Genomic DNA, 72089 nt, shown 5'->3' with positions numbered 1-72089 from the left:
GAATGCACGGTGATTCTGAAGATGACCTCTGGGAAGAATCTGACTTTAAAGAATGTATTGTATGTGCCTGATATTCGCAAGAACCTTGTGTCTGGTGCTTTATTGAATAAGCACGACTTTCGTATTATAATTAAGTCAGATTTTATTTTTTATTTAAGAGTGGTATGTTTGTAGGCAAAGGCTATGTAACCGATTGACTTTTTAAGCTCAATATTATGTCCATTAAGGACGATAATGAAAGGCAGAATTCTTCAACTTATGTGCTTGAGTCTTCTAATTTATGAAATGCTAGATTTGGACATGTTAATTATGACACTTTACAAAGGTTAAGTGTAAAAGAATACATGTTAAAATTAACAACTGATTCAAAACATAAGTGTGAGACTTGTGTTGAGGCAAATTAACGAGATCGTCATTTAAACGTGTGGAAAGAAACACCAAAGTGCTAGACCTAATACATAGCGATATATGTGATTTAAAATTTTCTCTAACAAGAGGAGGAAACAAGTATTTTATTACATTCATAGATGACTGTACAAAATACTGCAATGTATATTTGTTAAAAAACAAAGACGAAACTATAGATAAATTTAAAATCTATAAGGAAGAAGTTGAGACACAACAAACTGAGAAAATCAAAATGATATATAGTAATCATGGAGGTGAATATGTTGAACTCTTTGGGGAATTATGTTCATAACATGGTATAATCCATGAGGTCACTGCACCATACTCCCCTCAGTCAAATGGAGTGGCTGAGAGGAATCGCACTCTTAAAGAGATGATGAATGTGATGTTTCTAAGCGTGAATAATATTTTAAATATTACTATGCGGAAGAATAAGGATGTAAGTCCTTATGAAATGTGGAAGAAAAAGAAACCAAGTTACCAACACCGGAAAGTGTGGGGGTGCCTGACAAAGGTACCGATCCCTGTACCTAAGAAGGTGAAGATTGGTCCAAAGACTGTGGATTGTATCTTCATCGGATATCCACCACATAGCACTGCATATTGGTTTCTCATGTATGATTCCAAGATTCCTGACATTCATAAGAATACGATTATGGAATCTAGGAATGCCTCATTCTTTGAGACGAGGTTTCCTTGTAATAAAGGAAACAAACCTCCTACAATGTCTAAATGAGCTCATGAGTCTATAGATGACAATAATTAGAGTGAAGAAAGTGAGGATGGGAATGTGGGGTAGTGAGAAGGAGTAAAAGATAACGTACAAAGAAATCCTATGGGTCTAACTTTATGACCTATTTGCTCGAGAAAGGTGACCCGAAAACCTATAAAGAAGTGGTTACTCACCCGATGGCCTCATGTGGAAAGAGGCCATTAAAAATGAAGTTGATTTAAATTCTGTAGAATCATACTTGAGAATTAGTTGACTTGCCAAATGGTTGTAAACCGTTAGGCAGTAATGGGTTTTCAAGAAGAAGTTGAAAATTGATGGTACTATTGAAAAGTACAAGGCAAGACTTGCAATTAAAGGATACAAGCAACATAAATATCTTGATTACTTTGACACATATTCTCCAGTAACGAGAATAATATCTATAAGAATGATGTTTGCTATCGCTATAATGTGAAATTTAGCAGTACATCAAATGGATTTGAAAATAGCTTTCCTAAATGGAGATATAGATGAGGAAATCTATATGGAACAGTCTGAAGGGTTGATGTCCCTGGAAAAGAGAGAAAAGTTTGTAGAGTAGTGAAGTCATTGTATGTCTTGAAGCAAGCGTCGATAAAATGGCATGAGAAATTTGATGAGATCGTGCTGGCCAATGGCTTTAAGATCAATGAATGTGATAGTTGTACCTATTACAAGGATAACAAGATCAGTTATGTCAAGGATGTTAGTCACTAAACACGCGCTAATATTCACGCAAGTATACGCGATCGCAAGTAATATAGAATAAATTCTAGTTCGTTCCCACAGGGATTGGTTTAGGTTAATTTCAATCAATGTATCTATGCAACACTAGTATGGTTATTATCTAATGATAAGACGAATAACAAATTGAGGTTGTTTATAACTAAGATTAACTAAGAGTTTATACTAAAAAATATTAACTATGAGAATTAAAACAGAGTTGAATACTATATGACACAAACATGGGATTCTAACTTCATTAAATACTTCATTCAATAGCCTTTTCGTTCTTAACCTTAGCATGTAATGGTGATGACACGAATCAGATAACACGAAACTAATAAACGCCAACTTTCGTTGTACGAATACTATACTACCAGACATCCAAAAAATAGATATAAGCTGAATAGACACTAATTATATTGAGACCCTATATGTCTATAGAATTTGACAACATAACGGTTTAATGCACAAGTTATCTATTATAATTATATAGGGCAAGTAAGATGGTTAAAAATCCCTACGAATCATGCATAAATAATACATGAGCCTATGCTAGCATGGCAAGTTCTAAACCTTAAATTCACTTTCACTTCATTAAAGTTTAACACACTATCTTATAAGTTCGCGACGCTCATAAGACGAATAATCACAACCAATACTAGGTTATCATACAATCACCACACACTAGGGCGTCGAAACAAATTAACTTAAGAAATCCATAAATAAATCCGCTAGAACCCCACGATAACGATTAGCCCATAATCAAACTCATCATCAACGTGGGTTCTGATGAAAGCATGGTATAATAAATGTAGTCTTTATACTGAATAAATAATAAACCAAGTACGAAACAAGAGTATAGTTTCACGAATAAGAAAACTAGCATTCAAGGTTACAACTTAAAATAAAGAATCACAAGAATAATCTAGATCTTCTTCGCCTTGGTTGAATTGTGCTATACGGTCTTCTTACGCCTTCTCCTTAAGCTCTAGTACGTCTTCTTATGAAAAATGAACGTAAGTTATGTATATATAGCAGCCCATGCAGATTAGAAATCTGGCTGATCAAAATCAGAATAGAATCAGGATTCTTGAAACCCGGCCTGATACGGCCGCGCGCTTGACCAGCGCGGGCGCGCTGCAAATCTGCATCCTGGCGCGGGCGCGCGCTACTACAGCGCGGGCGCGCTGACCTTCTGGAAAAACTTTTTTTTCTTTTCTTCTTGGTTGGTTTGAGTTGGCGATCCACAAGCTTTTATTTAAGACATTATCCTAACACCAAATTAGCACCAAAATAATGCTAATCCACCTGCATTCCTGATAAATGCCTGAAATGCAAAAACACTACAAAAACACGTCAAAAACACTAACAACTTGAGTACAAAACACCAATTCAAAGCTTTACGGAGCATTATAAAGTGTCATAAATGCCACTCAACATACCCCCAAACTTGAACCGAAGCTTGTCCTCAAGCATAAACAGACTCAAAGAACAAGGAATAAAAATGCATGAATGCAAACTATATGAATGCAATGATCCCCATAGAATAACTAAACCAATCAACAAGCAACATCTCAACAAATGCAGTTATTCACACAAAGATCAATCAAGCCCCACAATTCAACTTACAAGCCAGACACGTGCATATATGCAAATGCTTACAGATATACTATCACAACTAGATCAATAATCATGACTCACTACTCAGCAAAGCAATCGCAAAGTTATAAATATAATAAAAAGCTAGAGTCAAAATAACTTATAACACTTCAATTCTTATATCGGAGTTATTCTATGGATTCATGCTTTATTCACAACACATAAACAATACAATATGCCTATTTGACCGTATAATGAGTGAGGTCCACAAAAGACTTATACAATAATATCCATGTAGCGAGCGTTAGGTTAGTGGATCCCAGACTATAAAAGCCTTAGGTCACTAGGCATAAAGTCCCCGAAGAACTTAATAACTAGAGTATTAAAGAGCCCACTCATGATCAATATGCATAAACACATATATTTTTCTTTTTTTCTTTTTTTTTTCTTTTTTTTCAAATTTCTGAATGAGTGCGTTTCGCTCCGTCTCGTTCAACCCTAGACTACTCATATAAAATGAGCCGGCTACTAGCCATTTGACACCTAGCCACAACAACTAGCAATGAAATCCAATTTTCTCCAATTTTTTAAATATCCATGATATTTTATCATTAAGAAAATATCATAAATTCTAAATATAAATAAGCGATTAAACTTCGACAAATAAATAAACCATGACCATGGTCTAGCCCTCAAGCAACCTATAAGACTTAGTGAAATACAATTGTATCTAGCATGCAAATCAACTTGACAAGACTTAACATCACTAAATACGACATCACTACACTAGCATCAATATCACAAATCAATCGGCAAAATCATCTAAGGTATCATGTAATTATGCAAATGCATGAAACTATATGCAACAACTATAAAAACTACAAAAATAATAAAAAAAACTACAAAAATAAATAAATAAACTACTACATGGCAAATATGCAACTATATAAACTAAACTAACATGAATATGCAAACTATATGCGACTCACACAAAACAGATAATCCTTAACTACTACCCCCAAACTTATAATATTCACTATCCTCAGTGAAGGTAATAGCAAAGAAACAGGCATACCTAATCAGAAACAGGGTCATCACCCTCAAGGGGTGGAGTGTCAGGAGTGTCTGGAGGTGGATAACAGAGTTCTCACCTAATACTGGCTACTGGATGTCAAATCCCGTGGCTCTGAATGCAGTCCCCAACGCCTGGGTGAAGTCATGTGCAAACCTGCTATGGATGTCATGTATCTCATCCATCCTCCTATACTGTGTCGAACTCAAACTAGCACTGCCTTGTGCTTCCTCCTGCTGCTGCTACTGCGATCCTGAAGGACCGGCCTCCTCTCCCAACCGAGCTCTCCTAGCTGCTCGACGAGCCTGCGAAGAACCACCAACATAAGTCTGATCAGCTGGCCGTCCACCTGGCAGATGATCGTATGAATATCCAAGCCCCTTAGGATTGGGCTTCCCACCATACCACTCCTGCATACTCAACAGTGTAGAACTATCAATAGGAGCACTGGGAAGCTGCAGCTGCTAATGTGCGGGCCAACGAACACCAACCGCCACACACAACTTTGTCACAATGAACGTACAGGGTATCGAACCCGTAGTAATCGCTCGCAAGAACCTGAGAATACCCTGATGGATAACCATCCCAAGATCCACATAGTCTTCCTGAAAAATCCCCCACAACAAACGAGCATACTCCACAATAATCTGATGCACGTGAGAAGATGGCATGATGTTATCACAAATAAAAGAATTCCATGCACGTGCAAACCTGTTCATGCACGAAGCAGGGAACGTGGCATACTCATTCGTACCCTTCTTGAACCTCCAATGAGTCTCGGGGATACACAGGGTAGCAACAATCAAATCCAAGTCAAACTCCTTCGGAGTTTTCTCATTCTAGTTCTCCTGTTCCTCCCTCCTCTCGGACTGCTCAATCACCCTACGAATAACCTGCGTACTGTAGTCTACAGTCATCCCCCTCACCACGGTGAAATCGTTCTTCTCCGCCTTAGCATTAGCATAAAACTCACGTACCACACTCATGGGCACAGCAGCGGGTGCCTAGCAAAAAGTTACTCAGCCCATCTCCAAGATCATCTCCAACAACTTACCGTCTTTCCCCGATGGAAGAAAACCACGTTCCTTGGATATAGGCTTCGATAACAGCCTCACATACTCCGCCTCAGCCTCATGGGTTGACAACCTTGGCCTCGCACCACCCGCACTCGAAGAATCAGTGGTGCTGCTGCTTACTTGAGTTCGTTGTGTTTTTGGTGCCATTGAGATTGATTAAGTTTGAGAGAATAGAAGTTTGTAAGAGAGATTTGTGTGTTTGAGAGTTTGAGAAGTGATGGAGAAGTTTGTGTATAAGTGTATGTATATATAGGAGATTTGGAGAGAATTAGTTATGGAAAATGAGTGGGTACTGATTATGGGAATAATAGGAATAATGGTTTTGATTTGGAGAGGAAAATTTGGGATGTGGAAGAGTAAAATTCGGGTGGGAATTGATTTTGTATTAAAATCCCCGAATTTTCTCTTTATTCTGCTATATTTTTTTTTCGAATTCAGGATGCAGCGCGGCCGCACGCTAGATCAGCGCGGGCGCGCCCAGTTTCTGCCATTTCAGCGCGGGCGCGCGCTAGATCAGTGCGGGCGCGCCGTGCTACTGTAGTTGGCACTGAATTTTTTTTGATTTATTGATTTTTTGTGTTTTTCTCTTGCTTACTCTACCTACTAATGTACAACATACTTGGGTTGCCTCCCAAGAAGCGCTTGGTTTACGTCGTTAGCTTGACGTAGAATCTCGAGATCAAGTAGACAATAAAACGACACTAACCACCTCACGATTTACCGTATCCCCATAGTAGTGCTTCAATCTCTGACCATTTACTTTGAATGCTTGGCCTAGATCATTCTCAAAAATCTCCACAGCTCCATGCGGAAACACATTTTTGATTATGAAAGGCCCGGACCATCTCGACTTTAATTTTCCAGAAAAAAGACGGAGACGAGAGTTAAATAACAGAACTTATTATCCCGACACAAATGACTTGAGCACTAGACCCCTATCGTGCCACCTCTTAACTTTCTCCTTGTACATTTTGTTGTTTTCATACGCTTGAATCTGAAATTCATCGAGTTCATTTAATTGAAGCATTCTTTTCTTACCAGCTGCATCCAAATCAAGGTTCAACTTCTTCAAAGCCCAATATGCTTTATGCTCGAGCTCCACATGCAAATGACACCCCTTACTATAAACCAACTGAAATGGCGACATTCTCAATGGAGTCTTATATGCCGTTCTATATGCCCAAACAACTTCATCAAGCTTCAAAGACCAATCCTTCCTTAATAGACACACCACTTTCTCAAGAATACACTTGATCTCTCTATTAGACACCTCAACTTGACCATTAGTCTGAGGATGGTAGGTTGTAGTAATGCGATGATTCACATTATATCTTCGCATCATTGCAGTGAACTTACGATTGCAGAAATGCGATCCCTCATCACTGATTATGACTTTTGGAGTCCCAAATCGTGTGAATATCTGCTTGTGAAGAAAATTAAGCATTACCTTCGCATCATTTATCGGCAAAGCCTTGAATTCAACCCATTTCGACACATAGTCGACTTCCAGCAAGATATACTGATTATTGCAAGATGAGACAAACGGACCCATAAAGTCGATTCCCCAAACATCGAAGACTTCAACCTCGAGAAGCATATTAAGAGGCATCTCATCCCTCTTGGACATATTACCCACACGCTGGCATCGATCACACTTCAAGAACAAAGTGATGCACATCCTTAAACAAAGTAGGCTAGAAGAATCCCGCTTGAAGTACACGAGCTGCTGTCTTCTCTACACCATAGTGGCCTCCATAAATAGTCGAATGACATTCTCGCAAGATTCCTCCCGTTTTGCTATATGGAATACATCTCCTGATGATTTGGTCAGCTCCTTGCCTAAACAAATATGGTTCATCCCACATATACCACTTCACCTCATAAAGAAATTTCTTCATTTGAGCGTACGACAAGTCTGGAGGCATCATATTACTCACAAGGTAGTTCACAATGTCTGAAAACCATGGTTCTTCCTCTTGCACTCCAAACAACTGCTCATCGGGAAAAGACTCATTTATCAATGTCTTATCTTGTGAAGTTGCACTTGGATCTTCCAAACGAGAGAGATGATCAGCGACTTAATTCTCAGTACCCTTTCTATCCTTGATCTCTAATTCAAAATCCTAAAAAAAAGAACCCATCTAATCAATCTAGGCTTCGAGTCCTTCTTCGAGATGAGATAACAAATTGCAGCGTGATCCGTGAAAACTGTCACCTTCGTCCCAAGCAAATAAGATCAAAACTTCTCAAAATCGTAGACAATGGCCAAAAGTTATTTCTCAGTAGTAGTATAATTCAGTTGAGCACCATTTAGGGTCTTACTAGCATAGTAGACCACATGAATATGTTGTTCTTTCTCTGCCCAAGAACTGTTCCAACAACATAGTCACTTGCATCACACATCATCTCAAAAGGTTCATTCCAATCAGGTGCAGTTATGATAGGTGCCGTGATCAAACTCTTCTGCAAGGACTCAAAAGCAGCTAGGCCCTCGTCATCAAACTTGAACGGGACATTTTTCTCCAGAAGATTACACAAAGGTTTAGATATTTTTGAGAAGTCCTTGATGAACCGCCTATAGAAACCCGCATGACCAAGAAATTTGCGAACTCCCTTAACAGAAATTGGTGGAGGAAGATTTTTAATGACCCCCACCTTGGCTTTGTCCACCTCAAGACCTTTACTAGAGACCTTGTGACCAAGAATAATGCTCTGTCGCACCATAAAGTGACATTTCTCCCAGTTGAGAACCAGATTGGTCTCAACACACCTTTTAAAAATATCGCCAAGATTCTGCAAGCACTTATCAAATGAATCTCCAAACACAGAGAAGTCGTCCATGAACACCTCCACGTTCTGCACAATCATATCAGAGAATATAGCCATCATGCATCTCTGAAATGTTACCGGTGCTCCACACAAACCAAAAGAAACTCTTTTAAATGCGAAAGTACCAAATGGACAAGTGAAAGTAGTCTTGTCCTGATCTTCTGGAGCGACACAAAACTGATTATAGCCCGAATAGCCATCCAGAAGATAGTAATACTCATGCCTAGCCAACCTGTCGAGCATCTGATCAATAAAAGGCAAAAAGAAGTGATCCTTTCTCGTGGCCTTGTTCAGCTTCCTATAATTCATGCAAACTCTCCAACCCATAAATGTTCGAGTAGGAATGAGCTCATTCTTCTCATTAGCGACAACGGTGATACCTCCTTTCTTTGGTACACACTGAACTGGACTCACCCAAGAACTGTCAGAAATGGGATAGATGATTCCTGTATCTAGCCATTTGAGAATTTCCTTCTTCACAACTTCTTTCATGATCGGATTAAGCCGTCTCTGTTGCTCAACAATATGCTTGCTACCTTCCTCAAGCAGAATTTTGTGCATGCAATAAGAAGGGCTGATTCCCTTAATGTCCGCTATCGTCCATCCAATGGCCAATTTGAACTCTCTCAGAGTTCTTAAGAGTTTTTCCTCATCATTACCTAAAAGGTCAGATGCAATAATCACAGGCAAAGTAGATGCATCTCCTAAAAAACATATCTTAAGTGTTCAGGTAATGGTTTAAGCTCAAGTGTATGAGCTTCCTCAATAGATGGCTTGAGGAGCTTTGGAGATTTGTTCAGCTCCTCCATTCCAAGAGATTCGAAAGGCATATCTATTTTCCACTTCCAGGGAGAAGCATTCAGATATTGTAACTGCTCATCACCTTCGTCATCTTTACTATCAGAATTCCCCAACAAGGCCTTCTCTAAGGCATCAGACCTTAGAAATTGATCAAGTTCTGAAGTAACCACAGAATCGACCAACTCCACCTTTAAGCACTCCTCATTTTCATCAGGGAATTTCATGGCATTGAACATATTAAAAGTTACATCCTGATCCAGCACTCGCATGGTGAGCTCACCCTTCTGCACATATATCAAGGTTCGGCCAGTTGCCAAGAAAGGTCTTCCCAAGTTATGGGAATCTTCTTATCCTCCTCGAAATCAAGAATCACAAAATCAACAAGAAAGATGAGTTTATCAACCTTGACCAAAAAATCCACCACAATGCCTCGTGGGTATGTGATAGAACGATCTGCCAACTGCAAAGTCATATAAGTCGGCTTTGGATCAGGTAAGTCCAACTTCTTGAAGATTGACAAGGGCATCAGATTGATGCTAGCTCCCAAGTCACATAAGCATTTGTCAAATGACACATTTCCAATGGTGCAAGGAATAGTGAAACTTCCAGGATCTTTAAGCTTTGGAGGCAACTTCTGTTGCAGCAGAGCACTGCATTTTTCCGTAAGAGCAACGTTCTCTAAGTCATCGAGCTTCACCTTCCAAGAGAGAATACCTTTCATAAACTTCGCATAACTAGGCATCTGTTCAAGAGCTTCAGCGAAAGGTATGTTAATATGAATTTCTTGAACACCTCTAGAAACTTCTCAAACTGCTTATTTAGCTTTTCTTTTGCAGCCGCTTAGGAAAGGGAGGTGGAGAATACGTCTGGTTCTCCCATGTATTAACCTCAGAAGGAGTGTGTTCAACAGTAGTCTTCCTTGGTTCCACTTCAGCTTCCTTCTGCACTTCTTCTTCAGCCCCAACTTCTTCATCCGAAACTTGAGATTGTTCAGGATTTGTAACCTTCCCAGACCTCAATGTGATTGCCTTTACCTGTCTTTTTCTTCCCTCTCTCCTGGCACTTCAGTGTCACTAGAGAGTGTACTAGGTTATCGATTCAGCAAGACATTGACAATTTGTCCAATTTGATTTTCCAAGGTCTTGATAGAAACCGCTTGGCTCTTTCACATGAGCCTCAACTCCTCAAATTCAGATTTTTCATTAACCTGTTGTAGCTGGAGTTGCTGCCTTGGTGCATATTGCGGTTGCTGAAAACCAGGAGGGTTGTACTGCTTTGCTGGATACTGCTGATAAGGTTGTTGAACCGCATTCTGAGAATTGTTCCAACTGAAGTTAGGATGATTTCGGTTGTTAGGATGATAGGTGGCTGGCAAAGGTTGTTGCGACTTCTAAAAGTTGCTCACAAACTGAGTTGATTCACTAGAAATAGCGCACTGATTAGTCTCATGGGCACCAGCACAAAGCTCAGAGACACTAATAATCTGATTAACTTCATAATTAGCCAAAGAATCTACCTTCATTGTCAAAGCCTTAAGCTGAGCAGTTATAGCAATAGCTGCATCTAACTCTAGAATTCCTGCTACCTTGCCCTGAGATAGTCTCTGAGTAGGATTCTGGTATTCATTAGCAGCCATCAGCTCAATCAATTCATAAGCTTCATCGTAGCTTTTAGCCCACAAGGCTCCTCTTGATGCTGCATTAAGCATGGTTCTAGAAGTAGCACCCAAACCATTATAGAAGCAGTTAATGATCATCCAGTCAGACATCTCATGGTGAGGACACTTTCTAAGCATCTCCTTGTAGTGATCCCAAGCCTCACATAAAGATTCTCCAGATTGCTGAGCAAATTGAGTAAGTGCATTTCTGATTGCAGCAGTCTTCGCTATAGGAAAGAATTTAGTTAAGAATTTTTGAGCAAGATCCTCCCATTTGGTGATTGACCCTGGTGGTAGAGAATGTAACCAGCACTTCGCTTTATCCCGCAGAGAAAATGGGAAAAGCCTCAACTTAATAGCATCTTCAGAAACTCCATTGAACTTAAAAGTGTCGCAGATCTCGATAAATCTCTGATGTGCATGTTTGGGTCTTCTGTCGGAGAACCCCCAAACTGAACTGAGTTCTGTATCATCTGAATTATAACACCCCCAAATTCGGGGTCGGGGATCCGGGTTGTCACGAGTTCCATTTCCCTTAATAACACCCAATCTTAATAAACAACTAACTACTGCGTACTATGACCCCACAATAAACACACACACCACAAGTTATAGTCTCAGAGATGAATACCAAAATAACACAAGTCATTTTATTCCACAATTATAAGTCATTACACCTCAGCTACATAAATTTATATATTCTTTGTCATTATTACAATTCATAAATATACATAAGTCTGGTACATCAACAGTTGAAACCCTAGCCTATTGGTAGATCCTACCTCAGCTACAGCGGCATCAACGCCTACAAGAAACTGCATACATTTCCTATCCGCTTACGAATTGGGCACTTGGTCCTGTTCATCTTGTCTATCTGTTGTTGTGTGATGAAAGAAGAAAGCAAGGGTGAGCAACAAGCCCACTGAAATAATATGTATAATAATTAACAATATATGTGCATTCTCATAGTACTCATGAAAGTCTTGGTCAAGAAGAAATGAACCAAGTTTGATATCTTAATGCAACCAAGTCGCAAAATATTCAGTATATATGTATATATACTTTTCAAAATCTTGGAAGTCCTCTTCCATGCATAATATACACAGAGTTCCAGTTTATAACTGTATAAAAGCATCGTTGCAAGATGATCTCATATATCTGAACTTATTTCAACGTTTTTCTGAAAATCTTTGTCATGCATAAGATAATCATTAACCAGATATAAGTTGAAAAGATGAGGTTACAAGATACTCCAATATACTTATATCTTTTCCGAATACTACTTGAACTACCACCGTTCAAGGTATAATCAGTTTCAAAAGTTCATCACATAGATGAGACTACAAGAAAAGACTTGGATAGATTCAATATGTGAAATATCATTATAAAGAATGAAGTTACGAGATACTTCATTAAGTCCCGATATATATATATACACACACATATATATATATACATTTTATACATTCTTCTGCTATGGAAGTATAAGCAGAGTTGTCATTCCCAAGAATTTTGGAAAGAAGAAACTTTGGCATAAACCTGATATCTTGCTGATCTAGAAAAGATACCAATTAAGTCACCTTTTCTACTAGTAGATGGATGAATCCCCCACCGGTCATCACCCTGGCCGCATTAGGACCTTGTGCTGGACCGCCACCCGGCCTCCTACGCATTGATGGACTGCCACCCAGCCATTTACACTTTGATAGACCGTACCCCGGCCTGTCGCTTATGCCGACTCAATTAGATGGACTTACTTCCCAAACGTTGGGCAAGTAATCAAATTCTTTTATCAAAACCGCAACCTCATTGCGATTATAAAATACACCACAGAGTCGGATCCCTCAGATTTTTAAGCGAGTATTTAAATCCCCTTCGAAAGGAAGATCTTAAATTTGAAAACGAGTTTTGGGATCCGCTCTAACTTTTATATCATTTTGAAGACTCAAAAACATTTTAAAGAATGTTTAGAGTAATGATGATTTAATAAAATAAATCAATCCCGATATATTAGGAAATATCTGAATATTATTATTTAAATAATATTCCCATAAGGATAATCTTTATAAAAATATTTTAAGTAGAAGTTTTAAAACTCATACTTGAAATGAATAATAAATAACAGAAGATATACTTATACGAAAGTACAATCTTTAGTTGAATAATTGAAAATAAGTTTAATTATTATTCAAAACTATCGAATATACCTTATCTGATTCATAGTTATAGAAACTATATATATATGTTATACTCGGGAATATCGACTCGCGGTTTAGAAAAATATTCACCTTTGGGTCCCCTATACGAAGGGTATACGCAACTACTGTTTATCTCTAGCATAGATATTATGCAGTTTATAAGCATTTGAATTGATAATAGAATATCAAGATTATGAAACAGGCATGCATATAAATGTCATATCACATGCTTCAATATATCGCAAGACTTTGCTAATAATAACCATGCACTTATCTCAAGACAATGCATATACATATATACATCACAACAACAGTTATACGGGTAGAAAACTTGCCTGGGCGACCGGGGGTGGTAAAAGGCCTAGGGCGAGTCTGGTAACCTATAAACAACATATAAGTTGGAATTAAACCACGATCGCTTAACAAACTAGTCTTTAACCAATTAGACCCTAACGTTCGCTTTTGCGCTAAACGATTCACATAAGTCGCTCGAGCACCCTCGGCTCCACCATTTTTAATAAATTAACCATTACGAATTTTAAGGCGACGCTTTCACGAATACTCTACCAACTGACCCTTTAACCTTACATAATTGTTTCTTACTCCAAATAGTCATTTAAGGACCTTAACCAAGGTTTCAAATTAAGGCGAGGGGAAATGGTTCGTTCGCGAAACGCCGTTACTTAAAACGGTCGTTTCCCCTAAACCGTACATCGGATTCAAGCGAACCACATATCAAAATGAAGCTTACGACACAATCTAGCTAAAAATGGAAAAGTCACAGATTCAACAGTTAGCTCTCTGTCCTGAACACTAAGAACAAGCAGTTGTATGAAAATGGGCATTACGACAGCTATGTTTACGCAATTATCAAGTTTTAAACCACTCCAAGCAACCAAAATTCAACTCACAACCACCATCACAACCAAATTTCACCCAAACCTTACTACATCAGTCCCAAACCTCAAGATTTTCCAATTCATTCAACCACAAACATGAACTACTAACTATACTTAAGTTTCATTAACTATAAACAAGATTCCATCATCCAAATCACTACAAATCCAATCCAAACTTTAAACACACAAGCATCATGCTTCTCATTTACTATAACAATCAAAACAATTCCTAATACTCAAAGTAAAGTTAGGGTTTGATGTTTTATACCTTCTTGAAGCTTCCTTACACAACACAAGAGCTTTGAATGCCTAAAAGAACCTTGATCCTTTCTTGTATAACCTTAAACTTTCATAAAAAATCAAGAAAACTAAAGTTATTTCTTGAAAGTTACTATTCACCATCTTCTTCCTTGATTTATTGGAAGATATTCATGAAGAATTGGAAGATTAAACTCCTAAGATATGTTTATCTAATCATCAAGAAGCTAAGGAATTTACCTTGGATTTGTTTATGAAGTGAAGCTTGAATTCTTGAAATTTTTCTTCCTTGGAATGAAGAAAGCCGAGAGCAATGATCTTGGGAGGGTGTTTTTCTTTGTTGATTGTGTTTTTGGTGGAAAATGGAAGTCGAATGAGATATTTGGGTGGTTAATTGGATGATTAAAGTGAGTGGAGTGTGATTAAACATGACATCACCTTGGTGACTTCATCATTTGCCACTTGTCATTACTTGATGGTGGAAGCATCTTTTATGCTAATCCTTGCTTAATTGCTTGATCATCATCCTTAATCCTTGCACTAATCTCTCTTGCATTACTTGTCATTTAATTGTTTTACGACTCGTTTATCATTTGATGGATCATATCCGGGATCATATTACTTGGGTTCCCCTAAACCTTTCTCAATATTTTATATCCCTTTTATGATCCTCTCTTATAATCCTTAAATTTAAATCCTTTTAATCATGTAACCCTATACTCAATTCTTTCGGTATCTGGTGGATTTTAGGGAAAAATCAAAGTGCTCGAATTTGGATTCTGGCGATATTTACATGCACTTATATACCATATACAGTACTAATAAGATCTCAGAATATCAATAAAAGAACCCCTACATAGTGTGACATGAAAAGTTTTCTTAATCAGCATAATCAGCAAAATAATTATTCATAAGGGTTATAGAAAGTCCAAAAATTTTGGGGTTATTACAGTCTCCCCTCCTTAAAAGGATTTTGTCCCGGAATCAGATAGAAAACAAATAGGGGTACCTTTCTAGCATTGCACTCTCTAGTTCCCAAGTTGACTCCTCCATATTATGATTCTTCCATAGTACTCTGACTAGCTTGATCACTTTGTTCCGAAGCACCTGCTCCTTTTTATCCATGATCTTCACTGGTTGCTCCACGTAAGTCAGGTCTGGTTGCATGTCCACATGCTCGTATTCTACTATGTGCCTGGCATCCCGATGATACTTCCTTAGCATTGACACATGGAACACATTATGAACTTGTTGTAGGTTCGGGGGTAGGGCTAGCTCGTAAGCTAACTTCCCAATCCGTCTTAGCATCTCAAAAGGTTCAATATATCTTGGGCTTAGTTTCCCTTTCTTCCGATCCTCATCAATCCTTTCCAAGGCTTTCCAAGGGGATACCTTTAACAACACTAGGTCCCCTACTTCATACTCTTTATCCTATCATTTTCAATTCAGCATACTTCTTATGTCCATCTTGGGCTACTACCGGCCGTCCTCAGATTAGATCTATTATATCCTTGGTCCTTTGGACCACTGCTGGTCCGAGCATCTTGCGCTCTACAACTTCATCCTAACATAAGGTAGATCAACATTGTCTTCCCTCAAGGATCTCATAAGGCGACATCTCGATACTGACATACGATCTATTGTAGTAAGAAAACTCAATCCGCGTTAAGTGATCATTCTAAATTATTTCGAGTCTATTGCACAGACTCTCATCATAGCTTCTAGCATTATAGCTTTTGCTTCTCAATACCCACTCTTTTCTAGTTCATAATCGTTACTATCTTCCGTACCTAATATTATACTGGTTACACTTTTGCTCGTTAGCGTTCTATAACCTTTTAATAACCGCGTCAACCTTAGTATCACGAACACGTTAGATTCAGAATACCACCATACTAATACCACTTCAACTCTAGCTGCTTCCATCTTCCAAAGTTTGATCAATCATATAGAAGTAAAGAATTTATTGAGAGATCACTATGATCATGAACACTTGTTCTATTTCATAGTTAGTACAGAAGGTGGCCAGCCTTTAGTATCTGACAAGCAATTAAATAACATATGGTATCCTACTAGGCTTCTATCACACAGATAGATAGTCATTCGGCAATACCTCCCCTTCTGGAAGGGTTGTTCTTCTCATTTTACACGAAAATGAAAAAAAAGAAAGAATTTAAGAGAATTATATAAAAAATATTGCCACAAAACATCTGGCTTGGAGTCTACCTCTGAACTAGAGAGGTTTATCACAAGAGAACAAAACATAAATATGTATATATCTCAACATCAAGTATTATAGCCTCGCAATTCATGTTCCTGACTCTTTCCTATTCCGTCCATCATTCTATGGACCCATGCTCTTTCTCGAGCTTATACACAATCACCTTTGAACTCCCTCAATCATATAGTAATACGACTCTCTATTGATAAGAAGGAATAAATATTCAATAGGTAGATAATCGACTTAATTAGTCTATCAATGATAACTTATACATCACCACGATCCGATTAGTGGTACTCAATTTCAACATTCATTCTAATGCAACTCTTACGGTTGTAATCGGCTCATTACTCGCAGAATCATTGCTGCATTACTATGGTCCATCGCTGACCTACTGTAGTCATTCGTTTTCCTCAGAATCTTAATATCTAATTATACGGAGTCCATACCTGCCGTATCAAAATCTTTTAAGGAGTTAACATAATCACCATTCATGATTCATGAAGAACACTCTAGATCCTGACGTACATTCATGACATGAAGCAGATAAAATTACAGAAGAGTTTCAATCAAAGCAACGATAGCAGGTTAATACCATTCTTAATCATATGCCTTCAATAGAAGACTTAACTCAAAGGTCTGTTTAGTCCTTTTTGAAATATGGTCCTGGCTTATTCTCAAGATAGGACCTTCTAAGATAGATAGCCCGCTCACGGTGATTACATGAATTAAATCTTTACCAAACTAATATTACGGTTGAGTATCGCACAATCATCAGAAGGAATGTCAATCTTTCAAACCATAATACAACCTTCACGGCTTTAACCATCATCACCATATCCCTCTGGCACGATCGCCTATAATTGCTCTCTTACACTTAGAGTGTCAGCCACCTCATTGGCCTTTCCTGATAGTAATAGTTCTTATAATCAATGTATTTTGAATGATCTCCAACTAAATTTTCTACCTCATTTTCAATCACTTCTTGTGTGAAAATGCTCTTCCATAAGTGATTGCCTCGGTCTTTAGAGGTTAACATTGTCACGACTGACTCTCGATCATACTAGGACGTCTCTTATCTTGGGTCCTTCTTGTTTTCATCAATCTCGGCCTTCATTGGGTCGATCTATACTTTCTTATGGTTCAACACGCGCCTACCTGGCATTATTATAATTACGTCATATTCCCTTTATCAAAATTTCTATTCTTCAGAACTTTGAATATTACCTTTCTCCTTGTAAGACCTCTAAGGTTATCCTTGAATCGTTCCTCCTGTATTCCCTTGATATAGGGCATATCGAAATAGCATTTACTAATACACTGACCATTGTCTATATACTTCTAAAATTTCTCCACTGATCCATAAAGGTTGTTGTTACCTTAATTCTTTCCAATTCATACTGTCAAAACTCATATTATCCCTATTAAGGGTGAAATGCCAACCTTTATGCATTCCCCTAGGATTCATCTCAAGTTATCGAGTAACTATCCTTAATTCTACCTTTAAAAAGGTACATGCATCCTTCCATGGATAAATCAAGTCATATATCCTTGATAGATTATCTTATTCAATCATTCCCACCTCGATAGTCTATACCAAATTTCACAATAGCATCCTTATCCAAGCTGAGGTCAATCCATATGGCCTCCAAAAGATAACAATGGTTATCCGCTTTTCTTTCCTGATTTGGTAATGATAATAGGGATGTTCTGGAATATATTGGTTAGTGTTCAACGTGAACTTCTTTTTACTATGTTAGGTCACACAACACTGTAGAAGGGGGTTGAATACAGTGTTAATACAATCAAATCGATTTTGAACACAAGTAACAGTAAACATATATATTCAGTATGATAAACTCTGTTACAATGGAACTGTTATCTCTCAGTGATGAACAAATATTACTAAGAGCTGCTAGATTACAATGTATAATCTTCTCGATAATGATAACACATATAGTGTAAACCCTAAGCCTATGTTTATATAGTACACAGTTACAAGATAACTTATGATTTATATGGAATATAATTCTGTCTCCTAAAATATATCAATCAAATATCTTCTACAAGTCTTCCAGTCTTCTAACTCTTTTCATGCATATCTTCTTTTGTTTTAGTCTCGATCTTTTACTGTAAATCAGCTTCCTTCCTTAACTGTAAGTCCTCCCGCACTTAAGTTCTGATATGACATTAAGTTCTGATATTAAGTTCTGACTTCCAGTAAGTCCTGATTTCAGTAAGTCCTGATTTCAATAAGTCCTGATTTGTCCTGTTGTTAAGTTCTAAAAACTAAACACAAATCATATTAGACATGACATCTCAAATATATCTAACAATCTCCCCCAACTTGTAAATTATGCAAAATATACAAGTTAATAGATTTGATGATGTCAAAAATATTTAAGTACAAATGCAATAAGAGTTTAACTAGATAACTAACTAAAACTTACAGTCCTTGTAGCTTTTACCAATCTCACTGAGTCAATCTGAATCCATAATGATTCTTAACAAAGTGTGATATCAGCTTTTCTTCTTTAATTCTCAGGACCTGAGAGAGTGTAGTCTTGACTTGCTTCATCTCTTCATTCTGACTTCCAATCTGATAGATTGCAGTCCTTAAAGCAGAGATATGGTTTCTTTCTAAACCATCATTCTTATTACCCTAGGATGAGAAGAATCTTCATTATAGCATAGACATTTCTCTTTCAATATCACTTCAAGCTTAGCAGAATTCTTCTTCATTGGAATTTCACTTCCATCATCTTCAACAATATTAGGAATAAATTCTGTAATTCTTGAACCAGAAATTCTTGCTTTATCTCTGATGGTCTTCAATATGAACTTTGACCATCTCTTGGTAATATCAGACTTTACCTCTAAAAGGTAATGAAAGAATTGAAGTTCTTTCAGTGATTTGTTTAGTACATCTGATTCTGACATTTGATATGTCCTTCCATCTTCAAGAAATAGAATCAGATTTTCCTTAACATTGTGCTTGTCATAAACATCCAGTATCACTTGAACAAATATAACTTTATCAAGATGTTTCTGTGTAACATCTTCAAGAGGTCTGTCAGTCAATAAAAAAGGATCTCTAGTAGCAACTTCAACTCATGTTTTGATCTTAGATTCATCAGAACCTAGCCCAGCCCTGTCTCTTGGTTCTCTAGCATTTAACCCAATAGTCATGAAAGTAGACAGTAATTGGCTTTTCTTTGGATCTGATGGTTTGACATTTTTCCACGGAAGTTTCTTTTTATCAGCTACTTCCATTTTGTTTAAATCAACTTGAGCACTGTCAGAGGTTGACTTGATGACTTTATCAGAACTTGCTGTTTTTTGTTGTCCTTCACTCTGAACAACTTGAGCTTTGTCAGAGGTTGTCTTTGGTTCTTCAGAAATCTTCTTTCTTTTCAGAGTTTGAACATCTTTATTTTCAGCAAGATTATCATCAGTAACTTGAACCATTTTGCACACTGGCTTTATCATAATTTGAGGAATTTTCATCTCCAGTGGCTTGGTTGGTTCATCAACTTTTCCTTTCCCTTTGTCTTTGGGATCAATCTCAGATTGTGATCTTGTCTTGGCTTTAGATGCCTCAGTTTGTGACTTCTCCTTGATCGTTATGCCTTTTTCCTTAGGCCTTGGAGGTTTCTTTGCAACAGAAGCTTTTGGCTTTAGATTTTTCTTTTCATCTTTAAATCTAGCTTCTTCCTCCTTGAGATTTTCTAAATCCATTCCTGGATTATGCTTCATAAATAATCTTCTAGCAATTTCCTCATCAAATGTCTGAATCTTGGGATCCTTGTAGTAGACAGTAGTCTGCTTTCCCTTGAGCTTCAGAGCTTGCATGAACTTTTGAGAATCTTGACTTCCACCTTGTATCAGAACATCAGGTTTTGTCATCAAATTTTGCTCATCAGAACTTTATATCATATTTTGAGTTTCAGTACTTGCTATCAGATTTTGAGTTTGAGCAGCTTCAGAACTTGTCTTCTTTTGAGTAGAAGATTTGCTTGCATCAGTACTTAGTTTCCTTGAAGAAACCTTGCTGCTTTGCCCTTTACTATGAACTTGACCTCTACCCTTGCTAGGGTTTCCCTGGTCATCAATTTCATCATCTTTCTTCTTTAGTATCATCAGTTTCATCATCTTTCTTCTTCAGTATTTGATCATTTGAGCATTTGGACTTAACTATCTTCTCCCCCTTTTGGCATCATCTGATAGTAGGAGTGAGAGAAGAAGTTCCACTGAAGATTGAATATCATTCAATTGAGCCTGTTGAGAAGCTTGATTTACCAGAACCTCAGAAATTTAGGCCTGTTGCTTCTCTTAAACTTTCTCAATTGCTTCTACCTTTTCAGGTGTAACTCAGAATATGTCGATTCAAATTCAGCATTTGTTTGTCAAATCAGCACAAATTATTAGTAACCACAATTTTAATCAAAACATTCATCAAGAAATACAGTTCAATTAGATGAAGTAAAGATTAATAGGCTTCAATGAGAACATTCACATCCACAAAATACGAGATAAACAAAGACTAAATCTTGCAATCAAAAGAAATTTCATTAAAATATCAAAAGAGTACATTTTATGAAATTTGTAGATTACATGCAAAATATTACAAGATAATCCTAGTCTAAGATGGTGAACATTAACAACCTTGGTCTCAGAAGGAAAACTATCGATTAGTTCCTCCTGCTGCTGACAAAAAGCACTGGAAGACGGATGATCCGTTCTTGCTGAAGAAGAGCCTCTCTCTGTTCTTCTTCCAAGCGATCAAGATGGAGTTGATAGTCCATCTGAAAGAACAAGAGATTTGTTTGAACCTCTTATGGAGCCAAGTTCCATATCTCATCAAGAATGGCAGTGACGTGCCATTCCTGTTCCCAGTCAACACAACTGAACTCAACGTTGAAGTTTTCATAGTTCATAAACATGTTGACAAGAACCATTTTTATGAAGGAAGAAAATGGTGAGAATTAAAAGAGAGAGAATGATTTTGTGTGAGAATAGAAGATGATTTGTCTGAGATGAAATGTCGGTTAAATAGCCAATGGAATATCAAGGGACTAGAGGACTGATTAATGATTAAGTGTAGAGTTAATGATGCCTCGTCTCCCTAGACCGATGTATAATAATAATAGTCAGTAAAAAGTTAAAGCAGGAGTAAATGGGCACGGGAAATAAGTAACAATTACTGTGCACATGCAGTTTTTCAAGACAAACACGTTTACCACTAACCCAAATGAATATGACTGTTTTTATCTCACCTAAATATATTCTGATTAAATATGACCATTTCATTATTTACCAAAAATAAGTCAAGTAAAGAATAAGGCCACATAAGCATCAGAATTTCCATCAGGATTTAATATCAGAACTTGACTATTAACAGTCATCAGAACATGGCTTCTGTACTCAAAAAGTGAATGTTTGTATCTGTGATTCTTTATACAAATGCTGACTTGTTTCTTCAGAGTTTAGAACTTCTATCAGAACTTGTCCTCAGAATTTATGCATATGACACTTAACTGTTTATCTGAAACAACTTGATAACCACAGTAATTTTCATCATTCATATGGACTGAGAGTGTGTGCATTAGCAAAATATCAGATAAAGATTAAAGTCTGATATACTTCAGTACATCTTAGAAATAAAGCATAACTAAGAAAAGTGCTTAAAATTTGTCATTAATAATGAAGTCTACTATATGATAAATTTGTGCATGAGTCCACCTCAACTTTTTGTGCTCATTTTATGCATCTTTTGAAATTCCTTTTTACAGTGGCTTCTCAGTGTAAGTGAGTCACAACTGCTTATCAGAATTTATGCTATTATCAGAGTAATTCTCCAGTAATCAGAGAATGTGAAAAGTCACAAAGAAAAAATTATTTACTTTTCTAATGCATATTACTTAATACCAGCAATGCACTTGGGTCTTCCCTTCCACATTTTTACTCTGATCTCAAGGGAGTACCTGACTTCAATTTTCTTTTCTTTTCTTTTCTTTTCAGATAAGTGAGGCTTATCAGCATTTGGTTCATCCTTAAGATTTACTGACATCGGAATTTGACAGATAAGAAGTAAAAATCTAGTTTGTGACTTAGTAGTAAGATACACAAATTAAATTTGACTAAGCTCAAAATCAAAGTTTACTTATGTTAATGAGTTTCCACATAAACAACTAATTCAAACATGGGATTTCTAGTATGTTAAAGACTACTAGGTTATCATCTAGCACAATTATCCTTATTGGATTGAATAGTCACAGAACATTCAAATCACTATCAGAGTATATTAATCCACATCAGATAACAATCAACATTTAATGTATTTCAATTTAAGCACAGATTACATGAAGATAAGACAATCTGTAAACACTGATAATAAAATCTGATGCATGAGAACAAAAACTAAGCAGATTTAGAGAAAGAACCTGAAACCATTCCAAGTTCATTTACCAGTCTTGTAAAAGTAGCTTCACATAGTGGTTTTGTGAAGATATCTGCTAGTTATTGATCTGTTGGAACAAAATGCAATTCCACTGTACCTCCCATCACTTGTTCCCTTATTAAATGGTACCTAATGCTGATGTGGTTTATCATTGAGTGTTGAACTGGATTACTTGTCGTAGCAATAGCACTTTGATTATCACAGTAAATAGGTATTTTAGAAAATTCTAACCCATAATCTAGTAAATGATTCTTCATCCAAAGAATCTGTGCACAACAGCTTCCTGCAGTAATATATTCTGCTTCTGCAGTTGATGTAGAAATTGATTTTTGTTTCTTGCTAAACCAAGAAACTAATATGCCTCTAAGAAATTGGCAGCTTCCACTTGTGTTTTTCCTGTCTATTTTGCATCCTGCAAAATCTGCATCCGCGTAACCTATTAGCTTAAAATCTGATTCTTTATGATACCACAATCCTAGATCAGTTGTACCCTTAAGGTACTTGAAAATTCTTTTCACAACTATTAGATGAGGTTCTCTTGGATCAGCCTGAAATCTTGCACAAAGACATGTAGCATACATGATATCAGGTCTACTTGCAGTTAAATAGAGTAAAGAGCCAATCATACCTCTGTAGTTAGTAATATCTACTGATGAACCAGTATCTTTATCTAACTTGGTTGCAGTGCCCATGAGAGTGGATGCAGTTGAACTGTCTTGCATTCCAAATTTCTTGAGTAAATTTCTGGTGTACTTGGATTGACAGATAAAAGTTCCTTCTTCATTTTGCTTAATTTGAAGTCCCAGAAAATAACTAAGTTCTCCCATCATACTTTTTTGATATCTTGACTGCATTAGCTTTGCAAACCTTTCACAGAGTTTGGCATTTGTAGAACCAAATATGATATCATCAACATATATTTGTACCAAAAGTAAGTCTTTTCCATGGTTGAGGTAGAACAGTGTTTTATCAGTTGTACCTCTATGAAATCCACTTTCCAGAAGGAATTGAGCTAAAGTCTCATACCATGCTCTTGGAGCTTGCTTAAGGCCATAAAGTGCTTTGTCAAGCCTGTAGACATGATTTGGAAATTTTGAATCTACGAAGCCTGGAGGTTGTTCAACATATACCTCTTCTTCCAATTCTCCATTAAGAAAAGCACTTTTCACATCCATTTGAAAAACTTTAAACTTTTTGTGAGCAGCATAAGCCAAAAAGATTCTTATGGCTTCCAATCTAGCAACTGGTGCAAATGTTTCATCATAATCAATACCCTCCTGTTGAGAGTAGCCTTCAGCAACCAGCCTTGCTTTGTTCCTTGTAATTATGCCATCACTGTCAGTTTTGTTTCTGAACACCCACTTTGTGCCAACAACTGATCTATTCTTTGGTCTTGGCACTAGGGTCCAGACTTTATTTCTTTCAAATTCATTTAACTCTTCCTGCATTGCTTGCACCCAATCAGCATCTTGAAGAGCTTCTTCCACTTTCTTTGGTTCAGTCTAAGATAGAAAAGAATGATAGAGACATTCATTTGATGTTTCAGTTCTAGTTCTGACACCTGCTTCAGGATCTCCAATTATTAAGTCAGGTGTATGTGATTTGATCCACTTCCTTGCAGATGGAAGTTGATTTCTAGAACTGGATCCATCAGCATTTTCTGATGCTCCCCTTGTAGTTATACTCTCCGAGACTTCAGAATTTGAGTTGGATCCTTCAGGACTTGAAGTATCAGAGTTTCCAGAATTATCAGAATTTGGCTCATCAAAACTTGATGAATCAGAACTTGAAGAGCCAGTAACAGGTTCTGATGCTTCTTGAGAGTCTTGAGTTGTGGTAGGATCTTCAGCTTGCTCCCCCTGGACAGGTGCATTTTCCTTTGGAGTTGTTACCACAGTTTCTATGACATCAGAACTTAACCCGTCAGAACTTACAGGATCAGAGTTTTAGTCATCAGAATTTACAGAATCAGAATTTAAATCTTCATTTTCAAATCTCAGCTGATCATGATCATTGAAATCTTCAAGTCCAGTAATCTTCTTATCATCAAAAGATACATTGATAGATTCCATGACAACCCTTGTTCTTAAATTGTAGACTCTTAAGGCTTTTGTGGAAAGTGGATATCCAACATAAATCCCTTCATCATCTTTTAGATCAAATTCTGACAGCTGTTCAGAATGAGTCTTAAGAACAAAACACTTACAACCAAATACATGAAAGTATTTCAGATTTGGCTTCTTTTTATTCACCATCTCATATGGTGTTTTTCTATGCTTGTTTATGAGTGTAGCATTCTGTGTAAAACAAGCAGTCTATACAGCTCCAGCCCAAAAGTAGGTTGGTAACTTTGCTTCATCAAGCATAGTTCGTGCAGCTTCAATGAGTGTCCTATTCTTTCTTTCTACAACTCCATTTTGCTGTGAAGTTCCGGGTGCAGAAAATTCCTGTTTGATTCCATGCTCTTTGCAGAACTCTTCCATGATTGAATTCTTGAACTCAGTGCCATTATCACTTCTTATAATTTTAACAGAATCTTTGACCAACTTATCTAGCTGTCTGACATGATCAGTTAGAGTAGATGCAGTTTCATTCTTCTTGTGCAAGAAGTACACCCAAGTGTACCTTATGAACTCATCCACTATAACCATAGCATATTTGTTCTTTGCAATAGACATGACATTGACTGGACCAAATAGATCAACATGCAGTAGGTGATAAGGCTCAAGAATTGAAGATTCAGTTTTGCTCTTGAAAGAAGATTTTCTTTGTTTTGCCTTTTGACAAGAATCACAAAGGCCATCAGGAGCAAATACTGATTTTGGCAGTCCTCTCACAAGTTCTTTCTTTACAAGCTCATTTATGTTGTTGAAATTTAAATGAGAGAGTCTTTTGTACCAATTCCAGCTTTCTTCAATTGATGCTCTACTCAACAGACAGATTGCAGAATCATCAAGACTTGTTGAAAGTATGGCTTCATAAATGTTACCATGCCTGTAACCTTTCAGAACCACTTTTCCTGTAGAATTGCTTACAACTTCACAGTGTTCTTCAAAGAAATCTACATGATAACCTCTGTCATAGATTTGACTCACACTTAGCAGATTGTGTTTAAGTCCAGAGACTAGAGCTACTGTTTCAATGATGACATTTCCAAGATTGATATTGCCATATCCAGAGTTTTTCCCATGTTTCCATCTCCATAAGAAACTCCTGGGCCAGCTTTCTCCACAAAGTCTGATAGCAGGGCTTTATTTCCAGTCATATGTCCTGAACATCCACTGTCCAACACTAGGATATCTTTCATGTTGCCCTGCAATCACAAAGACCACTATTGGTTAGTTTTAAGGACCTATACTTGCTTGGATCCTTTGGCCTTTTTAAGTTTGTTAGCATTTGCAGTGGATTTAATTTCAGAGTTTATGCTAACATGTTGTTTATCAGAACTTATATCAGACTTTGCATCAGATTTTACACTAGAAGGAACTAAAGTAACTTTCTTCAAAGAAGGTTTTATTTGATAATAATCATAGTACATACTATGATATTCCTTACAAGTATAAATAGAATGCCATAAACTACCACAATGAAAATAAGGATTTTGTGGCTTAAACTTAACAGACTGACTCTTAACTCCTGATCTAGGAGGTAAAGAGTTTATATCTTTATTTTTCCTGCAAAAAGAAGCAAGATGGTTAAAGTTTCCACAGTTATAACATTTCTTTCTATGAGCATTAGGAACATGCATATAATTATTGCTTTTGTTCATACCTTCCTTTCCATTCCTATTTTTCCTAGCTTCCTTTACCTTGTTGACATTCCTAATCTCTTTCAGCTTATGCTTAAGTTGCTTCTTTGTCATTAAGCCAATGTTGACTTCAGATGGTTTATCCTGTTTTAATTTTTCAGAAGTTGACTTATCTTTGACTTCTGTCACAGACTCTTTTATCTTTTCAGAATCAGACTTTACAGTTTTAGCTACAAACTTAACAGGATTTACCTTTGGCTTAGCAGTCTGTTTAACAACAATTGGCTCAATTTGTTCAGTTCCTTTTTCACTTTTATCATCTCCATAACCTAAGCCCTCTTTCCAGTTTCCACTACTTAATAAATTCTGAGTTGATCTGCCAGAGTTAGTCCAAGTTCTGATAATCTCTCTTTCTTTTTCTAAGTCAGCTTTTAGAGATTTATTCAATTTTAACACTTCATCTCTAACATATAAAGCATCATCTTTTTGTTTCTTAGTTTGATGAAGAAAAACTAACTCCTTTTCTAAATAATCATTTCTCTTTTTATAAGCAGAATTTTCAGAAGTTAATCTTTCACATGTTAAAGTCTGATCTCTATAACTAATAAACATGGTTTTAAGATATAATCTCAACTCAGTAATATCATCAGTATGAAAAACATAAGTTGTTTGAGGTACCTTCAATTTAGCAGTTTCAGGTCTGCTATCAGCATTTGCCATCAGGGCATAGTTCACCTCATGTTCAGAATTTGAAGTGTCTGTCCAGCTTTTCTTCTTTGTGAAAAGTGCCTTGCCTTAGTCACTTTTTCCTTTCTTGCAGTCAGGAGATATGTGGCCTCTTTCACCACAGTTTAGCATTTGACATTTGAGTTGTCTCCTCTGTCAGACTTTGCACATTTGCCTTCAGACTTTCTGAACCCTTTCTTATCAGAACTTACACCTTTCCTGTAAAACTTATTTCCCTTTCTGAATTTCCTGTAGGCTATCTTTGTGATACCCTTCACCATAAGAGCACACAATTTCATCCTCTCTTCATCAGCATCTATTTCAAATAAACTTTAGTTTCTGAATCATTATCATCAGAATATGATGACTCTGAATCAGACTTTATGATGAGAGCCTTTCCTTTGCCCCTTTTTGAGGCAACAACTTTAGGAGATTCCTCATCAGCCTTAAGAGCAACTGTCCTTGACTTTCTTCCATGCCTCTTGCTCCTTTGATCCATCTCAAGTTCATAAGTCTTGAGCATACCATAAATTTCATCAAGAGTAGTTTCAGTAAGGTCATAGTTGTCTCTTATTATAGTAGACTTCAAATCCTAATTTTCAGGAAGAGCTAAAAGGAATTTTAGATTTGAATCTTCAAGATCATATTCCTTGTCCACCAGTGACAGATCATTCAAGAGTTTGACAAACCTATCATATAAGTCAGTTAATGACTCATCAGCTTTTGAGTCAAAGTGCTCATACTCTTGAGTTAGTATAATCATCCTGTTCTTCTTGATTGCACCAATTCCCTAGCATCTTGTCTCCAGAGCTTCCCATATCTCATTTGCAGTCTTGCAATGAATTACCCTGTTTGACATGACATTATCACTGGCACTATGCATTAAATGCCTTACCTTTGTATCCTTCGCAATAGATGAGATGTCTTCAGCTGTGTACTCACCTTTCTCCTTTGGTTTGGTCTTTGCTGGTTGATCAGCAACTACAACAGAGAGCTTGGTAGGCTTATGTGCTCCTTCATTAATTCTGTCAAGGTATTCTGAATCTATAGCTTCCATAAAAATAACCATCTTCACTTTCCATATATGATACTCAGAAGGTCTCAGTATGGGAACCCTAATAGTCTCATATCGACTGTGGGTTTGAGTCTTTTGAGTTTCTTCAGTTTTGGTGGGCTTGGTTGGAGTTTGTGCTTCTTCAGACACGATTGTTTGGATCTTTACTGTATGTGTGTTAATAGATAAGCTCTGATATCAATTTTTAGGTCACACAACACTGTATAAGGGGGTTGAATACAGTGTTAATACAATCAAATCGATTTTGAACACAAGTAACAGTAAACAGATATATTCAATATGATAAACTCTATTACAATGGAACTATTCTCTCTCAGTGATGAACAAATATCACTAAGATTTGCTAGGTAACAATGTATAATCTTCTCGATAATGATAATATATATAGTGTAAACCCTAAGCCTGTGTTTATATAGTACACAGTTACAAGATAACTTCTAATTGATATGGAATATAATTCTGTCTCCTAAAATATATCAATCAGATATCTTCTACAAGTCTTCCAGTATTCTAACGCTTTCCATGCATATCTTCTTTTGTTTTAATCTCGATCTTCTACTGTAAATCAGCTTCCTTCCTTAACTATAAGTCCTCCCGCACTTAAGTTCTAATATGACCTTAAGTTCTGATATTAAGTTCTGACTTCCAGTAAGTCCTGATTTCACTAAGTCCTCATTTGTCCTGTTGTTAAGTTTTGAAAACTAAACACAAATCATATTAGACATGACATCTCAAATATATCTAACATATTAAATCCTCATTTACTTTTGTTGTTTATCTCAACAGTCATCTCAATGACGAGATATCTTTTATACCTGGAGTCTCCCTTTCTGGGTATCAAGCCATCGGTCTTACATACACTTCACATTCTTGAAGGTCACTTCCCTCATCCCATTTCTTAATTTCTTGCTTTCTTGTCTCCTCAGTCCATCCGTGTTCCCTTATTAATCCATCGATCTATCTCGAAGTTTCATCAAATACTCCCAACTTAAAGGGGATAAACATATATATATATCATTTATGCCTTCAACCATCAACTTTAACTCATGGTGAATCACCCTCATCCTGATGATCACATAATTTTCTATTTCTATTACTACGAATCTTTAGGGTTTCCTCATACCCAACTCCTTTATCATTCCTCAAACTCTATTACCTTTATATTCCTTTCTACTACAATTGTTTCATGAACCCACTAATCATTGACTTCAAACATCACGTCATTCTGGGATTCGTGTCCTCAGGACGAATCTTGCCAACTTTTGCAACTTAGATTAATTATTCATCATACTCGTCCGCCTTTGTTCTGGCTCTAAAGCTTTTACACTATCTCTATAACCTTGGGAAGTACTTTCCCAAAAACAATTGACTGAACTTTAATCAGTTTATTATAACCTCTGGCCCTGTGTCTTTCTTGGCCTTTCACCAACGGGTGGCCTCTATCTTAGGAAGGTAAGTGACAAAACGGTCTTTTGCGCTTCATCAATCATTTAGAATCTCAAATGATTCATATATTTCCTTTATCTAGGCTCTCGCCTCGACCGGGTTAGCTTGTTCCTTGGAAATATGAGAGCTTAGCGACTTAAAGGTCCTGAAAGAATTTCCCACCACACTGTTTCCTCAGGGTGGTGGTTGGGGATAAAAGTATAAGTTTTGTTTAAGCAGGTCCATGAATTGCCCCATAGGAGTACCGTCCTGGTTCTCCCTATCTTGCTCGAATTCTGTTTTCTCAGTATGAAATGTTTCATCCTTCTCCCATAATTGGGGTTATTTTATTCGTTGAAATCATCATTTTCCACTTCATTATGTTCCGGGTTCCTTACATCTTGATTGCGATATCCCTGATTATCACATTCAGGGTTTGCCCCAAATCTTATTCCTCGTGGGGGCATAATGCTTGGAAAGAAATAATTTTTTTTTTAGAATCTCTTTATATTTGTCTTACTTACTTTGCTTAAGTCTTTCCCTCGTACAGTTCTTACATGATCGTAAATTATGAATTCTCAAGTTCTATAAACTCCATGACATTCTTTAAGTGTTAAGAGAGCAATTAACAATATGAACTCATCACAAGCAAACTGATCTGAACTAAAAGGAGCGAATATATACATAACCATTTGTTCGAGGGTACAACAACTAAACACATGAAAGAGAATTACATCATTTGATCTGATCGCTTTTATCCCAAAAGTACTACCACAGATAATCATCTAGTCATTAAAAACTAATCATTCATAAATTAGGCTAATCCTCCAAAAGTGTTATTGCATGAAAATTCTTGTCTGATCGTTCTGGCTCTGCACACTACTATGGGTCAAGAAATGCGGGCATGCACGACATCCCTAACCTGCTCCATCAAAGAGGTGATGAGGTCTAAGATAGTCGCAAGTAGAGCTGGATCAATCTGACCCTCAAGATGGCCTCTAGCTGTAATTCGGGTGGTAGCCTCAATCCTGTCCATGCTATAAGCTAATCCTGCCGGAAGTACCCCCCCCAATCCTTGGTGCAGTAAGTCGATCCAACGGATCACTCCTAACATTACGGGCCTAAGATAGGCCACCCAAAGTCATATAATAATCAGCGATAAGAGAAGCCTGAACGGTAGCATCTAGCATTCAATAGGGTACAGGAGGTGCAGACCCAGGAGATCCAAATGGATAACCAAGCACGGTATCAGGTGACAATTGTGCAGAAGATAAAGGTGGAATTTCCTCAGTAGGTGTTGGGCTCTGTATAGGGGAGGGAACAGGAATTGGTGGAACCTCATGGATGTCTACAAGAACCTCCTGGAGAGGTTCGAATACTGGTATAACTGGTGCCATGGAAGGCCCCGCTCCATCTGCCCTCACTATTCATTGTGCCCTTGGTAACTCTCCATCCTCTCAAGCCGCCCTTGCGACCATCCTAGCTCTGGTAGTTGTTCTGACTACGATCCTCAATTCCTCAATGATCATCTCTTCAGTCTTATCAGGATCCTCCATGAGATCTTCCTCAGCAATAATCCCTTCTGGGATAACATCCGCAACCGCAACATTCTCAATATGAATCTCATTCGGTCCCTCGTTAGGGTATTCTATCGGGTTCACAATATGATCTCCAACATGTAGTAACACATCCTCATGCTGATGCTCCTGAACCTCAGGGTTCGGTGCCCTGCTGCCCTATACGATGATGAACTATGTTACTATCATGGTATTTATAAGGGTTCCCATAAGGGTTTTTAACTGTCAGTACTACGTTAGGTAGCCCGACTATGAACTTGGCAAGAGTTCTTATTATCTTAGTGAACTTATCATTTTAACGATGCATCATCTCTGAGGTTTATAACTCTGGGCTCTGATACCATTTCTGTAATACCCCCAAATTCGGGGTCGGGAATCCGGGTTGTCACGAGTTATATTTCCCTTAATAACAACCAACTACTGCGTACTGTGACCTCACAATAAACACACACACCACAAGTTATAGTTTCAGAGATGAATACCAAAATAACACAAGTCATTTTATTCCACAATTATAAGTCATTACACCTCAAAAGGATTTCTGAATAAATTTACATATTATTTTCCATTATTACAATTCATAAATATACATAAGTCTGGTACATCAACAGTTGAAACCCTAGCCTATTGGTAGATCCTACCTCAGCTACAGCGGCATCAACGCCTACAGGAAACTGCAGAACGTTTCTTATCCGCTTGCGAATTGGGAGCTTGGTCCTGTTCATCTTGTCTATCTATTGTTGTGTGATGAAAGAAGAAAGTAAGGGTGAGCAACAAGCCCACCGAAATAATATGTATAATAATTAACAATATATGAGCATTCTCATAGTACTCATGAAAGTCTTGGTCAAGAAGAAATGAACCAAGTTTGATATCTTAATGCGACCAAGTCCCAAAATATTCAGTATAGATGTATATATACTTTTCAAAATCTTGGAAGTCCTCTTCCATGCATAATATACACAGAGATCAAGTTTGAAACTGTATAAAAGCATCGTTGCAAGGTGATCTCATATATCTGACTTTGTCTCAACATTTTTCTGAAAATCTTTGCCATGCATAAGATAATCATTAACCAGATATAAGTTAAAAAGATGAAGTTACAAGATACTCCAATATACTTATATCTTTTCCGAATACTACTTGAACTACCACCGTTCAAGGTATAATCAGTTTCAAAAGTTCATCACATAGATGAGACTACAAGATAAGACTTGAATAGATTCAATCTTTGAAATATCATTATAAAGAATGAAGTTACGAGATACTTCATTAAGTCCCGATATATATACACCTATATATATTTACATTTCATACACTCTTCTGCTATGGAAGTATAAGCAGAGTTGTCATTCCCAAGAATTTTGGAAAGAAGAAACTTTGGCATAAACCTGATATCTTGCTGATCAGGAAAAGATACCAATTAAGTCACCTTTTCTACTAGTAGATGGATGAATCCCCCACCGGTCATCACCCTGGCCGCATTAGGACCTTGTGCTAGACCGCCACCCGGCCTCCTACGCATTGATAGACTGCCACCCAGCCATTTACACTTTGATAGACCGTACCCCGGCCTATCGCTTATGCCGACTCAATTAGATGGACTTACTTCCCGAACATTGGGCAAGTAATCAAATTCTTTTATCAAAACCGCAACCTCATTGTGATTATAAAATACACCACAGAGTCGGATCCCTCAGATTTTTAAGCGAGTATTTAAATCCCCTTCGAAAGGAAGATCTTAAATTTTAAAACGAGTTTTGGGATCCGCTCTAACTTTTAATATCATTTTGAAGACTCAAAAACATTTTAAAGAATGTTTAGAGTAATGATGATTTAATAAAATAAATCAATCCCGATATATTAGGAAATATCTGAATATTATTAATTAAATAATATTTCCATAAGGATAATCTTTATAAGAATATTTGAATTCGAAGTTTTAAAACTCATATTTGAAATGAATAATAAATAACAAAAGATATACTTATACGAAAGTACGATCTTTAGTTGAATAATTGAAAATAAGTTTGATTATTATTCAAAACTATCGAATATACCTTATCCGATTCATAGTTATAGAAACTATATATATATATATATAAATATATATATATATATATGTTATACTCAGGAACATCGACTCCCGGTTTAGAAAAATGTTCACCTTTGGGTCCCCTATACTAAGGGTATACGCAACTACTGCTTATCTCTAGCATAGGTATTATGCAATTTATAAGCATTTGAATTGATAATAGAATATCAAGACTACGAAACAGGCATGCATATAAATGTCATATCACATGCTTCAATATATCGCAAGACTTTTCTAATAATAACCATGCACTTATCTCAAGACAATGCATATACATATATACATCACAACAACAGTTATACGGGTAGAAAACTTGCATGAGCGACTGGGGTTGGTAAAAGGCCTGGGGAGAGTCTGGTAACCTATAAACAACATATAAGTTAGAATTAAACTACGGTCTCTTAAGAAACTAGTCTTTAAACAATTAGGCCCTAATGTTCGCTTTTGCGCTAAATGATTCACATAAGTCGCTCGAGTACCCTCGGCTCAACCATTTTTAATAAATTAACCGTTACGAATTTTAAGGCTACGCTTTCGCGAATACTCTACCAACTGACCCTTTAACCTTACATAATTGTTTCTTACTCCAAATAGTCATTTAAGGACCTTAACCAAGGTTTCAAAGTAAGGCGAGGGGAAATGGTTCGTTCGCGAAACACCGTTACTTAAAATGATCGTTTCTCCTAAACCGTACATCGGATTCAAGCGAACCACATATCAAAACGAAGCTTACAACACAATCTAGCTAAACATGGCAAATTCACAGATTCAACATTTAGCTCTCTGTCCCGAACACTAAGAAGAAGAAGTTGCATGAAAATGGGCATTATGACGGCTATGTTTACGCGATTACCAAGTTTTAAACCACTCCAAACAACCACAATTCAACTCACAACCACCATCACAAACAAATTTCACCCAAACCTTACTACATAAGTCCCAAACCTCAAGATTTTCCAATTCATTCAACCACAAACATGAACTACTAACTATACTTAAGTTTCATTAACTGTAAACAAGATTCCATCATCCAAATTACTACAAATCCAATCCAAACTTTAAACACACAATCATCATGCTTCTCATTTACTATAACAATCAAAACCATTCCTAATACTCAAAGTAAAGTTAGGGTTTGAAGTTTTATACCTTCTTGAAGCTTCCTCACACAACACAAGAGCTTTGAATGCCTAAAAGAACCTTGATCCTTTCTTGTATAACCTTAAACTTTCATAAAAAATCAATAAAACTAAAGTTATTTCTTGAAAGTTACTATTCACCATCTTCTTCCTTGATTTATTGGAAGAGATTCATGAAGAATTGGAAGCTTAAACTCCTAGGATATGTTTATCTAATCATCAAGAAGCTAAGGAATTTACCTTGGATTTGTTTATGAAGTGAAGCTTGAATTCTTGAAATTTTTCTTCCTTGGAATGAAGAAAGCCGAGAGCAATGTTCTTGGGAGGGTGTTTTTCTTTGTTGATTGTGCTTGTGGTGGAAAATGGAAGTCAAATGAGATATTTGGGTGGTTAATTGGATGATTAAAGTGAGTGGAGTGTGATTAAGCTTGACATCACCTTGGTGACTTCATCATTTGCCACTTGTCATTACTTGATGGTGGAAGCATCTTTTATGCTAATCCTTGCTTAATTGCTTGATCATCATCCTTAATCCTTGCACTAATCTCTCTTGCATTACTTGTCATTTAATTGTTTTACGACTCGTTTATCGTTTGAGGGATCATATCCGGGATCTTATTACTTGGGTTCCCCTAAACCTTTCTCAATATTTTATATTCCTTTTATGATCATCTCCTATAATCCTTAAATTTAAATCATTTTAATCATGTTACCTTATACTCAATTCTTTTGGTGGTGGATTTTTGCGAAAAATCAAAGTGTCCGAATTTGGATTCTGAAGATCTTTACATGCACTTATATACCATATAGAGTACTAATAAGATCTCAGAATATTAATAAAAGAACCCCTACATAGTGTGACATGAAAAGTTTTCTTAATCAGCATAATCAGCAAAATCACTATTCATAAGGTGTTAGATATATTTGATAATGTCATGGCTAATATGTTTTATGTTTAGTTTTCAGATCTTACTTAACAGGACAAATCAGTACTTAACTGGGAATCAGTACTTATACTGGAAGTCAGGACTTAAGGATATCAGTACATATTATCAGGAGATAATCATCAGAAGTTGGATATCAGAACTTAAGTGCTGAAGGACGATTAGATAAGGAAAGTAGCTGATTAAAGGAAAGAAGATCGAGATAAATATAAGAAGAGATATGCATGAAGAAGGAGTTCCGTGAAGAATGGAATACTTGGAAGAAAAGATATCTGATTGATATATTTTAGGAAGCAGAATTATATTCCATATCAATTAGCGAATATCTTGTAACTGTGTAGTATATAAACACAGACATAGGGTTTACACTATAAGTGTTATCATTATTCGAGAAGATTATTCATTGTAACCCTAGCAGCTCTCGTGATATTTGTTCATCACTGAGAGGTAACAGTTCCATATTGTAACAGAGTTTATTGTTTCAATAAAGTTTGTTTTCTGTTACTTACGATATTAAAGTTCGATTTGATTGTATTATACACTGTATTCACCCCCTCTACAGTGAGTGTGACCTAACAAGTGGTATCAGAGCCTATCTGTTAACACACATACAGTTAAAGATCCAAACACAATCATGTCTGACACAGAAACTCCAACTAAGCCTACCAAAACTGAAGAACCTCCAAAGACACAAATTCAAAGTCGGTATGAAACCATCAGAGTTCCCATACTGAGACCATCTGAATATGCTATATGGAAGGTGAGGATGACCATGTTTCTGAAAGCTACAGATCCAGAATATCTTGATAGAATCAAGGAAGGGCCTCACAAACCAACCAAGCTCGCTGTTGCAGTTGCAGGTGAAGTAGCAAAAACCGTACCAAAGGAAAAGAGTGATTATACTGCTGAAGATATCACATCAATTGCTAAGGATGCTAAGGTACGACACTTAGTGCATAGTGCCATTGATAATGTAATATCAAATAGGGTAATTAACTGCAAGACTGCTAAGGAGATATGGGATGCTCTGGAAACAAGGTGTCAGGGAACCGACACAATTAAGAAGAACAGGAAGACAATACTCACTCAAGAGTATGAACACTTTGATTCAAAGGCTAATGAATCATTGACTGATTTATATGATAGATTTGTCAAACTCTTGAATGATCTGTCACTGGTTAATAAGGAGTATGATCTTGAAGATACAAACCTTAAATTCCTGTTAGCTCTTCCTGAATATTGGAATTTGAAGGCAACAATAATAAGAGACAACTACAGTCTTGATGAAACAACTCTTGATGAAATTTATGGAATGCTCAAGACTCATGAACTTGAGATGGAACAAAGAAGCAAGAGGAAAGGAGGAAAGTCAAGGACAGTTGCTCTTAAGACTGATGAAGAATCCCCCAAAGCAGCTTCCTCAAGGAAAGACAAGGGTAAAGCACTTTTTACAAAGTCTGATACTGAGTCATCAAGTTCTGAAACTGATGATGACTCAGATTCTGAAAGCTTGCCTGAGACTGATGCTGATGAGGAGATGATGAAGCTGTGTGCTCTTATGGTGAAAGAAATCACAAAGATTGCATACAGAAAGTTCAGGAAGGGAAAGAAGTTTTCCAGGAAAGGCACAAGTTCTGATAAGAAGAATTTCAGAAGATCTGAAGGCAGAGGAGGAAAGTCTGACAGAGGAGATTATACCAATGTTAAATGCTATAACTGTGGTGAGAAAGACCACATATCTCCTGATTGCAAGAAAGTGAAGGGTGACAAAGGCAAGGCTCTTGTCACAAAGCAGAAAAGCTGGACAGACACCTCAGACTCTGAAAGTGAGGAGAACTATGCATTGATGGCAAATGCTGATAAAGAAAGTGCTGAGAGCAGTTCTGAAGCTGCTGAAACAAAGGTACCTCAGACTACTTATGCTTTTCATACTGATGATATTAATGAGTTGAGAAGATATCTTAAAACCATGTTTGTTAGTTATAGAGATCAAACCTTAACATGTGAAAGATTAACTTCTGAAAATCTTGCTTTTAAGAAAAGAAATGATTTCTTAGAAAAAGAGTTAGTTATATTCCATCAAACTCAGAAGGATAGAGATGATGTTTTTTATGTTAGGGATGAAGTGCTAAAAATGAATGAATCTCTAAAAACTGAGTTAGAAAAGGAAAGAGAGATAATCAGGACTTGGACTAACTCTGGCAGAACAACACAAAATTTGCTAAGTAGTGAAAATTGGAAAGAGGGCTTAGGTTATGGAGAGGATAAGAATGACAAAGGAACTGAAGAAATTAAGCCTGTTGTTAAGCAAAAGCCAAAATTAAAACCTGTTAAGTTTGTAACGGTAAAGTCTGATAATGAGAAATCAGAAGTTAAAGAGGAATTAACTTCTGACAAACTAAAACAGAAAAAGACAGCTGAAGTAAATATAGGCTTAATGACAAAGAAGCAGCTTAAGCATAAGCTGAAAGATGTTAAGAATGCAAACAAGGTAAAATCACCTAGGAAAAATAGGAATGGAAAGGAAGGTATGAATAAAAGCAATGATTATAAACCTGTTCCTGATGCTCCTAGGAAAACATGTCATAATTATGGAAGTTCTAACCATCTGGCTTCTTTTTGCAGGAAGAATAATAACATTAACTCCTTACCTTCAAAATCAGGAGTTAAGAGTCAGTCTGTTAGATATAAACCACAAAATCCTTGTTTTCATTGTGGTAGTTTATGGCATTACATTTATACTTGTAAGGAATATCATAGTTTGTACTATGATTATTATCAATTAAAACCTTCTTTGAAGAAAGTTTCCATTGTTCCTTCTAGTGTAAATTCTGATTCAAAGTCTGATAGTGTAAGTTCTGATAAGAAAAAAGTTAACATAAATTCTGATGCTAAATTCGCTGCAAATGTTAACAAACTTAATAAGGCCAAATGATCCAAGCAAGTCTGGGTCCTTAAAACTAATAATTAGTGGTCTTTGTGATTGCAGGGCAACAGGAAAAATATTCTAGTTCTGGACAGTGGATGCTCAGGACATATGACTGGAAATAAAGCCCTGCTATCAGACTTTGTGGAGAAAGTTGGCCCAAGTGTTTCTTATGGAGATGACAACATTGGAAAAACATTGGGATATGGCAATATCAATCTTGGGAATGTCATTATTAAAGAAGTAGCTCTGGTCTCAAGACTTAAACACAATCTGCTGAGTATAAGTCAAATCTGTGACAGAGGTTATCATGTTGATTTCTTTGAAGAACATTGTGAAATTGTGAGTAAATCTAAAGGTAAAGTTGTTCAGAAAGGATACAGGCGTGGTAACATTTATGAAGCTAAGCTTTCAACAAGTACTGATGGTTCTGCAATCTGTCTGATAAGTAGAGCATCAATTGAAGAAAGCTGGAATTGGCATAAGAAACTCTCTCATTTAAATTTCAACAATATAAATGAACTGGTCAAAAATGATCTTGTGAGAGGACTTCCAAAGTCAGTATTTGCTCCTGATAGTCTTTGTGATTCTTGTCAGAAGGCCAAACAAAGAAAATCTACATTCAAGAGCAAAACTGAATCATCAATTCTTGAGCCTTATCATCTACTACATGTTGATCTATTTGGTCCAGTAAATGTCATGTCTATTGCAAAGAAGAAATATGTATTGGTCATAGTGGATGAGTTCACTAGATACACATGGGTGTATTTCTTGCACACAAAAAGTGAAACTGCATCTATCTTGATTGATCATGTCAAACATCTGGATAAATTGGTCAAAGATTCTGTGAAAATCTTAAGGAGTGATAATGGCACTGAGTTCAAGAATTTGATAATGGAAGAGTTCTGCAAAAACCATGGAATTAAGCAGGAATTTTCTGCTCCGGGAACTCCACAGCAAAATGGAGTTATTGAAAGGAAGAATAGAACTCTCATTGAAGCTGCACGTACAATGCTTGAAGAAGCAAAGCTTCCAACCTATTTCTGGGCTGAAGCTGTGCAGACTGCTTGTTTTACTCAAAATGTAACACTCATTAACAAGCATGAAAAAACACCATATGAGATGGTGAAGAAAAAGAAGCCAAATCTGAAGTACTTTCATGTATTTGGATGCAAGTGTTTTGTTCTCAAGACTCATCCTGAACAGCTATCAAAGTTTGATCTAAAAGCTGATGAAGGAATCTTTGTTGGATATCCACTTTCCACAAAAGCCTTCAGAGTCTATAATTTGAGAACAAAAGTGGTCATAGAATCTATCAATATCTCTTTTGATGACAAGAAGATTACTGGTCTTGAAGATTTTATTGACCATGATCAGCTGAGATTTGAAAATGAAGACTCAAATTCTGATACTGAAAATCCTGACAGTCTAAGTCCTGATACTGTAAACTCTGATGGATTAAACTCTAATGTTATTGAAACCGTGGTGACTACGCCAAAGGAAAATGCACCTATGCAGGGGGGCATACTCAAGATCTTACCACATCTCAAGAAACATCAGAACATACATCTGGCTCTTCAAGTTCTGATTCGTCAAGTTCTGATAAGCCAAGTTCTGATAGTGCTGAAAATCTAAATTCTGAAGAATTCAACTCAGAGAGCATAATTTCAGGGGGAGCATCAGAAAATGAAAATGAAGACAGTATGGATCATGGGGGAGCATCCAGTTCTAAAGAAAACCTTCCATCTGCAAGGAAGTGGACAAAATCATGTACACCTGATTTGATAATTGGAAATCCTGATGCAGGTGTCAGAACTAGAACAGGTACTTCAAATGAATGTCTTTACAATTCTTTTCTCTCTCAGACTGAGCCAAAGAAAGTGGAAGAAGCTCTTCAAGATGCTGATTGGGTGCAAGCAATGCAGGAAGAGTTAAATGAATTTGAAAGAAACAAAGTCTGGACCCTAGTGCCAAGACCAAAGAATAGATCTGTTGTTGGTACAAAGTGGGTATTCAGAAACAAAACTGACAGTGATGGCATAACTACAAGGAATAAGGCAAGACTGGTTGTAAAAGGATATTCTCAGCAGGAGGGAATTGATTATGATGAAACATTTGCACCAGTTGCTAGGTTAGAAGCCATAAGGATATTTTTGGCTTATGTTGCTCACAAAAAGTTTACTGTCTTTCAAATGGATGTGAAAAGTATTTTTCTCAATGGAGAATTGGAGGAGGAAGTATATGTTGAACAACCTCCAGGCTTTGTAGACTCCAAACATCCAGATTATGTCTACAGGCTTGATAAAGCACTTTATGGACTTAAGCAAGCTCCTGGAGCATGGTATGAGACTTTAGCTCAGTTTTTTCTGGAAAGTGGATTCAACAGAGGAACAATAGACAAAACACTGTTATACCTCAACCATGGAAAGGACTTACTTCTGGTCCAGATTTATGTTGATGATATCATTTTTGGGTCTACAAATGACAGACTTTGCAAGAAGTTTGCCAAACTGATGCAATCAAGGTATCAGATGAGTATGATGGGGGAACTTAGCTATTTTCTAGGCCTTCAAGTCAAGCAGAATGAAGAAGGCACTTTTATTTGTCAAACTAAGTACACCAGAAACTTGCTGAAGAAATTTAGAATGCAAGATTGTTCAAGTGCGTCCACTCCCATGGCCACTGCAACAAAACTGGATAATGATACTGGTAAATCAGTAGATATTACTGATTACAGAGGTATGATTGGCTCTCTACTCTATCTAACTGCTAGTAGACCTGATATCATGTATGCTACCTGTCTTTGTGCAAGATTTCAAGCAGATCCAAGAGAACCTCACTTAACAGCTGTGAAAAGAATTTTTAAGTATCTTAAAGGAACAGCTGATCTGGGATTGTGGTATCCTAGAGAATCGGATTTTAAACTAATAGGTTACTCAGATGCAGATTTTGCAGGTTGTAAAATTGACAGGAAAAGCACAAGTGGAAGCTGCCAATTTCTTGGAGGCATATTGGTTTCTTGGTTCAGCAAGAAACAAAAGTTAATTTCCACATCAACTGCAGAAGCAGAGTATATTGCTGCAGGAAGCTGTTGTGCACAGATTCTTTGGATGAAGAATCAGCTACTGGATTATGGGTTAACATATTTCAAAATCCCTATTTACTGTGATAATCAAAGTGCTATTGCTATGACAGGTAATCCAGTTCAACACTCTATGACAAAGCACATCAGCATCAGGTACCACTTCATAAGGGAACATGTGGATGAAGGTACAGTGGAATTGCACTTTGTTCCAACAGATCAACAACTAGTAGTTATCTTCACAAAACCATTGTGTGAAGCCACTTTTACAAGATTGGTAAATGAACTTGGAATGATTTCAGGTTCTTTCTCTAAATCTGCTTAGTCTTGTTCAGTGTTATCAGACTTTATGATCAGTATTTACAGAATTTAATCTCTTTGTGTATTCTGTGATTAATTGATAAATGTGTTTAAGTACTGACTGTTGTCTGATATATGTTTCTAAACTCTGATAAGTGATATGTCTGTTAAAGTAACTATTCAATCCTATGAGGATAATTGTGCTAGATGCTGACCTAGTAGTCTTCAATAAACAAATGATCCCATGTAAGAAGTAATTATTTCTATGGAAATCTATTGACACAAGCAAATTCTGATAATAGAGCTAAGTTGAGTTTACTTTGTTTATCTTATTACTAAGTCACAAATTAGAATAATGCTACTCATCTGTTAAGTTCTGTTACTAGTAAATCTGCTGAATGCACTAAGTGCCGATAAACCTCTCCTATCAAAAAGAAAAAGCAAAAGGATCAAAGAATAAAATCAGGTACTCCTTTGAGATCTAGAGTAAAAATGTGGAAGGGACGACCCAAGTGCATTGCTGGTATTAAGTAAATATGCATTAGAAAAGCAATATATTTTCTTGGTGACTTTTTACACTTTATGATTACTGGAGAAATACTCTGATAATAGCATAATTTCTGATACGCAGTCGTGACTCACTTACACTGAGAAGCCACTGTAAAATGGAATTCAAAAAGATGCATAAAATTAGCACAAAATAGTTGAGGTGGACTCTAGCATGAACTCATTCAACAGTAGGTTACAGAATAATGACAGCTCTTTAGCAAAGTTTTAATTATGCCTTATTTCTAAGATGTGCTGAAGTGAATCAGACTTTATTCTTTGTCTGAAATTTAGCTTAATGCACACACTAATCACTCCATAAGAATGATGAAAGTTACTGTGGTAGTCTGTGTTGTTTTAGATAAACAGTCATTGTGTCACTTTGCACAACTTCTGAGGACAAGTTCTGGTTGCATGTTCTGATGATTAAGTTCTGAAAAATATAACTTAGAACTTGTATGAGGACTTACTAAGATAGGCATTCCTTTTTCGAGTTAAGAAATTATGTTCTGATGACTGTTAAGTTCTGATATAAGTCTAAGTTCTGATATTCCAGTCTAATTCTTTACTTGACTTATCTGTGGATAAAATTTAATAACAGTCTCGGTTCGAACTAGATTTATGTTGAAGTGGAAGATTAATAGTCACTATGGTTAGGGTTAATGGTATTCGTACTTGAACAGTCAACTTTTACTTGCTTCTTGTGCGCATTAAACCATGTTTTCTCTTTCCAATGAATGTTTTTCTTTTTCCAAGTCTGGGGAGATGAGGTAGAATAAATTCTACCTGTCAACATTAAATTCCTTTGCGTCTCCTGGCATTCTCTTGCCTATATAAGCAACCACTTCACATCAGTCTTTCCATCAAATCTTTTCTCTCAACATCAACTTACCTTCATAATTTTTCTATCAAAAACACCATGGTCAGATACAACATGTTTTTGAACTACGAAACCTTCAATATGGAGCTCAGCTGTGCCGATTGGCAGCAGGAATGACACGTCACTGCCATTCCTGATGAGATATGAGACTCTGTCCCACAGGAGGTACTCACCCACCTCCTGTTCCTCTATATGGACTACCATCGCCATCTGGAGCGATTGGAGGAGGAAAGGCTGGAAGCTCTCCGCCAGCAAGAGCGAATCATTCGACTCGCCATTCTGTTTTTCGAGAGTAGGAAGAAGAAATGATTTATTTTCTTCTTCCTGTTTTTCTTCATCATCAGCCTTGCCCTGCTTCTTGAGCTAGGACTAAGGCTGTTGATGTTAGGTCTAGCAGCTTAGGGAAATCTTGTATAAATTCTGATGTAATTTCAATTTTATGAATCTATTCACTTGATATATTAATGAAATTTGTTTTTGTTTCAAGATTTTGTCTCTAAGTTATTTTGTAATGCATTGATAAATCCTGATTTTGTCTCTAAGATATATTTGATAATGTCATGGCTAATATGTTTTATGTTTAGTTTTCAGATCTTACTTAACAGGACAAATCAGTACTTAACTGGGAATCAGTACTTATACTGGAAGTCAGGACTTAAGGATATCAGTACATATTATCAGGAGATAATCATCAGAAGTTGGATATCAGAACTTAAGTGCTGAAGGACGATTAGATAAGGGAAGTAGCTGATTAAAGGAAAGAAGATCGAGATAAACATAAGAAGAGATATGCATGAAGAAGGAGTTCCATGAAGAATGGAATACTTGGAAGAAAAGATATCTGATTGATATATTTTAGGAAGCAGAATTATATTTCATATCAATTAGCGAATATCTTGTAACTGTGTAGTATATAAACACAGACATAGGGTTTACACTATAAGTGTTATCATTATTCGAGAAGATTATTCATTGTAACCCTAGCATCTCTCGTGATATTTGTTCATCACTAAGAGGTAACAGTTCCATACTGTAACAGAGTTTATTGTTTCAATAAAGTTTGTTTTCTGTTACTTATGATATTAAAGTTCAATTTGATTGTATTATACACTGTATTCACCCCCTCTACAGTGAGTGTGACCTAACATAAGGGTTACAAAAAGTCCAAAAATTTTGGGGTTATTACATGAATCATGCTCGACTTCATCTCAAAGGTATTAGCCGAGATGGCTGGTCGAACAATGCTAGACTGAATATCATTGATTTTCGGTTGAGAGTAATCCATTAAAGCCTTCGGATTCGCTTCTGGTTCTCTCATTGCAACAAGTGCTTCTTTTTCTTTCTCAACTAAGATCTCTTCTTCAACTTTCTCTCTAACTACTACAACCTTTTCCTTAGCTTGATCCAGAATTCTCTAACGAGTCTGAGAACGCATATGCATACACGCTCGCTAGATTACCTGAAACACGTCAAGGATATAAGTAAGTAACAATGTCTGAGTCACTGAACTTTAAAAATCAATGATGACAAACACATAAACTAAAAATTAACACCGAAATCGACGGCAGCGGCGCCAAAAACTTGTTAGTCGCTAAACACGCGCTAATATTCACGCAAGTATACGCGATCACAAGTAATATAGAATAATTTCTAGTTCGTTCCCACATGGATTGGTTTAGGTTATTTTAATCAATGTATCTATGCAACACTAGTATGGTTATTATCCAATGCTTAGACGAATAACAAATTGAGGTTGTTTATAATTAAGATTAACTAAGAGTTTATACTAAAGAATATTAACTAAGAGAATTAAAAGAGAGTTGAATACTTTATGACACATACATGGGATTCTAACTTCATTAAATATTTTATTCAATAGCCTTTTCATTCTTAACCTTAGCATGTAATGGTGATGACACTAATCAGATAACACGAAACTGATAAATGCCAACTTTCATTGTACGAATACCATACTACCAGACATCCACAAAAGAGATAGAAGCTGAATAGACACCAATTATATTGAGACCCTATATGCCTATAGAATTTGACAACATAACGGTTTAATGCACAAGTTATCTATTATGATTACATAGGGAAAGTAAGATGGTTAAAATTACCTACGAATCATGCATAGATAATACATGAACCTATGCTAGCATGACAAGTTCTAAACCCTTAAATTCACTTTCGTTTCATTAAAGATTAACACACTATCTTATAAGTTCGCGATGCTCATAAGACGAATAAGTACAACAAATACTAGGTTATCATACAATCACCATACACTAAGGCATCAAAACAAATTAACTAAAGAAATCCATAAATAAATCTGTTAGAACCCAACGATAACGATTAGCCCATAATCGGACTCATCATCAACGTGGATTCCGATGAAAGCATGGTATAATAAACGTAGTCTTTATACTAAATAAATAATAAACCAAGTACGAAACAAGAGTATAGATTCACGAATAAGAAAACTAGCATCCAAGGTTACAACTTAAAATAAAGAATCACAATAATAAACTAGATCTTCTTCACCTTGGTTGAATTGTGCTCTACGGTCTTCTTACGTCTTCTCCTTAAGCTCTGGTACGTCTTCTTATGAAAAATGAGCATAAATTATGTATATATAGCAGCCCATGCAGATTAGAAGTCCAGCTGATCAAAATCAGAATAGAATCAGGATTCTTGAAACCCGGCCTGGCGCGGGCGCGCGCTTGACAGCGGGGGCGCGCTGCAAATCTGCATCCCGGTGTGGCCGTGCGCTACTACAGCGCGAGCGCGCTAACCTTCTGGAAAAACTTCTTTTTCTTGTCTTATTGGCTGGTTTGAGTTGGCGATCCATGAGCTTTTCTTCAAGACACCATCCTAACACCAAATTAGCACCAAAATAATGTTAATCCACCTGCATTCTTGATAAATGCCTGAAATGTAAAAACACGTCAAAAACACTAACAACTTGAGTATAAAACACCAATTCAAAGCTTTACTGAGCGTTATAAAGTGTCATAAATTCCACTCAACAAAGGACAATGACAATGATTATGTCATGATGATATTATATGTAGACGGTCTATTTATTGCTGGCAGAAATGATAAAGTGATCAATTCTACAAAGGACATGTTAAAGGCAAGATTTGACATGAAATATATGGGACTAGCAAACGTGATTCTAGGAATCCAAATTTTCAGAACATCAGAGGGACTCACATTGAGTCAACCTCATTATGTTGACAAGATCCTTGAGAATTTTCTTATGGATGACTTTGAGAAAGTTAGGAAACCTGTGGATATGATTTCACATCTATCCAAGAACAAAGGTGTAGCGGTTTCCCAGTTGAAATACTCGAGGATAATTGGGAGTCTGATGTACCTAATGAGTTGTACTAGACCAGACATTGTATACTCAATCAGCAAATTGAGTAGGTTTATGAGTAATCCGGGAGTTGATCACTGAAAAGCGATCATAAGGGTAGTGAGGTACTTGAGAGGAACTCGAGACTATGGACTGCACCATGGTAGATATCCAACAGTATTAGAGGGATATACTGATGTGAACTAGATATCTAGCAAGAAGGCTCTAAATTCTACGAGTGGCTATGTGTTTACACTAGCTTGCGCGATAATTTCATGCAAATCCTCAAAGCAAATTGTGATAACTCATTCCGCGATGGAAGCTGAGTTTGTGGCACTAGACAAATGCGCCAAAGAGGCTAAATATCTCCACCAATTTTAAGAGGATATTCCAAGATGGCCAAAGTCTGTGACTGCAATAGGGATACACTGTGACAATCAATCCGTTATTAGTATAACACAAAGCACGGTGTATAATGAAAAGTCTCGTCACATACGACAACGACATAGTTCCATTAGAAAATTGATCTTAATCGGAATTATTACTATTGACTATATACCGTCAAAGGATAATATCGTGGATCCACTAACCAAAGGGTTATCAAGAGAAGTGGTTGAGAAATCATCGAGAGGGATGAGCCTTAAGCCTGTTGCTTAACGGCGTCATGGGGACACCCAACCAATGCTGACTGGAGATCCCAAGAACTTGGTTCGATGGGCCAACTAATCATGATGAACAAATCACTGTGGGGGAAACCCCTGTCCTGTTCCTATGATGAGGAAATAGTTAGACCCGTATGGTACGAGGTTAAGCTTTTGAGCTTTTAATGATCTTTTGGCGAATACATGGAGTTCAGGAGTGAATACATGGAATTCAATTGAGTAAACGTGGGTTACTCTATAAGATAAAGATCACCTATGTGGGAGAGAAGTGGAGCCGCTTCAAAGAAGAATTGTGAGGCATAATTTTTTAGAATATCCTGCAGAACCAGGACGATGCTCCATGGCCAAAATGGGCATCCTCATGAGAACTGAACGAGTCAAAAATGATATAGTGATAAGTATATCATTGTTCACACAAACGATCGAATAGTTCAAGAACAAGCACGTCTACCGTCTACCAGTAAAGTCAGTATGCTTATTCGAGCGAAGGTTCAAGGAGCATTCTGTACCTATCGTATATCTAATCGAAGAAGCTATCACCAAGTCAAACTCCATGTCTGTCTATCTGGTGTGTACTACTGAAACGTCAATCTCATCCATGTGGGGGATTGTTGGAAAATATGGGTAGTAGTCCCACATTGTCAAGTCAAATTGAGCCATATTGAGTGGACGAATGCGTGCACGCAACGAGTGACACCTGCAATGCGTTCTACTCTGAGAGCTTTCCGAGATATTTTGAATCACTCAAAATGACTAAAAGATGGATGAGATATGATCATCCAAAGTTCGTCTCTTAGTAGCGGAAATTTGTGGAAGAAATGAAAGTTCCACATTGAATTTGCAAAGGAGCATACATAACTTTATATAGCAAATACTTATATATTATTCAAATGTGTTATTTATGTATTGTTCTAACACTTAAGTGCGCGCGCGGGGGATGCAAATCTTGGGTTTTCGAGGGACAATCTGAGGCTTGTGAAGCCTTCGAGCTTGCCCTCGTGTGCGACGTGCGGACATGAATATATCAGAAAATTGACCCAAATAATCACGGACTAGTTTTGCTAAATTTAATTTTCATTGGATTTAAGCTTTTAAAATTTTAATTCGTTTTGACTACGGATTATCATAATTGATTTGCCGTAATAATAATCTGATTCAATTACGAATTTGATTTATTAATCGACTGATTAATTAACGAGTTTTAATTAAATATGCGTGTAGTAGCGCACACATTTCCTCGAGTCTATATAATATTGTATCAGGCTTGAGTTTATTGATTTATTCGATATACAAAACACAACCGCCTCCTAAGCACAAACCCTACCATCTCTCTGTTACGTTGATAGTTTCTTACTCCGTTCTAGTTCGCCGAATGTATTGTTCGTGTAACATTGTCGTCTTCTCGTTTTCTTCTAGGAGGCTAACGACTCGCACATACAGTAAGTGTCGTAATATCTTAAGAAGTCAGTTATACGACTGAACTCGAGAAATTCTTCTTCATTGATTTTTGTTATTTACGGTTAATTACACATCAGTTATTCACGCAAACGTTGCAAACGTTCACACACACATATTTATATTACATGTATTAATGGCAGATTGTGATTACAATATGCTAACAAATCAAGAAAAGAGAAAGAAGCATCCAAAAGGAACCACACAAACTTGACAACACAAACTGAATCTATGGTGAGTAAAATACAATGTACAATTATATGTTTCACGCTTGGATTTACGCGTTCCATTCATTCACTGGACATATGCGTACATAGCCATCAAATTAAAGCCATGTAATTTATGTATGGCCTCACAAAAAGTCAAGTCACTTCTCACCTTGTGTTTGTTCCTCTTGTATACAACTCTACTTGTTCTGAAATATATGTATGCCTCACTAAAAAACCATATGCCCTTTAATTCCAGGCCACACAACTAAACCTAGCTTCTTCCTCACTTACACATAATTTACTATGTAACCACTCAATAACATGAAAAGTGCTACATATTTGATTAAATTCCTGACGAGCCCTATTCGATTTTTTCTTTTTTTTGAACAAATTTATACGTGAGTATTTGTTCAAATAAATCTTGAAGGACGGGAATCGGATTTCTATGATGATAAAAATTAAACCTTTGTCATTAGGTTGTCTTAACTTTAACAAGATTTAGTATAGTTTGATTTGGTTATAAAAACAACCTTAAATTCAACTCTGTCGAGAGCTACGAGTGAATCACACAAACACAGAAAATATCATAATATTAAATGAACAAAGAGGGGTAATTTTGTCATGACAACAAAAGTATAGGACAGCATCTCTTTGGAGTTTGGACTGAACTGCATGCAAACAAGTGAAACAACCACATGTTAGTATGCATGCACCGAGAGGCTCTATATAAACACACACAGCTGCATCTGTTTCTCCAATCGATTATCCTCTACCTGCAGTAACATTTCTCATATCATACATTATTTGATTATAAATATAAAAAAATGTGCATAGGAAGAGTACAAGAGAGAAAGGATGAGTGCTTGAGAGAGGCGTGTGTATGCAAGGACGATCATGATCATACCTCTCGATTCTTATCATCATTATCGATTTCTTGTGAGCTTTGCGATTCAGAAGCCTCTATATACTGTCAAGCAGACGACGCGTTTTTGTGTGGGAAATGCGATGCAAGGGTTCATGCTGCTAATTTCCTGGCTCAAAGGCATATAAGATGCTTTCTCTGCACTGATTGCCAGGCTCTCACGCACCGTTATCTAATCGGAGTTTCTGTTCAAGTGCTACTACCTACCATTGTTTGCAAAAAGGAGATTATAAGAAATTGCTCTAATGATATATCAGATGTGGAATCTGACTACAGTAACCATGTCATTAGGCCTTTTTTGTTTCTCTGATTTTTTATTTCAATTTGTAGGTTAAGTTGCAAAAATTTGAATATTCCGGCTTTCATGCCTCGGATTAGACTTGAAAACTTATGCTTCTCGATAGTGGCACTGAACTTACAACAATCATATGCATAAACGGTGCCAAGTGCTGAGAACCAACAATATCATACTCTGCGCATTCTGCAATCCTAATTGCAGTGTTGCAGAGTGAAGCTTCTCATATGCAGATTAATAAAAGTTAATTTTCCATGTTTCTTTTCCATTTTGTAAATGGTCATGCCCTTATTTGTAGTGCCGAAATTAGTTTCAAAACTCATGGGGGTGTAGTTGCAGCTCTATTACAAGAACTGATCGACTATCAAAAATCTCCTTAGTCCTTAATGCTGGGAAGCAGAACTAACAGTGAATTCCAATAAAATTTCTTTTTGTTGGGAAAGTTTGTCACCAACTCCCCCATAGTATTTTTGACACTGCAGCATCATTAAACAGAAGAGACTTAGTGAGTAAACTTGAAAGAAGAATCAATGTGAAGGAAATACCAAGAAGATTCTACCCAAAAGACAAAATAGAGCATGTTTTGGAAACGAGCGAGGCTAACCACATCGTAACAATTTGAGATTTAAGTGTTGCTCCAGTCCAGTGTCCGGAACAAAACTGAAATATTATCATGGCCACTGCCGCCTATACATCTGCTAAAGCAAAAATGAGATTGTTATAATTTTTAAACATATATGTGGACATAAACAATTTCAAGAAAACAACGAAAGGTATTCTATACATTTTTATGGTATCAAGACTAATTTGATGCAAATCAGCATATACGGTTGTGTTCCATGTATGCTTTATACGATACATGATGCATTGATGCATAATGTGACTTGAGTCTTCACATACCTTCTAATGCACAGTGTTGCAAAGAAGTAGAATAAAAGCAAGCTTTAATCTGTTATATTCTTGTTCCAAGAGGGTCGGAGTCATGTACTGCCTCACCGGTCTTCACAAATCTCCCTTTTACACGCTTTCTGGTATCAGCTCTAGCTTTACGAGAAGCATACCTTATTTGTTTACCAAACCTGCAGCACACAAACACAATAATTTTCTATTATAAAAACCTTAATGAGGTAAGGAAATAGAAGCCTTGAATATTAAAACATTTAGGCTTTTAAAAAATCTTATAATACATTTTCAGTACACCATTATCCAATTAAAAGTGGAATCTTGGTCTTGAGAAGATCAATTATTCCTATAAGATAGACAAACACATGATATACTTGCAGAAAGATATATAAAATTGTGACATAGGATAATTAAAACATACATTCTTGTTTTCTTCTTTTCATTGTATCTCATTTTAGCTTTGGCCCTTGCCTGTGGGAAACTGGTATCCAGACTCGACTCCAGTGGCGATTCACCAGCCACAAACACTGGCGACAAACCACAGTCTTGGTAATCTGCAACACTACTCTCACCTGTGATAGTTGTAAGTGAGAGGGGTCCTGGGGTGAAGGGCGTTGACGACAAACCACAGGCCATGCTGGCACTGCCACTCATGGCCTGCAAAAGACTAGCTGATCTGTTTATTTGAGTGGATTGAAAAGTTATGCAGTCATGTTGGGGCAGTGATGCTGCCTGCTACAATGTACAAGAGATTCTTTAGTCATTAGAAGAGGAATTCAAAATCTGAGTGTTATTATGAGAATACCTGACCTTCCTCAAATTTTTTTGTCATGTGCATGAAAGGTTATATTAAGTTAGTTTGATGCGTAAAAATAATGAGCAGAACATAATTTGTTGGACATACAGAAACATAAAGCCTCTATATTACTATATGTGTACTCCCAGGAATCAGGATTAGGAAGGAAGACAACCTCTAAAGGATTTTCCAGAACTACGCAGTCCAGTCCTCCATTGTCAAGCTGGTTTTTATGTTCTTGCTCATAACCACAATTAAAATTCAATGCAGCATCCAGATCAATGCCTTTACAGATATCATCTTCACTAAGTATGATATCCTTCAAACTGGGACAGACCTGCAGATACTCCAACAATAAACTATGTCAAGCATTGTAACAAAACAATTGTCATATATTGTTAAAGGCATTTGATTTGTAACTCCGTGATTCTTGACTAAGGACCAATTTAGAGCATGACAGGTATCAAACTATAAAACATATATATATAATTTTTACCTTGGGCAAGTTTGATTCTTTCTCAGGAGGAAAGAAGGATGGCTGATTGTTATTACACGTTGGTACATTGTTGGAATTCAGAGGAATCACAGTAGATGGACCAACAACATTGCTGATATTAATACAAGGTAATGATTTGTTTACCAACACAGATGAGCACTCATTTGAGCTATTGATCGAATTCTCATTAACGATCAAAGAAGTAGACACTGGAGTAAATGACGAATCACAAGCACTCGGATAAGGCAGTTCAAGGAACGAAGGCCAAATGTTTGAGAATTCATCAATTGAAGCACAACCAGTATAAGAATCCAATTTCTGAATCCTATGACCTGGCCCTGAACAACCATTCCATTCACAGAGTTGACACAATAAGATCTTGTCATCCATGCATCTCACAACAGCAGGCTGAGAATTGCATTTTTCACAAATCAAAGTTTGTAAATGTCTTTGTGATAAAGTATTTGCAGAATGCACACATTTATCGCATTGCAAGCATAGCTTAGCTGAGTCTGATTCACAGCATACCATTGGTCCCATTACACCACAAAAATCACAATAAAATTCCATTATCGTTTCCTTATTTCTAGTTATTGATCGATCCTCAGAAAATTTTAATCTCCATCTACCATTATTTTCTCCCTAACCTGAACAAATCATTCCAAAGTTTTAGGACAGAAATTCGGCTGATAGACTTACTGATCCTTGATCAATCCAAAACAGAACATTGCATTAATAGTATGAACCTGAAACTTAAAAAATGTCGACTAGGCACCACAAAAAAGAATACTTAATTTCCAGTGTCTGTACAAGAAGCTTGAATTTCCGCCTGATATTTAACAAAGAACGATGGATTAAAAAAACAGAGAGAATTTAAGAACAATGAAACTGCATCTAGATTATTTATTATGGTTGCTAGTCATCTAGAAGAGGAGATGGTAAAAATGGTTGTAGACCAGTAACATAGTGACAATAACAAGGAAGAAACTGAAACACTGTTAAGTGCATGTATGTTCTAATTGTGATTTGTGTGATATCTACATTATGAGGAGCTGTCTCAATTATGTATTTATAGTTAACTGAGGTTGTTGACATAATCTGGTATGGTCACCCGGGTTACTTCCTTATTACTCGCTCCCCCTGGTATGTAAATTAGGAGGAGATGTCATCATGATGATGCTTTATTATGTGACATGCCTTTTGTTAATAGGATTATTTATTTGCTATTTGTTATGATTATCTTGCTCCAATGCGACTCATTTGAGAGGATAGTAAACAACCCTTATCTACGAGAGACAATGAATTATCATCCCATTTGTAGTTTTGTCCTAACCATTTGATAAATACAGTTGGCAAACACTAGCCCACTTGTCACCTCTGTGGACTCGATCCTGATAACACTCAATTTGTGTCATTAATATTTTATGTACATATCCTTCTTATTCTTCTAGTCCTTGTAGGTTTGTAGCCAGGAACACGATGGTCTAAATGTTGGCCAGTGACGACGACACACAACATCAGCGGCTCGAGCCGAGCAGCACGCCGAGAGTGCTCACCATCCTGTCCTTTGTGTTGGAGAAGCTTGTGCTTCGTAATGACAGGCTAATGGAAGGCGTGAGCTGCGGACATGGGAAGAGCTTGGACGTGTTTCAGGGGGTGAGGGCACCTAATATCAGTATTCTTAAGTATATAGAGAGGATTTATAAGTATACCAATTGTAGTCCCTCTTGTTTTGTGGTGGGATATGTTTATATTGACAGGCTGCTTCATAAGTATCCAAACTCGCTTGTGGTTTCACTCAATGTTCACAGATTGCTTGTCACTGCTGTCATGGTTGCCGCTAAGATGCTTGATGATGTGTAAGTTTTGTTTCTTATTCTCGTGCCTAATATTAGTATTGTTTTGTTCATCAATCTATAGATTCTGATATTGCACTCTTTTGTTCACAATTACAGGCATTACAATAATACATTCTATGCTCGTGTTGGAGGAGTGACCAACCTGGAACTTAACAGGCTCGAAATCGACTTGCTTTTCTTGTTAAATTTTGAAATGACAGTTCATTCTCGGGTTTTCGAGAGCTACTGCCAACAATTGGAGAAGGAAATGTTGCTGAATAGTGCAACACTTAAGATTGAAAGACCCCTGATCAGCAATGCTATTGATGACGTTACTGAGATATCTATGGAAGATATGCCAAGTTCTTCACCACCTCAATTAGTGGACTGACATTTATTTCACTCTTGTAATTTGTAAACCGTCTTCCTTACACAGTACACTGCATACTAATTTTAATCCGGTCTCGTTGTGAGAGCACCAAATGCAAGACTTCTATTTTCTTTCTATTTTACTAGTTACACTATACACACATTTTATGTCCAAATGCCAACCACCAAATCCAAAGTCTCAATCTTCCGGAGAGTCTGATAGAATGAGGATGATACAAGTCAAGAAACTCATTTTGGCAGTTAATCATAGGTTACATTCTAGTAGTCTACTGGGCATCATTTGTAATTTGTGAGTCTTGTGGTTCATAGTTTCTTTTAAGAGACCCCAGCTTGCATTAAATATACAATCTACTTGGTAAACAGAAAATTCCTATTCAATTCATAGAGAAGAGAATGGAGATGAAAGAGGGAAGGTCAAAGTTTCTTACAAAACTCAATGACGCATAATTCATAGTTTCTCATTGTGAAAATTGTGTTGCTATTATCACCCTCAAAAAAATTCTCTGAAATTAAGTTCTGGTCTGTTCCCTGCTTCCCCTTCCACAGCTTCCCTCAGTCCTGCTCTAATCCGGTGCAACATATCAAAAGCACAACTTTACAAGAATATTCAGAACGGTGGGGAAATAAGAGAGGGGTGAGGTGGGGTGAAAAGAACGGCTATAGGCATTATTCCATTATCGGGTTTGAATTAAACATAAAACTGCAAATTATTTTTCAAGAATTTCCCTACGACCTAGCATGCATCTACACAAGCAATAACGAAGTAATATAAAGATGGAAAATACGGAGCAATCTTGTGCACATGTTAACTTCACACCGAGTGCCTTCAGCTTTTTGAGGCAATAGGAGGGATCAATGTGACTAGCCATAAAAATTTAACCTCAAAGTATGGGATCCTGGATATCCTTCATAGAACAGTTATCAGATTAATTTTAATTTAGTTTCTAGATGATTTACTCGTACTGACCAAAAAAATATATGAAAAGATGGTTATATACATGAAGCAAACATGGAAAAAGTTTTCAGATGATGTCGACATCCACCATCTCTTCGAGACCATCAATGTCTACAGCTACATTCTCATTTTCTTCAGCATACTGCAAGCAGTGACAAAATAGTTTTATATATCGGACATTAAAGCGAAGAGGACAAGATGATAGGCATACTAGTAGGCACATCAGATGCATATCATAATTATCATGCACGTGATTCTGAGAACAAAAGATGGAGATGATCATCATCATTTACAACATGCTTGAGCTAACCTGTAAGTGAAAATTACGAGGTAGAGGAGGTGGTGGGGGCAGTTGGAAAGGAAACCTATTAACCTCATCTGCAAATCCCTGTTCGACTTTTCCGGAAGAGTTTTCAGCCACCTCGAGAATTTCATCAGTTTCAATGTCAACAACTTCATCCATTACATGAGCAGCCATGCTAGTGGAGGGAAATAGGTCGGGTTCAGAATCATTAAACTGCAAGTAGTTAACAAAATGCCCATAAGGCATGAGTATCAAACATAAAAATGTTCGAGAAACCCATATAATTTTACAAGCATTGATAATTACTTCAAGCCAAATATTCAAGTATAAAACCAATAGATAATGCTGCTTCCAAGCCACAAATAAAGGATCCGCATAAATGAGGCATGTAATATATAGGTAGTTCTTAAGAAATGCACAATTTCAGTAATACATAAAGTTCAAATGGACCCCCAAAATCGATACTTGACATTGGAGACCATAATAACCCTTAAAATGTTCCTCTTGAAACTTCAATATTAAATAGCCGAAATAAGCACAAAAATAAAGGGTCACTTGCATCAATAATAAGCGCAAAAATAAAGGGCCCTCGTATAAATAAATATGATATTTTATAATTTACTTGAATGCTTATTTACATTTTACAAAACTGCAATTAACAATGAATGGCAAGTCCCTACAAGCATTTCAGCTAATCTGTAAAGGGGAAGATTATGCATGTACTTCATTCCATTCTATTTCTTGAGCTCATAAAAAATTACCAAAAACGCTGAAATGAGGTCACCCACATAATGATGGTGTTGACTATATACAGAACTAATTACTTAAACAGGATGATTAATCAAGTAAAGAAAGGCACCTTAACCACTGAAGGAATATCAGAAGGAAGGTTCTTTCCCAGTTTATTTTGGGCTTCGGTTGTCATAGGTCTCCAGCCATTATTTCCATCAACAGCAGTTTCTTTGTTATCCCAATGATGAGCACGATGCACATCAGAACGCAAATGTTTCTCTGATGTGAATGCTTTCCGCTTATTTCCTTCTTCTGTTAAAGTTGCTGGAGCAGCAAAAAACAACAAGTACATAACTGTAACACGACATTTGACAAGATTTTTATATTGCATTTCACTAGAATCAGGAAAAAATTACAATAAAGAGCCATCAAAACCATAGTCTTTGTAAATTAGTCTTTGCACCAATATAGGACTCTTTCTGCTTTCACTCATACTTGACTTGGATTAGGGTTCACTTGCTTCTGTCCCTAGTTGCTGAATCATCACTCTGGTGAAAGTTAGCATCCCTAAATTGAGGAAGGGCACTATTTAAAAGTCTTTCTAGACCAGTCTCGCCTCAACTCAGTCCATCAAGACGATGGGGAAAGGTCTTTATCTACTATGTTAGTTATGTTCCAGCTCTAACGGAAGGTTTTTCATTTGTGAATCACACTCGCAACATCTACTATGTGTCAAGAAGACTACCAAACATAAATAAGATGAGTGCATGGTAAATGTCTAAAGTAAAATATAGATTTCAACCCTGGTATCCTGGCTTTTTTATTTTATCCCTAACATACATGTTGAGGAAGCAAATATTAGCGTTGTTCTTATGTGATTTATGGTATTTCTGAATGAAAATTTTAACCACTACTACAATCTTGCAACAAATGAAACCATTAACTGAGAAACTACATTTGAGTAGATAGAAGTTAGACCTGTAATAAGAATACTATTCAATATATATATATAGATTTTTTTCCACGGACACCAGCTATCACCTACTTAACAAAATTTACAATTCACTGATGAGCAAGGTCTTTTTGATGTAATCATTGCATTTCATGAACTATAAATCACTTAACCGCTGCTAATGTCTACATGCATCCAATTTGATCAAACACCAGTCACCCATTCATAAAAAACTCATGCAAATTCATTAAAAACACTGAGACATAGAAAATTCACTCGATTATTCTTCCATACAGATCAACACATACAAAATCATGCAACTTAATACATCAAGGAACTAAAAGCCAGGGTCTCTAAAGTGCAACTGCTGAATCCTAAATAAACAAATTATTGATGCAAGTATATAGCATATTATCCTACATAAACTGCTCCGTAACAATTCCAGAATAAGTATACACTATCACATTTTTATTATACCTTGTTTTGGTTGCCCATCCCTTTCAGTAATCAATATCCGCTGCCTTTTCTTGCTTGAAGAAGCAATGTTTTGCAACTCAATCTGAGGACTCATTACTCGATTGGCTACAGCGTATCCATCGCTTACAATATTGATCCTAGTGTCCTCTTCACTGGGACCAGGTTCAACCACATCTGAACCAAGTCGGTCCCCGAGCTTTTGCAGTCTTGCTTGTGACCTACATAATTTAGTCGGTATTTAATCAAAATCCACATGTAAAAGTCAGTGGATATATTCAATAATTTAAACGGGGTTACAATCTGACACATCCAAAAGACCACAAAAAGAAGAATAAAGAAAAAAATGTATATATAAACTTGCCTCGAAAGTTCTTTCTGCAAATGAGTGTGGCGATTATGTGCTTTGATGAACTTCTTAGTCAAAGATATGATCCTGAAACTTAATTATTAGTAAAGAACATGTACAGTACGATAACCAAATAGTTAACTAGGAAAACACACTCTAATAAAAGTAATATTTGATGGCATAAAAAACCATAACATAGATTAAATAGTAAATTTTTCTTCATAATTTAATATTGAAAAAAAAAGGATTTGAAATACCTTTCACACTCATCTTTCTCTTTGCACAGTTGCATTTCTAGTTCTTGTATATTAAAACTTAAAGTATCTACTGCTCGGTCCTTCTCTTCTAGGTACATCTATAAACAGCAACGGAGAGACTAAGAAACCATACATAAAAACTCTAAAGAATAAACCAATTTTAAAAAATAGATGTAGACATTAACAACGACCAATGTTCGATACTGAGAAAATGAATAGTTAAAGTATTCAACTACGACCATTTTGTGTCAAGTGGCCAGCACTATGAGGACGATGTCAAGTTGTCCTACTTCAAGTCATAACAATTACTAATTTATATACTCATAACATAAACAAATTAATATACTAGTCCATAATTTCTTATTGTTTAGTGACTAATATGATTAGGTGGTTCGTAATGCTTATCACTTTTGAGCAAATTGTATTACAAGTCTGTATTCGTAACTGTTCATAAGACACAAGGCTATAGTCTCAAATGTCACATCATTGTACTATGTTCGACATGTAGCCGTTGCTTTATTATGAGACATACCAGGAAGTGAGATGGTAGAACAATGGCCCTCGCATACCAACTCTTTGACACTACATGATGACTATAAATTTCATAACTTCATAGCTATACATTCTTGGAACTAACCTTAAGCCTAGTTTTGTGGTCTTCCAGACTATGAATTTCACGTTTTACATTGTCCAACTGCAAAAAATTTAAAAAAAGTGAGCAAGTCATAGGTAAATAGCATGCATCAGTCATATGAAGCTTAATTCATTTACCCAAGAAAAAAGGACACAGGTAAATAGCATGCATCAGTCATATGAAGCTTAATTCATTTACCCAGGAAAAAAGGACACAGGTAAATAGCATGCATCAGTCATATGAAGCTTAATTCATTTACCCAAGACAAAGGACAAAACTTATAAACCTGCTCATCAAGAATTCCTTTAGAATCTGAAGATTTGGCCTTCCTGTCATTGACTTTATCTTCTATACTGTCTGATATTCTCAAATTTCTAGAAATATCATTCCGGGCATCAAACTGTCTCTTCCTGGGTTCCCTGTCACTAAAACGTACATAATGTAATGACGACTGATCTAATATATTCCTCCATTCTTAGAAGGAGGATCAGAAGTCAAATTGGAAAGCAATTTCAGTATGAGATTTAGATCTTTCAATTTATTGCTTCCTGCCACAGAATCCCACAAACGTACGAATTACACACTTCTAAATTTTAAGCATCAATCTGGAAACAAATTCTTCATTGTAATTTATAAGAAACATATTTTTCAAGCCAGAAGGACTGAGTGAATAGTATTTTAGGAATGTTATAAGAGGGTCAGACACCTGATATGATTTTCATACTTCATAGCATACGAATTGGTGTTAAAGTTAACAAAATATAATGTTTCCAAATATAGAAAAGTAAAAAAAATCTTTTATTACAAGTTTCCAATAGTAACAAATTATTAAGCATGATTATAACGTGTGCAACACAAGTATCAATATCAACACCATTCTGTAAGAGATACAATCAGATCACAATTGCTATAAATAAGTGGCACCAACAAAAAAAGTAAGTTTACCTTGGTCTCCCATATGATCGAGGGGTGGTATATCCTGCATTTAGAAAGAAGGCACATAATTAAAGAAAACATTACAGGAAGGGGGAAATGATGAGGGAAAGAAAAGATGTTATACATTAGGCAGAACAGATTCATATGCAACTTTTTGATATCCACAATAGGTTTATTACTCTCAGATTTTTTAAAACAACAATATGAAAAAAAAATCAGAATTCAATAACAAATATTCTATTTTTGCATGGTTTATAATACCTAAGGCACTTGCAGAGCATCACTAGACTAATCCTCTAAAAGCATTCAAGTGTTATTAGTACTTACAATTATAATGAGGGAAAAAACAACATAAATCATAACAATGACATCAAGTAACATGAATAGTATAAAAAACAAGTAAATGATGCAATAATAACCTTGAGATGCTCTTGCATCTCTGCCTGGTGAATGTCTATGTATTGGTGAACGCCTTCTTCCAATCTTCTCTCTCAAGTCAACAACTCCATGGTCCTGTCTACCTGGAATGAGGAACATGATTCTAAGCATAATGTACAATGTCATCAATTTATACATATTACCACAGAATGAATAACAAGAAAGCAAGCATTTCCTTACATGGAAGATGGAACAACATGAGTTACAAATTAATGAACAGTTAAAATTGGCTTCTTGTGTGTTCCAATGAAGCCATACAATAATGAACAGATAGATATACCCATTTGAGCATTTTACTTTGATAAAACCTCTGTTTATCTCTTAATCAACTGACTATAGATAACCAAGATACTTCTCTCCAAAGTGACAGGAATACGACGATGGAATCTGAATAGTAGAAATTCTCCTAGGCATTTTAACAGAAGTACAGTCCACAAGACAATAGAACAAACAGAGATGAATTTTTCCTGGTTTGATTGAAGTGTTCCCTTGGGAGGCCATGTTCAACAAGATGATGACCAAGAAGAAACAGCACCAAATTTAAGCACTAGCTGGTGGATTACATAAGCAAGAAAATGGTCCGCCTACCAAATTTAATTTCACAGGGTGCTTTGATGGATGCATCACAACAAGCGGAGAACTTTGTGGATGAACTATAGAACAGGCAGCATAGTAATAAACCAACCAGAAAAATCCTCTGATTTAAGAATACTAAACAAGTCATCAAACGCCACAGATTTCTGAATATGGGTGTACTTAAAATGCCGCTACAGAAAAGCCTCCATACATTATGCATCATCACAACAGAACTCCCAATAAGCAACAAGTAACTTGGGTTCAGCCCAATTATATCCGCGCACGAAAGCTGTGCATTTCTCTGGTTTAATTAGAAGATAATAGAAGTACAGACATCTTAGAATTACAGAAACCAGATCTCAGAGTGATTTTCAGCAAACACTTCGTTACAAGGGCAGTAACTTGGACAATGGATTGCAATTGACTGGACATATGACACATGCATCAATAGGAAGATTCTTCCCAAGAAGTTTCAACGTGGGGATCCTAGTCAAACAAATTACATTCTACACTCTACAACCCATGCTCTTACTTACACTGAGATTGTTACCTTCATAACTTCTAGGTTAGGAGAAGATCAGAAAGATGCAAAAGTACAAATTTCATAGTCAAAATAAAAAAAATACCGTGAAATAGAAACAACGTTTAAAAAGGATGAAAATGTAAATCAGGAAATCCTAGAACCAGGCCACAATACCAAACGCTAATAATCAACTAAAATTCAACAAATATACATAGAAATAATAAAAATAGTATCATCATCATCATAGTCATAGATGCTCACAAGGATTACAGACAATCAAAAGAAACATATAAACCAACTAACTATTATACCATATAGTTTCAGTGACTGATAAGTGCTCAAAAAAATTGATTAAATAACAATACGTTTGAATTATTTGCAACTCTAAAAAAGAAAATGACAGACAATTCCTTAAAAATAGCCACAAAATTGACTTGATTAAAGTTTGCAATCGTGTTATATAAGGCCTAACATTGCAATCTTAACAACGTATAGTAATAGGGATAAATTAGACAATTCAGCTTAAAAAAGAAGTACCATTGCTACTGGAATTAGAATTGAAACGGAAGCAACAGTTAAATCTTAAATAGGGCGATATTTCGATGCACAATTCCATTCCAACGGCTAATAATTCTAAACTCAAACACACATTTGTACAAGGGGGATAAGAATATCTTAAAATGGCAATCTAATTATGATAATACCTAAAAAAAATGAGATAACGAGGGGGCGAAATAAGATGATAAATTACCATTGAAAGATCTCGGAAAACGACGTAGTTGAGTATCTCCGTGTGCAAAAGAGCAATTGTGGCGGGAACAACGACCTTTTTGATATTGAAGGCATATCTTTGTCTTTATTTGCTTTGTGTCCACCATGGTCGAAGCGTAGCTAAGCTATTGAGAGAGAGAGAGAGATGTGTGGTGATATAATCGGCGAATGTAAATAATAATGTATATTGGAGTGATGAGAATTGGAAAATAGAGGTTCGGTCCCTAAATCTAATCTGGGTTTGGAGATTGATTGTGTTGTGAATCAATTCAACACAAGATTGCACTTCCTAAACCTAGCTCATTTGGGCATTTCTTTTGTTTGTATTGTAATACTTGTCCCAATCGGTTTTTTAAAATGGGACATGTTAATAAAAGAAATTATGTTTATTATTTTTAAGTTTTCTAAATTTTCAAATTCCTATTTCTATGAAACTATTAAAAAATATATATGCTTATTATTTTATTAAAAAATCAATTAAATTACCAATGAGGTAATGATATATTTATTCTTTTTATTTAATATATTTTTTATTTGAAATAAAAAAAAATATTTTTCCGATTAATAGCAACTATCACACAACTCGTGTGATTCACGGTTATTTTAAATATTTTTATTTATTTACTTTATTTTAATATTTAATTAAATTTTTAAAAATAATAAATATGCCAAAAAAAGTATAGCTAAATATATTTTTTATTAAATTAACAATTTGTAATAATTATGTACGTGAAGATAGGTTTTTTTTTGAACAATTAGATTTTGGGTTTTCATCCGAGAGATAATATGGACTTGGTGATATAAGATATAATTGGATTGAGTAATAATTAATAGGTATAGAATTATTATTATTATTGTTATGAAATTAGGTAATAATTGTATTAGTAAATAATTATTATTATTATCGAATTAGGTATTTTAGATGGCTATATATAGTCATATTTTATTTGATAGGATGAGAGAAGTGTCTAAAATGTAAACTTAAAGTATCACTGACGCTTAGGTATTATTAGGATTAGGCATCCCTGATTGGTTGCAACAGAGGTATTATCGTTTTATTGATGTATTAGTGATAATTATTTTGATTGATAATATAAGTTGGAACATGCTTTTTCCGCGTCATATAATTTTTATGTGCACTCCACATTGATTAATTGAATCTCATATATTTTGTGTGTATATATTATATTTCTTGTAGCACCACAGATATACTTGAATAGTTAAAGGATGCGAAGGTGGAGTCTATTTAATGAGAGTAAGAGGGAATGAGACAAAAATGTGTTGATATATATATATATATATATATGCAACTAGTATTTTTTCCCGCTACGCTCGGTTTTTATAAACAAAAAGTTTCTTACAATATTCTATTTTTTTGTTTAATATTTTTTAAGGAAATAACTTTTTTTGTAATTATAAAAGTAATTTAATTGAAAATAAATTTTAATTGATGTATTATAATAATATATTTCTACTGGCTTAGATTTTTATTACGATTCTGTTATGGATAGAAAACTAGGGTGCATTAATCGAGTCTTGATTTGACTGCTCTTGTGTCTCGTGACTCAATCTGCCTTAACAAGATGCCTACGTACCTTACTGTGTACTAAGGATCAAGTCAAAAAACGTAGTTCTGATTTGTGGGGTGAGACCCCTTATATAGGCATAGAGATGTCTTTGATTTAGATTAGGTTTAGGAGACTTGGTAGACAAGTCTTAGAATTATAATGGACTTTGGAGTCCTGAGAAGTACGAAACTGATTCCTTATCCTATGAGGTTTCTGGAGGCCAATCTACAAGGAATTGTACCCTTATTTGGACTTTACTAATCAGCTGATTTATCCCATATTAATTAATTATGAAATTAATTAATATTCAGGGTTATTATGCCTTCTTTGTTCCATCAGGCCTAATCAATTTGTTAACCTTCTTGGGTCTGATCATTGTGTTAACCTTCTTGGTCTGAATGTCATATATATGGCCTTCTTTAATGAGACTTGCAGTCCTAGATGCAATTAATGCAACATTAATGATGTAATCAAGATTTATTTTATCCCCTATCATTTGCCCACAACTTCTGGGAAACCGTAAAGATTTCGCAGAAATTAAGTTCATTTATTCCCTTACAACGTATCGTTTCTTGCGTAAAGTATGGAGCGACCTACACATTTACAACGATTTGCCTTGTATGTGGCTTCAGGGTTGTTTTGGAACCTCCCTATTACTTTATTTACCTTATCCCTATTATTTTGGAATTTTCTGGTATTTTTCCTTAATTTCTGGGAATTTTCTCTAATTTCCAGGAATTTTCCCTTAATTTCTGGGAATTTTCCTTAATTTCTGGGAATTTTCGCTAATTTTCAGGAATTTTCCCTTAATTTCTGGGATTTTCCCTTAATTTATGGGAATTTTCTCTAATTTTTCAGAAATTTTCCCTAATTTTCGTAAATGTTTACAATTTTCTGGAATTTCCAGCTTTTCAACCTTTTTCGTCCAGGATCCTGGTCGTTAGAATGACCTGGATTCTGGTCGAATTTATGGCCAGCTCCCGGAGTCTGGTCGAATACAAAAAACCAGGAATTCGACCTGGATCCTAGTCGTTTGAACGACCTGGATTCTGGTGGAATTTTTGGTCATTTTTTGGCTTATGTTCGAAAACAAACGACCAGGATTCACGACCAGGAACTCAACCTGGATCCTAGTCGTTTGAACGACCTGGATTCTGGTCGATTTTTTGGTCATTTCTTGGCTTCTGTTCGAACAGAAATGACCAGGATTCACGACCAGGAATTCGACCTAGATCCTAGTCATTTTAACGACCTGGATTGTGGTCGAATGTTTTGCCATTTCTTGGCTTCTGTCGAACTGAAATGACCAGGATTCACGACCAGGAGTTCGACCAGGATCCTAGTCTTTTGGACGATTTGGATTGTGGTCGAATTTTTGGCCATTTCTTGGCTTCTATTCGAACTAAAATGATCAGGATTCACAACCCGGAAGACAGCCTGGATCCTGGTCTTACCATAGGTCTTCAGTCTGGGTTGGGCCTTCATTTTCCAAATCCTATTTGGATTTGGGCCTTGAATTGAGCCTCAATTTTCCAAATCCTATTTGGATTTGGGCCTTGAATTATACCTCAATATTCCAAATCCTATTTGGATTTGGGTCTTGAATTGGGCCTTAATTTTCCAAATCATGTTTGGATTTAACATTTCTTTTATATTTCTTTTAGATTTTCCCCGGACTCTTCAAGAGTATTCTGGAAGGTTCCAGAATTTGGGTTTCTTCTTTAGGCTTCTATGTTTATGGGCTTTTTGTCCCTTCATTTTCTCCTCTCCGCCTATATAAGTAAGTGAGTTGAGTCATTTCACCTCACTTCTCACTTCTCATTTCTTGTTCCTTGATCTCTCTTCCTCTCCTTCTAAAAAACCCTAAGTCTTTTTTAGAGTATTCAAAGCTTTCCCCATCTTATTTTATGGCTCACAGACCTTCAAACTTCCAGGTATATCTCGTGTGTTCTTTTTTATTTTTCCCAAATTTGTGCTTTAATTTTGTGTCTCACTTAAAATTTATGCACATTTACGTTTTCTGCACTTCATATGCATATATTTATGCCTGAATTTGCCTCTTTTGCACTTTTTAGATGGCAGACAAGAGGATAGCTCGTTGGCAAAAATGAATGTGGCCAAGAAGTCAAACGAGTTTCCTATTCGATCGAGGTATTCCTCCATGATCGATATGATCAACACCCGTGGGGACGAGTACCCTTCTGATGCTCACCTGGACGCATTTGATCATATCAGTATGTTCCATGATACGAAGGAGCTAGAGAAGATAACCAATGTTTTCAAGATTTAAAAACCCTACAAGTGAGCATCAAAAGGGTACTCGTCCCAATGGGTGTTGATCATATCGATCAAGGAGGAATACCTCGATTGCAGGCACCGCGGACAAGGCTTGTCATTGGAAAAAAAGATGCTTTATGTGTCTATAGGGACACTCAGGGATGGAATCAGGTTTCCCTTTCACCCTTTTATTCCTGTCCTATTAGTAGATGTGGGGATCAACCCTTGCCAACTCCCTCCGAATGTGTGGAGGTTGATTCTTTGCGTCTTGTCACAATGTGCCCCCAACGGTCGATGTATTCAGAAATATTTTTCCAATTTAAAAATAGCCCTGATAAGAATCCAGGATGGGTTAGTTTGAATCAACGCCCTACAATCCCCCATATAGTCAATGAGAAGTCCATCCCTGATAATAATGTGGGGTGGAAAAAAGAATTTTTGTACTTGGTCTGGGAAGGCGGTGATTGGGGCACACTCTTCCGTTCGTCCTTCCGGTAAGTGGTTGATGGAAGCTCCAATGACATTGTATTGTCTGAAGAAGAGACGCCCGCTTTTAATCTCCTTACCCAAGATAACGGGACATCCCACTCCTGGGACCTCATCAAGGAGATGGTCCTGGTCGAGCGTGGCATTTCTCCCGTCCCTATGAAAAGTAATTTCTCACTTTATCTTTCTTCTTTTGCATATTTAGCTTGGTCCTTTTCTGGTTTCAACTGACTTTTAACCCTCCATGCAGTGGCTGAAAAGATTGTAAAGATGACCAAGCCCAAGTACTTGGAAACCACGAGGATGAAGAGGGCTGGGAAAGTCTTCAAGGACCCGCGCCTAGGTAATCGCTTCCCTAAATTTCTATTTCAGGCGCGAGAAGGGATGAGGAAGGCCCCGACCAACCCCTGCGCACAAAACAGAAGCCAGGGGCCTTCTTCCAACCGACATGGGGAATCCGGGGAAAATACACGATTGTCGAAAATACGAAGCATGCCAAAGAATGGTCGCTTCAGTCTATTTCCCCGGTAGACTACCAGGATTTTGTCCTTCAACAGGACTTGGAAGCCAATGAGTTGTTTGGCGCTCAGGCCATGGCGATAGTAACTTATTTTTGCTTTTCTTTTTTTCATTTTTATTTCATTCCTTTTCTTAGCTGAAACTTTATTATTTCTTTCCTTTCCATTTCTTTCAGGAAAATGTCCATTTTCAAGAGGCACTTCGTCAAGATAAGGCTTGGAAGGTGGCTTATGACGGCACCAACAAGAATCTTGAGGAGGCCAATGAACAAATCGAGAGCCTCAAGGCCCAGGTTGCCTCCTCAACTTCTAACTTGGAGACAGCTTGGGCCAAAATTGTAGTTTTAAACGATGAAAAAAAAGGTTTGACGCCTTGATGGATACTCAAGAGTTTAAGGACCTGATAGAGGAGCATGACGTCTTTACTCACCCCATGAGCTACAAAGAAGGCTGGGATGCCGCGGTTGAGGACATTCAGGTTGAGTACCCGGAAATGCTCGAGGCAGAATCCTTTCCTTGCCCTCTCAAGATCCCAAGGCTGGGGGGTGTAACAGATAGGGTCGTGAACCTTATCCATGAAGAGGAACGATCAGTTCCTTCTCCTGATCACGGAGCTTCTTCATCTAAGGCTCCAGTCGTGAGCCAAGGCCAGAAAAGAAAAGAGCCTGAGTCTAGCTCCGGAGAAGAGGAATCCTCCTCCGAGGAAGAGGCTGAGCCTAGTGTGAAGAAGGCCAGGGTGGGAGAGTCTCCAAAACTAGCATCTCTAAAGGCATCTGAGGATAGTTCTGAGGAGACCTCCACGGAAACTTATGAGGAAACTTTCGAGGGGCCAACTCAGGAAACGTCTGAGGAGACTTCATAGAATGGCTCCGAGGTGTCTGAGCCTTCTAAACCGAGTGCTTAACTTTTTTATTTCCTTTATTTTTTAAAGCACTTTATGAAAGTCTGACTTTGTTACCCTACGGGGTTTTATATATGTTATTTTCCTTGTTTTTTATAGCCTTCCCTTTAAATTTCTTAGCACTTTCGAAGTGTTATACCTTTAAGGAGGGTGATTAATAACTTGAACTCTATAATAGAAAAATTCTTGAATTTTTCTTTTCTTTGTTATCAAAGTAAGAATTTTTCTAAAGCAAACAAAGCATTATCATAACTTGGATATCCAAAGTTTGAAATAATTTCAACTTAAGAATATATAGTCTGATTTTCCAAAACCTTATATAACATGGGTTCGACCCTTAATAGACATGAACTAGAATGTAAATCCTACCAAAACTGAGATATAAAATCCTAAGCGAGCAAAGGTTCCAGGTCTTTTTGAACCTTGTTACCACTATAGTAAGTACAAGCTATATGTTAGGAAATGAATAACACACAGTGGGGGGGTGAATGTGTTTTACTGTTTTTGAGCTTTTCTTGAATATTTATGGTTGAACAAAGTAAATTGATTCTTGTAGAGAAATGTGTTCATGCAGAATTTAAATTTGCAGAAAAACAAAGAACACAAATCTTCAAAACTCACTTAATTTTATATTAAAATTAAGACTGTTTTGCTACAAAATTTCTAGGCTCTTTGTTGATAAAGAGCTTAGCTACTTCTTGAGAGTGTTACAAGAAATCTGATCTAAATTGTTGCAACTGACTAAAGGACCAGTTTTAACTTTATAACTCAGTTAACTGCTGGTTTACACAGTGGATAATAAAACATGCTATTAGCTTTTCTAAACTGTCACTTGTCATTTCTATTTATAGAAAATCAGATCTTCCATTTCTGGCTTAGCCTATCTTTGGCATCCCGTGTTCACTTTAATCTTCCTCTGTTAGTAAATCTTTGCCATTGATCTTGCACACTCTTCAAGCTACTTTTTGTAGACTTGTCAATCCAGCTGTTGGATTGTTTGTTGATTGTTAATCTTGGATATTGAACTGATCTGCAACCTTGTACTTTGAGATTGTACATCGAGATCTCCAGTTTAGGTATATAGAACACTTGACATCTCGATAATTATATTGGCTTATCGAGATCTCCAGTACTCCATATTTAGTTTGGCTTGTAGAGGTCTTCAGCTTGTCGAGATCTCTAGTCTTCACATCTACACTTTGACTTATCGATAAGTCTTAGTTCTCTAGTGGCTTCTTGACTTGTCGATATCTCAGAGTTCTCTTAGTGAATTTTGACTTATCGATATCTCTGAGTTCTCTAGTGGAACTTGACTTATCGATAACTCAGAGTTCTCTACTGAATGTAGACTTATCGATAACTCTGAGTTCTCTAGTGAAGGAATGACTTGTCGATATCTCCAATCTTCAGTTCTTCAATTTGGCTTGTCGATATCTTCCTGAGTTCTCTAGTAGCTTTCTTGACATCTCGATAAGCCATTCTGGAGTTCTCGAATGACTTCTCTATAACACTAAATATGTGACTTGTAGAGATCTTGACTTAGAATATTTTTCTCCAAACAGATTTATTCAACTCCAAGCTTCTTCAAAATTCTTCTGAGGCATGATCTTCTTGATATACTGTTTCAGGAAAAAAACTCCAGTCCGCTCCTTTATATTTTTACAGACTTTAAGTGTTACAAGTACAAAATACAAATTAAAATAACAATACAACTTACTTAGGGTTGGCCCCAAGTTTAACTGATTACCAAAAATAATAGTTCATTAATCTCCTCCTTAGATCAGATGTCCATCTGGATTGCTTCATACTTTGATCAGAGACACTAATGATATTGTTATTTTCAGTGATCTTTGACATCATCACTTATATATTACACTATAGGTAGTAAACTTTCAGGTTTTGAGCATGCCAAGTTCGAGGTATTTCTTCTCCATCCATGGTTTCCAATTTGTAAGATCATCTTCCTTGAACGCTCTTAACCTTATATGACCCTTCCCAATTCGGGTCGAGCTTTCCTTTCTGCCCTACTCCAGAAGCTTCCACTTTCTTAGGACCAAATCTCCTTACTTGAAGAACCTTTCTTTCACCCTTAAGTTGTAGTAGAAATAAGCCTTTTTCTGATATTCCATTATCTTAGCATGTGCCTCATCTCATACTTCATCAATTAGATCCAGGGCTAGCATTTGTCCTTCCTCATTTTCTTCAGGATTATATGCTCAGATTCTGGGAGACGAGTATGATATTTCCACAGGAATAACCGCCTCTTCCCCATACGCTAACATAAAGGGTGTTGCTCCGGTTGTGACTCTACAGGTAGTCCGATAAGCCCAAAGTATTGGGAGTATTTCATCCACCCAATTATTCCTGGATTTCTCGATCCTCTTCTTCATCCCATTTAGAATTATACGATTTGCGACTTTCATTTGCCCATTGGCTTGCGGATGAGCTACGGAGGTCAACCGCAACTTGATCTCATTCTCCTCGCAATATTTCCCGAACTCTTCATTTTTAAACTGTGTTCCATTATCGGTGACTAGGATATGGGGAATTCCATATCTGCACATGATATTTTCTCACAGGAATTGTGCAACCTGCCTAGTTGTGATTTTAGCTAAAGGTTTTAGCTTTAATCCACTTAGTGAAATAATCTATAGCTACAATTAGGAACTTCCTTTGAGCTGTGGCTATGGGAAAAGTCTCAAGTATATCCATTCCCCACATAGCAAAAGGGATGGGGAAATTGATGGAAGTCAGTATATTAGGAGGCTGTCGAACAACTGGTGCATGTTTCTGACAACGTTCGCACTTCTTCACATAGTCTTTAGCATCGACCATCATCTCTGGCCAATAAAAGCATAAACGGGTTATCTTATGTGCTAGGGCTTTGCCCCCCAAGTGTTTTCCACAGATACCTTCATTTACTTCTTCAAGAGCCAAATGTGTCTCATCAGGTCTGCGACATCTTAAGTAAGGAACCACATAAGATCTTTTGTAAAGAATCCCATCGATCAAGGAATATCTCAGTGCTCGAAAATCCAATTTTTGTGCTTCAGTCACATCATTTGGCAGCCAACCGGTTTGAATATGGGCCTTAATGGGATCTATCCATTATGTCCCCAGCCCTATAGGGGCTACAAGCTTAACATCCATGCTTCGTATTTTCAAAATACGGAATTACACACTTCCTGAACTCTTCTCTACCTCCGATGAAGCAAACTTAGACAACGCATCTGCTTTAGCATTTTCCTCCCTTTGGAATGTGCTCAATATGGCATTCATCAAACTGAGTCATTATAGCCCTTGCTAGACGGACATACTTAGCCATTGTTTCATCTCTTGCCTCGAACTCTCCCTTCACCTGGGATACGACAAGCTTCGAATCCCCACAGACTTTCAAGTTCTTAACCCACAACGTTCCTGCTAGGCCGAGGCCGGCTATCAGAGCTTCATATTCTGCTTCATTATTTATGGTCGGGAAATCTAACTTCATAGCATATTCAATCAGGAACCCATCCGGGCTTTGTAAAACTAGTCATGCTCCACTCGAATTTATTTTTGATGCTTCATCAAAAAAGAGAACCCGGTATTGCTTCTCTTTAATGCCCTCTTCTTGTTACCTTCCATTTTTTGAGGTATAGTACCTTCATGCCACCCGACTTCTTAGTTGGGTATGGTACAATCCACCACGAAGTC

General features: G+C 36.6%; 3 protein-coding genes and 1 non-coding gene across 5 annotated transcripts; 2 read left to right on the top strand and 2 right to left on the bottom strand.

The window, feature by feature from the left end:
• Positions 1–11028: 11028 nt before the first annotated feature.
• Positions 11029–11135, top strand: LOC141699405 (small nucleolar RNA R71). The gene has a single exon (XR_012565871.1). It is a non-coding gene; the product is annotated as a small nucleolar RNA R71 (small nucleolar RNA).
• Positions 11136–50490: 39355 nt separating this feature from the next.
• Positions 50491–55303, bottom strand: LOC141697131 (putative zinc finger protein CONSTANS-LIKE 11). The gene is made up of 8 exons (XM_074501366.1): positions 55174–55303; positions 53264–53346; positions 52518–53164; positions 52197–52358; positions 51647–51957; positions 51223–51401; positions 50927–51017; positions 50491–50798 (listed from the first exon to the last, which is right to left on the bottom strand). The coding sequence occupies exons 3-6, from the start codon at positions 53085–53087 to the stop codon at positions 51275–51277; spliced, it is 1170 nt and encodes a 389-aa protein (XP_074357467.1). The 5' UTR covers positions 53088–53164; positions 53264–53346; positions 55174–55303; the 3' UTR covers positions 50491–50798; positions 50927–51017; positions 51223–51274.
• LOC141697132 (cyclin-U1-1) lies at positions 53873–55064 on the top strand. Its single transcript, XM_074501367.1, has 2 exons — positions 53873–54376; positions 54473–55064. Exons 1-2 carry the CDS (start codon positions 54006–54008, stop codon positions 54744–54746), a joined length of 645 nt encoding a protein of 214 aa, XP_074357468.1. The 5' UTR covers positions 53873–54005; the 3' UTR covers positions 54747–55064.
• A 290-nt stretch (positions 55304–55593) lies between the features above and the next one.
• On the bottom strand, positions 55594–62975 carry LOC141697129 (zinc finger CCCH domain-containing protein 13). Of its 2 annotated transcripts, XM_074501365.1 has the most exons (12): positions 62627–62975; positions 60758–60859; positions 60348–60381; positions 59689–59827; positions 59406–59462; positions 58769–58866; positions 58527–58598; positions 58166–58383; positions 56864–57060; positions 56011–56217; positions 55744–55842; positions 55594–55650 (listed from the first exon to the last, which is right to left on the bottom strand). In XM_074501365.1, the coding sequence occupies exons 1-11, from the start codon at positions 62751–62753 to the stop codon at positions 55768–55770; spliced, it is 1326 nt and encodes a 441-aa protein (XP_074357466.1). In that variant the 5' UTR covers positions 62754–62975; the 3' UTR covers positions 55594–55650; positions 55744–55767. The 2 variants fall into 2 exon arrangements, with proteins under 2 accessions (XP_074357466.1, XP_074357465.1); XM_074501364.1 differs by having other exon boundaries at positions 55594–55842.
• Between the last annotated feature and the right edge of the window lie 9114 nt (positions 62976–72089).

The sequence above is a fragment of the Apium graveolens genome, chromosome 11, assembly GCF_009905375.1.
Source record: "Apium graveolens cultivar Ventura chromosome 11, ASM990537v1, whole genome shotgun sequence".
In the NCBI taxonomy this organism is placed as follows: Eukaryota; Viridiplantae; Streptophyta; class Magnoliopsida; order Apiales; family Apiaceae; genus Apium; species Apium graveolens.
Note: the sequence above shows the minus strand (reverse complement) of the source record. Positions and strands in the feature narration are given on the sequence as shown.

What these genes read in the sequence shown, in the direction of transcription:
- LOC141697132 (XM_074501367.1), top strand. Translation starts at nt 54,006, where the DNA reads ATGTTGGCCAGTGACGACGACACACAACATCAGCGGCTCGAGCCGAGC. An exon ending in GCTAAGATGCTTGATGATGT is followed by an intron (nt 54,377 to 54,472) that starts GTAAGTTTTGTT and finishes TCACAATTACAG; the next exon opens with GCATTACAATAATACATTCT.
- LOC141697129 (XM_074501364.1), bottom strand. Translation starts at nt 62,753, where the DNA reads ATGGTGGACACAAAGCAAATAAAGACAAAGATATGCCTTCAATATCAA. An exon ending in CGATCATATGGGAGACCAAG is followed by an intron (nt 59,828 to 60,347) that starts GTAAACTTACTT and finishes TGTACGTTTTAG; the next exon opens with TGACAGGGAACCCAGGAAGA. An exon ending in ATATTCCTTCAGTGGTTAAG is followed by an intron (nt 56,218 to 56,863) that starts GTGCCTTTCTTT and finishes AACTACTTGCAG; the next exon opens with TTTAATGATTCTGAACCCGA.
- LOC141697131 (XM_074501366.1), bottom strand. Translation starts at nt 53,087, where the DNA reads ATGGAATTTTATTGTGATTTTTGTGGTGTAATGGGACCAATGGTATGC. An exon ending in AAGAATCAAACTTGCCCAAG is followed by an intron (nt 52,359 to 52,517) that starts GTAAAAATTATA and finishes GAGTATCTGCAG; the next exon opens with GTCTGTCCCAGTTTGAAGGA. An exon ending in TTCTGGAAAATCCTTTAGAG is followed by an intron (nt 51,958 to 52,196) that starts GTTGTCTTCCTT and finishes ACATTGTAGCAG; the next exon opens with GCAGCATCACTGCCCCAACA.